The sequence below is a fragment of the Catharus ustulatus genome, chromosome 1 (genome assembly GCF_009819885.2).
Source record: "Catharus ustulatus isolate bCatUst1 chromosome 1, bCatUst1.pri.v2, whole genome shotgun sequence".
NCBI lineage: Eukaryota > Metazoa > Chordata > Aves > Passeriformes > Turdidae > Catharus > Catharus ustulatus.
In genome coordinates this window covers 23,223,449-23,276,192 of record NC_046221.1, presented here as the reverse complement: position 1 = coordinate 23,276,192, position 52,744 = coordinate 23,223,449, and the positions used below count along the sequence as shown (strand labels likewise).

General features: G+C 41.3%; 2 protein-coding genes across 3 annotated transcripts; both read right to left on the bottom strand.

Moving 5' to 3' along the window:
- Positions 1-6,219: 6,219 nt before the first annotated feature.
- Positions 6,220-25,531, bottom strand: STEAP2 (STEAP2 metalloreductase). 2 transcript variants are annotated; one of them, XM_033062146.1, is made up of 5 exons: positions 25,488-25,531; positions 18,297-18,818; positions 15,425-15,952; positions 13,637-13,801; positions 6,220-7,465 (listed from the first exon to the last, which is right to left on the bottom strand). In XM_033062146.1, the coding sequence occupies exons 2-5, from the start codon at positions 18,786-18,788 to the stop codon at positions 7,181-7,183; spliced, it is 1,470 nt and encodes a 489-aa protein (XP_032918037.1). In that variant the 5' UTR covers positions 18,789-18,818; positions 25,488-25,531; the 3' UTR covers positions 6,220-7,180. The 2 variants fall into 2 exon arrangements, with proteins under 2 accessions (XP_032918037.1, XP_032918043.1); XM_033062152.2 differs by lacking the exon at positions 25,488-25,531 and adding an exon at positions 25,147-25,246.
- Positions 25,532-33,961: 8,430 nt separating this feature from the next.
- On the bottom strand, positions 33,962-47,038 carry STEAP1 (STEAP family member 1). The gene is made up of 5 exons (XM_033086775.1): positions 46,979-47,038; positions 42,629-42,733; positions 41,319-41,831; positions 39,713-39,877; positions 33,962-37,761 (listed from the first exon to the last, which is right to left on the bottom strand). The coding sequence occupies exons 2-5, from the start codon at positions 42,719-42,721 to the stop codon at positions 37,504-37,506; spliced, it is 1,029 nt and encodes a 342-aa protein (XP_032942666.1). The 5' UTR covers positions 42,722-42,733; positions 46,979-47,038; the 3' UTR covers positions 33,962-37,503.
- Between the last annotated feature and the right edge of the window lie 5,706 nt (positions 47,039-52,744).

The following is a 52,744-nucleotide window of genomic DNA, read 5'->3' as shown; positions in this document are numbered from 1 at the left end:
ACCTACCTGTACTACTAAAATACAGTATTGAGGCCATGGGGTGGTATGGAATTGAAGGGAACTTTCACACTGATCTTTATTATTGTAAGGAAACACAGTAAATCACAGGACACCGAACTTACACTCTTGTACAGTACAAGGTAAGGCTGGAGAAAGGTGTGAGTTTGGGGCCCCAGCTGCTGGCATAATATCAACATCAGTAGAACAAGCACTGAGATATAGAGAAATGAGATTAAAAAATAAAAGCCAGGAAAAGAAAGACTTCAACATCCAAAATGTTACTGTTAGGTTAGGCATGGCACAAATCAATATTAAATGTTCTGAATTTTAAAAATACCTATATTCCATTTGGGATTCTGGGAAGACTATGTAACCTGATGTGAAAGGAAAGCAAATGCTGCCAGCTCCACTGACCCATGCATCTTCTCTGAACTCAGAACAGTTTATGCTGCTGAGAGTTAAGTAGCCATGTATTGTCATGTATTGTTTTCTTCTTATGCTGGCATAAGCCTCTTAGGAAAAAAGTTATGTATTTCCAAAAGAAGGACTGAAAAGTGCTTCACGTGATATTTTTTAATCTGAAGAGTACAGTAATTTCATTATTACAAGCTGCACCTGATTATAAGCCGCATCTCTGGGTGTCGGCAACATTTGTCTTTGTACATATATAAGCCGCACCTGATTATAAGCCGCACTCTCTCATTCGCAGCGGGGCCGGGCGGGCTCAGCCCGCTTGGGGCTGCCAATGGGGCCGGGTGGCCCAGCTCGGCGCTGCTGCTCAGTGGGGCCACTCGGGGCTGGCTGCTGCTGCTGCCGCCAGGCTCGCTCGCTCTGGCCCAGCGCTGCCCCATGGTGCTAGTGGGAGCCTGCCCGCAGCTGCGCCGGCGACGGGAGGCAGGGACGGAGCCCACTCGCACCCACGGCGGGAGGGAGGCATGGAGCCCCCCGCCGCGTTTGCTGGCAGGAGGGAGCTCCCTGCCTCCCCCCCACACTGCCGGCACTGAGCCCGCCCCCATCCGCCAAGCAACAGAGTAACCAATTTGTAACAGTCGTGCAATCCCGGGTTTTGCTGGCAGGTGCTCAACTCGGCACCTTGGCTTGCACTTCCGGGCTGGGAAATTTCAGAATTTTGTTCATATATTGGCCGCTCCTGAGTGTAAGCCGCATTTCCGGGTTGGGATCAAAATTTTAGTCAAAATGGTGCAGCTTATAATCGTGAAATTACTATAATTCTATTTCATACACATGGGCAGGACACTTGGCAAACATACTGGTGCCTCGCAATCTCATCATGGCTAAACTTTTTGTTGAATGAAAAGTGGACTGAATATATGCTGATAGTACTGTAGTGTTCACTCATGTTCTGAAAGCATGAAGAATGTCTTAGGGTAGGATAAGGGATATAGCTAGTCAGTGTGTCTGTGTGAAAAAGCTGTTATCCAGACATTGAAAAAGAAATAAATTACCCTTAGAATATTTTTATGAACTCAGATTCAAGTTTTATCTCTCAGACAAAATGTTGATCAGAGCACCCATGTATTAGAAAGAAACACAAGCTAAAATTTATTCTGCATAAGCACAGAAGAAAAAGCAAAATACCTTACATTGATTTTTTATTGATTTTTGTGTAAAACATAGTCTATGGAAAAATAGATAAGAGCACTACTAATAATTTATAATAGCCCTGTTCAGAGAGACAGCACAAACAGTTTGACAAACAACTACAAAAAGAATATTACACATGGGAGACATATAATGCTCACTGTAAGACACTGCCAGCAAGGTATAACAAACAATATATAATGACAGATCATTGTTCAAGTCAGTTAAATGTGTCACTTATTTTAAAGGCTGTAATCTAATTAATTCAAGCAGTATCATATGGTGATACAATATCAGTACTGCAACATTATTCATTTCATTGATAGAAAATACTACAGGATAAACAGCTAAGAAATCAAAACCTTGTGTATTAGGAGATGCACTGTCTACAAGGACCTGTGCATATGTATTCATTACCACTGCATATGTGAAAATATTACACTGAAAAACTGAATCCATCTAATTTTTATGCACCTGATATATCTAACTTTCTGAGGAAAGCTGTTTCCTAATTATATTCATACCTGTGAAATTTATTGCCACTTGGGAACTCATTGCCTTATATTAATTAACTATTTCCTGTAATGCTGGTTGGGCAGCTAATACCATACAGACACAAATATAAAGACACACTATTTTATAGGCAATTAATGGCAAATAAAAATATGAATATACTTGGCACATCATATCATTCACAATGTTGGAACAAAAAATTAAATATGGCACCAATTCACAGTAACCATTACCATAAGCAGAAGAACTTGCAAAACAATTACAAAATAATTAGTATCTAAATAACTCAAAAACTGTAAAAAATTCAAGAACATGTGCACTTAATTAACTTGTACATAGTTGCCACAATTAACAGAATTCTAAGAGAAAATTAAAGACACATGGAACCTGTAATAGAACTCATTTTAGACAATGTTAAGAAACAATAGTTTAATATCCATGGAAAACAAATAACCTGTTGCTAAATACATAGAGGTCTCAATTTTATAATATGTGTACAATTCTGTATCACATATTAAGCACTATTTTTTTAAACTGTACAATAATTAAGAGAAATTAGGCTTATTTGATTACTTATTTTCATTAGGCAGTTAAGCAATTTATATAAAGCTACACAAAAATATTTTATAGCAGGCTATTCCTCAAAATATGTACTTATTCTCCTAAGTAACTAAGATGTCTAAACGATTTTAGTTGTTTCTATTTAGGCAATCTAAACAAAACAATTAGCCTCAGGTATTTTTCCAATGAGAAGTCCTATGGTGAGTTCTATAGAAATCAATGTGTTTGGTCATATGAATAAAGATCCCTTGTGGGACTAAACATATGCTGGATATAAAGTGTGCTAAATGCATGAGCATCGTTTACCTTGAGGCTTAACAGTGTCTTGTTAGAGTGAATTGGTCCTTAAAGAACACTACAAAATACTAAATCACAAGTCATGCTATTCCAGTTAGAAGTAAATACATGGCCTAATGGGAAACCATGTCATTTTTGCAGCACAAATATTTCACAAAATGCCTTCATATAGTTGATCTAAAAATATTGTCTATTTATTAACACTTGAACATTTCAACCTTTCAATTAACATATAAAATTAAAATATATTTTTAATTTTCTACACACAGTTTGAAAATAGGAATGACTCATCATTATTCTCTCCAGACATCTTTGGCAGTTTAAAACTGAGCAGTTTAATCACTGCTGAAGAAATTTAATGACAAAGTAACTTTTTGCATAGGAAAGAGGGCCAACACATTTCTGTATATACTGTCAGTGGATGCTTTACAGTACAATATCTAAGGACTTTGACAGTAATTTTCAGTTAGTACAATATCATAGTTCTGCAACTTTATCACTATTGCATAAAAACAATTAAATAATTGTAGGTAACATTAATGTTAATTACATATTCTACAGAAATTTGAAATTACTGCAAAATAATAGCAGCATATTTAATTTTTAAATGTAGTCAGATTGTCAACGGTAATATTTTCTACCTAAACCTGTTCAGAGATATGAAATTCTACTCCCAGTTATACCAGCCAATTCTAGTGATTTTAATCAAGTTTCATGTGCAAGACTGGGGTAGAATATAGAGTGGTATTTATCCCATTAAAATTCTCCAAGATTTGACATGTGCTAAGATTTTTAAAGTTAATTTTGTTTTTTGAAGCACAATGCTTCAGTCTTGTGTGGTTTCACTCTGTAACAATGAAATAGGAAACAGTCCAGGACATTCAATTCTGCAAGCCTTTTAAGAAACCTTCTGGAATGCAGTTACAGACAAAATTAAGTTAGAAGTTGTCATTGCTACTTGTTCTTCATTTTTATGTGAAAATCTCATTTGCACTAGAGTTTAGGCTCCTGTCTGTCTCCAAGAACAACAGGGTTTTCACTTAATATCTAGAATGTTTGATAAAAACTATTGTACTTGTGTAACACCACCAGTATCACTGAAATAGCTGCATATAGGAGGAACAATTTTAAAAATACCCTGAAACAAACTTATTTGGCTTTGGAAAAAAGAAAGAATGCAAATATTTTAAAACTTTATTTGATCGATTTATTGAGCCTTTTTTTTTCTTCTTTATTTTTGTGTTAAAAAATAGGAAAGTTTCAAATTTCTAAAATGCTTGATAAATTTTTGGAGAATGTAGCTACTAAATACAGTAATCCAGATGCAGCACCTGTCTCAAATAAATCCAAAATTACTGATTTCCAAGAGGCTGAGAAGTCATGTTAGGAAAAAAAAGTCACTGGACATCTACTTTCTTTTTGGAAACATCTGCCACTTGTCAGCTATTGGAGATAAATCTCAAAGACCTTAGCCTGACCAATTACACCTGTTATTATAATTTATTTTTGCCAACAGGTTGAAATAAAATTAATTACTTTCCTTCCAATTGGCTCCATCACCAAGGCTTAAAAAGAAGGATAAATCTGAGATTTCCAACTACTTGAAATTGAAAATTTCTGAACTAAAAAAAAGGTATCAAATATATGTTGACACACATAACAGTTGTTTTTTTCAAAAAATGTATTCACAAACCTCCATTTTCAAGAAGAATCCATTGGCCTCTCATTCAATACAAAACATGTCTAAAGACATAAAAATGCTTTAATTCTGAAAAAATCATCATGCAAGTATTTAATTTTTCATCGCTAGATTTGAACATGCTTAAAATGAAAGGAAGTTTAACTGTTTCTCCTTTTGTAAACCTTCTGTAAATCCAGAATATACACAGGCTTGATGTGTAAGTTTGGAGAATTTGAATACTAGAATAAAAATAAAATTGTAAATATTTTGAATTTGAAATTAAAAACAACTAACGTGAATTCTTTAGGCTTAGTCTGGCATAACTGGGGGCAGAGTTTGATTCTAGAATTTTCTTTTTCTGTAAAGCTATTTGTTTCATTCCAAGAAGAGATAATGAGATATATAGGACCAGTGATGTTTAAGGATAAATTCAAGCTTAATTCTGTATATTTCTGATGCATCATTGAACAAATTCTGACAAAGTAATAAATAATACGAGAAGGTTCAGCTAAGAAAATCAGAGATTTTTAAACAGTGCAAATGTAGATAAGAAAAATATAATTTAATACAAGAAAATTAGGACCAAATACACAATCTGAAAAAGAAGTTTTGCTAATTAGGCAGTAGCAGCCTAAAGGTATGAGTTGAGTTTGGTTTTGTTAGAGAAGAGTAATTGCTACTGACACAGCAGTAGTAATGTGTAATTGTGAAGATTAATTAGAATCCAACAGGAAATGCAAATGTCAAAGTTTGGAGATTTTTAAGTATAAGAAATATAATTTGGCTTCTCAAAACTTCAGGCATATCCCAGAGACACTTGTAAAAGTTAGACCTTTATATAAAAATAGAAGATTGGATTTGCACAAAAAGATACTAAGAATTTAAGACACATTCTGGGTAATTCATATATAATAACTGAAGCTCCAGTGTAGACACATACAGAACATGAGTATTGTGATGCTTCCAATATATTGAAGTTTCACAGTGAAAATGTATTTTTTATTGTTGCTGAATTCTCAGCTTTTCTTTTTTGTTTTAAAATATTTCCTCATATTTCAAAATCATTGAAAAATCATAAACTAGGTTACACACATATCTGTCTATAAATGTATAGCATGATTTTGAATCTTTATTATATGATGTACGGAAATAAAGAGATGCCAAAGTTCTAAAATCCTACATAATACTTCGAAAAAAAGACAGTACTAGTTCAATACCCTCTGCTAACAAGATGTACAATCACACCATAACTGAAACTGGGTTTGCATATTCAAATCATGGAATGGTGTAAAACCACACACAAATGAAGGTATTGTAACTGGGTTTGCATATTCAAATCATGGAATGGTGTAAAACCACACACAAATGAAGGTATTGTACATGTAAAATACACTTGACCAAGTGCAAGGTGTTACACCTGGGCTGGGTTAACCCCCAGTACCCACACTCACACTGGGTTAACCCCCAGTACACCCAGGCACTCACAGCCCAGAGAGCCAAACGTGTCCTGGGCTGCACCAAAAGCAGTGTGGGCAGCAGGGCAGGGAGGTTTTGCCTCTCTGCTCTGCTCTGGTGACAGACCCCACCTGGAACACAGCACCCAGCTCTGGGGTACCAGCTCAGGAAGGACATGGACCTTTTAGAGCAAATTCAGAGCAGGGCCACTGAAATGGTCAGAGGCTGGGGAACCTCTCCTGTGAGGAAAGGTGGAGACATTTGGGTTTGTGCAGCCTGGAAGGGATGCCTTAGGGGTGACCTCATTGGAGCTTTCCATTACCTGAAGGGACCCTACAAGAGAGCTGGAGAGGGCAATGGCATGTAGTGACAAGGGGGAATAGCTATAAACTGAATGAGAGTAGGTTTAGATTGGGTATTAGGAGGAAATTCTTTACTGTGTGGGTGGTGAGGCACTGCAACAGGTTGCCCATTCCTGGAAGTGTGCAAGGCCAGGCTGAATGGGGCTTTGAGCAACTTGGTCTAGTGAAAATTGTGAAGGTCCATGAGAAGGGTGTTGGAACTTACTTTTTAAGGCCCCTTCCAAATCAAACCATTCTGTGATTCTGTGATCTTTACAAATTAATTTGTTTCAAACTCTGTTTTTTCCTAAATAATTTGCTTTACATTCTGAACTCATTAACCCAGAAATGTGGTTTTAATAGAAGAAACACTGCCCAGAAAATGTCATATTAATAAACAGCACTCTGACACATACGCTCTAATTAAAAAAAAAATCTGTAAAGCCTGGTTCTAATAAAATACTATTGTGATATAACTGTGCAAAGGAACATTAAATTTTTTTTTTATTTCATAATCATTTGCCTTCTGTAATCAAAAACAAAAATATTTTTGTAGTTATCAGAAGTAGTAGTCTTCCAGTTATAAACTTCTCATAGTTTTGGTAAAAGCTTGCACTATATGTCAAGCAAGAGACTTTACAAGGACTCCTGCTTAACTAAACTCCTAAAAATGCAGGTTTATGACAAAAAACCAAAGCCCAAACATGTGCAACAGTGTTAACAAATGTCATCACATTACAGTTATCCTTTCTGGGGAGAGATGCGGAACAGACCCACTTACTTCTTCTATGACATGGCTTTTCTCCCATCCTCTTCGAATTCTCCTCAGTTTCCTACTTACACATGGCAAAAGTAACACGACCTTACCAAGGATTACAACAGAAGGCAGAACAAGGGCAAGAACAAAATTTGGTGGTGTATAAAATCTGTAATACTCTTCTTCAAAAGCTCTCTTCCATCCATAAATCAGTACATGGAAAGTACTTATAAGCAGAGCAATGTATCCAAGTGTAGACTGTGAAGAAAGAGAAAACGGGGAAAAAAGAGATATAATAGCACTTGGTCCTTCACCCAACAGCCCTAATACATTATTTGCATTATTTTAACATTTCTATTAGACATCATGTTAAAATCTCTTACCTATTTACTACATTAAGTTAGCAATATATGGTTTTAAGTTCACATTCTGAAATTTACACACTCAACTGAGCACTGATTTACAGAGTATCTCAACTAACATCTACAGGCCTTAGTCAAAGCTGAAATGATGTCTACTCAAATTCTAAGTAATGGAAGTCAGCTTCAGGATAGGTATGCCAATAAGGAACAATTCCAGTGTAGTTACTAGAACAACAACCATTGTGATTGGAAATTGAGTTTCCTATTTCTTAACTATGAGGATAGATCACTTCCAAGATTCCTTATTAGGGAACAATGCAATTCTATTGGAAGAGATTTGGTCCTAAACTTGCATCACTCTTTTATCACTCTGAGATGTGCAGCTTACTTCTGGCTCACAAAGGCCTACATCCACTTGTCTGATGTCAGCATAAACCACCCTTTACCTTCTGCATCAGTTGTTGCTCACTGTTTAATGGGAATATCTGAACTGCAGGGCTCAGGCATAACAGCACAATGCAATGGCGCAGTTTACCACAAACAGGCAGTGCTGAATAAAAGGTGAAAGAGAGGGTTCACACAGCACAAAAATCTAGAGCTTGCCACAGAAGGTGGTGATAATAGGGGTCACTCTCCAGTTTTGTGAATCTGCTCGTTTAAGGAACCTGTAGCTGTACTGCTTTGCAGATTTGACAATGCATCCACCTTAACTTTCCCAAACCATGATAAAAGAAGACTACCATGCTTTGACTTCTGGTGGTGATCAAATGAAGAAAAACTCTTTCTAGCCTAAGCTAATTTAATTACTAACTTGGCTGGGAAAAATTCGTAGAAAATCATTGAAACAGAGAATGAGCATTAAGAAAGATAACTTGCTACCAAGGTATGGTCTAATTTCAGCAAACAGACAAGCAAAGAAAAATGCAGCCTAAGGGTCTGTAATAGTTAGTGAAAGAATTAATTCCTTCTACTTCAAGATTAAGCAGTTTCTAAGGCAAGAAGAATGTCTGAGCTAATGCTATTTGCAAGGATTCATGGGTATAATGGTATAAAAGGAAAATATTTCTGTTAATTTCTTGGGACTGGCACCCTGTTTTTTGACTTTTTTGCTAATAGTTTCAGGGCCATATTTTTGATCTTTAGATATGCTGCATACTTTTTCTTAAAAAAACGATTTGCTCCCAAAATATCCCATAGTAAACAGAACACTTAGACAAACACTTGAGGATATGAAAATGGCATATGTGCTATCTGAACGGAACTTCTGATAAGAAATTTGGACAACAAACAATACAATGAAACCTGATGTTTTAATATGTTACTGCACATTTTTGTATGACTGTCCTGAATTCATTGTTTTATCACTGACTGTATGAAGAAGGGCACAAATGAATCATATCCCTCATTTATTCATCAGGACTACTGATGAGAAATACAACAATTCTTGAAAAAAGAAACAGAAGGGAAATATTATACAGTAATTTCCAATTATTTTTATTTTAATGCTTATTTTAATTCCATTTGTAAGCTATACTTTTGAGACATCTATAAATGTCTTTCTATCTAATGGTCAAAATGGAAACTGAGAAGTACATCAGCATATTTTAAACTAACAACAAAAGGACAAGAAAAATATATGATACACTCGTATAAAGTTTTGGTTTTTTTCCCTGTGAAGAGTTGCCATACGCTTCTCTGAAGTGTTGGTGAGCATCTGCTAGTGTGTACTGCACAATTTCAACCACACCTCTAAAAAACTAACAAAGACATTGCTATAGCTTCTGTCAGCTGCCAATGCTACGTTCTTCAACTGGGCCCTTAATTATCATTACCAGGCTCCAAATGATAATTCCTTTAAGAGCAGAGACTTCTGAAAGCAGCAAGAAGCAATACTGTTTCTTCACTGGTAAATTCACATTGAACAGTGCAGTGAGCAGAATATCAGTTGTAATTCTTGGCAACCCTCTGCCTGGGTTCTAGGATGGCTGCTGAGTAAAATGGAAGAATATCTTTGGCTGCTTTGCTTCCTTATCTGCCACAATACTGTGTTTCCTGAAAGCTGAGTAATAGATTAGCACATTTCTTATGGACTCCCAAATCTTGTAGCTTTTCTCTAAGTCCTCCCTGTTTAGTTTCTTTTCCTTCCTGATCAAAGTCAGCTTTTAGCCAATACGGGAGATTCCCAGCCAAGGCTACTGATAAACTGGACAAACTGGAATTGTTTGAGAAAGGAACCAATAAAAGTTAGAGGAGTGGGAAAGATGAAAGAGAAAAACTCTTAAAATGTTACCAGCAAGATGTACATATTTAGAGACAAAAACATGCTATGGGGCAAATCTGCTTCAGTAATTTCTACATTCACAATGGTCAAGTAGTTCCAAGCAATTTATATATACAAAAGGTATTTTTGAAACTCTACATTTATGCAAGATCTACTTAGATTCTCTGTGTAACAGGCTATTGCTAAGCTTAAAAACTGTTTGTAGTAACTTCTGACTGGAATCTTACCCATAAACTTGCTAAATACTCAGGCCTCAGTCTTCTTTACTCTGGGGAAAAGGTATCCTGTTCTTGTGGGAGAACCAAGGTAGGGGAGCCCTTCCTCAGATTGTATGCATGAGAAATACTTTACTCACACTGCTTCAAAAAAACTTTAGGATTGTGTTAGCAGAGAAAAGGAATATCTACAAAAAACTCAGCTTCCTACCACTCAAATGGCAGATTTGTGTTATCTTTTGCTAAAAACCATGAAGTTTAGCTTTCAAAACCAGTCTGCTTTGTCCATAGGCACTTTAAATGATGGGTTTTGGACTTGAAGTCTTGGACTGGAAAACAAAAGCAGCAATCATTTATGTTTACATTATATATTTACAGTTTAACTTTCCTCACTAGACTGAAGGACCCAGTGTAGCATAGCTTGGAGACAACATTCTCCATCTCCTTGCATTTTATGTGAACACTCAAGGACTGGTTTCAATAAATATCTTTTTTTCTGTTTACAGTTGTTGGTTTAAGCTGCTTATTCTGCCTGCTCAGACAAAATACGAATTCTTTTGTATTTCTTGCCCATGTCTTCCTTTGCTCCTTATCCAAATATATTTAGATGGGAAAAAGAATGCTGAAGTGGCATTTAAGAAAACCAATGCACTAGTTTATCAGCCTCAGCTTTCTTCCCTGCTGCTTTTCTCAGTAAACTTCAGCTCTGGGTTACATTAAGGTGACTGCAAAGTTTCACACTAAGTTTCAATTATCTAGGATCTCCTACTGAGAAAACTCTTCATCACTGTCTCATTCTGTGGTTCCTCTACATGGATGCTATGAGTGTTTCTCTCCAAATCACGATGAAGTAATCAGACCTTTGTTTTGTACAGTGGTCAGCTCTGTACTGTTTTCTGCTGGTCTCTCAGCTCCTTATAGGACTGACACAGCAAATTTCCTTTTGCACTATTAAACCTTCTCAAATCTCACTTTGCTCATATGGATACTATGAGTGAAGGAGTGGAGCCTGCACTGCTTGTCCTCTCAAATCTGTTTTCTCTTGATGAAGCAGGCTGGAAATTCGGGGCTGCTGACACCTGTGTTTGAAACCAGGCTAGGTCAGATGGAGACATCTCCAAAATAATTTGGTATATCAAAGACAGCAATAACTTCTGTGCAAAAGTATTGACAACTCATGTTTCTTTGGAGTATTAGGAAGACTGTGTTCAAAGGCTGTTTGAACTGCTGTAGGTTGGGAAGACGCTGCTTAGGGCTTGTTCTGCTGGAACAAGGCTAGTCTATACTGCACATTTTAATAAACTCAGATTTTGCTAGTAGGACTCAAGAATGAGTATGTTCTAGTGGTAAAACTAATTAGAAGAGGCCAGTCCCTTATTTTGATGAAACTGCATTTACTAAGATGAGCAAGCATGAATGTGTTATTCTCAGTGGGAAGTGCTGAGCTGGGGCATTGTCTGAGTGTGCTGACTGACTGATTCTTCATTTGCCAGATGTGAAACAAGTTCAGCAGCTGTTGTGGTAAATCATCTGAGATTCACTACTAAAGCTAGACATACTGCTTTTCCCAGCTGAAAGAAAAGCAGCAATGGTTAGTAATAGGTTAGTACTTCTGTTGTTTGTCCCCCTGACTTAGAGAAGATTGAGAAATTTAAGTTCAATTTTCCTTCATTGCACTGCACTTCAGTAGAAGAAAAATATAAAAGAGAGGAAATATTACAATGTTTTATCTGTTCTCCTTGCATACCAGGGGCAGTGAAACTTACACAGAAATACAGACTCCTTTTACTCTAGTAAGCAATCACTGAAAGACTGTTTTCTGATGGAAAAAAGCAAGGAGAATTTTTTTAACAGGTAATTAAATGAAGAATAACTTACATTCTGAGAATTAATGACAAAGTAAATACTCATTTACTTTAAGGAAATTTTTAGTAGTTCAATACTTTTGTGATTAAGATTTGCAAATGATCATAGTTCAATACCAGTTATCTTCTGCCCATGATGCAGTATGAACTGTAATATACATCCAGAGCAAACAACTTACTCCCAAACAAATTTCTCAAAATACTGACAGATGGGTCATTCAAGTTTGCAATTATTTAAATTTGTAACTATTTTGACTTAATTTACAATGGAAATAACTGCAATAAATATGCTGTTGTAGATACATCATTGTGATTATTGTGGGTTTAGACTCGGTCATAGAAGCCTGAGATTTGGAAATATGAGTAAGGAAAAATGCTGTGTTTGTGTCTGGAAGTTATTACTGGATAAAGGCATCATTTTACTCACAAGTGAATTCATATTTTTCCCTTTTGCACTATTGTTTTTTATCACCCAACACCAGTACTATTGTCCCCACACAGAGAACTCCAAATGGCAGAGATGTAACAATACACTGGAGTATTTAGTCTCTCTGAAGGCTCAAAGTCATGACCATGACAAGAATGAACAGTTCTGTCAGGGTAATTCCAAGCTGAAAAACTTTTCAGCAAACTTTCTGTAGGTCTACCTATAGTTTTCCAGTAATTGAAATCATAAGGGAAGGGAAGACATTGCAGACCTTAAACAACTACAGTCGTTTAAGTGTTCCCTACCACTCTCTTTAATATGTCTGCAAATTATGAAGCACAACCCAAGCTCTGAACTTTAAAGTCAGTGCCCATGTTCTGAAGTGAACTGGACTCAGAATTAGGCAATATTATTAGGTTAAGCTGAAAAAATTGTTAATCAGAAAAGACTGAGCTAATACTACAGTACTAAAGCCAAAGTCAGAAAACAAAACATAACAAACTCAAAAACTGTGCACACTTAGGAATTTTCACCCAACTGAATCTTAGTAAAATTTCTTATACCTGACTGCTACCCAAAACTACTGGCAATTATGTGCAGGAGTAAGCATTGAGCTGTTTATTAAAGCCCATATTGCTCAGCATTTGATGCTGGTTAGATTTGCATGCTCTAGGTATTTACCCAAGGAAGGCAGTGTGTGCCAGGGCTTCCAAAAGCTTCTGATTTTAATAAACAAAGATTCATGTTTTACTAGTGGGTATTTTCAGCTAATGGGAATAATGCAGTTGAGAGCTGTGTCAAGTCCCACAGTGGACAGAAGTAAAACTTAATCAATGGCACCATGGCTGTCAGAGGGCTGTGCAATAAAAATCCTGCAGGGCAAATTAAGTCTTCAATGCTTATAGCTGTGTGCATCTACCCATACAAGTATCTGATCAGTATCACTGCATTTAGCAGGTTTGTCCAAATTGATCTGATTTGAATTTAGCAAGAAATTCTAAGAACAGAAAAGGAAGAGATTAGTGAACATTTGGTCTTCACTTGTTGGTTCTTCAAGATCAAGAAGTATAAAATGAAAAGTCCAGTTCTAACACCCATGAAATGCTTAATGTGCCTTCATGGTGACATATTTGCTAAGTAATTGTTTTTATTGAATTACCAGAGACAGAGGGGAAAAAGGCTCTTTGCCACATTGCAACGACCTTTTGTTTATGATCTTGATCATGATCAAAGGAATTCTTGTTAACACCAAAACCCCCTTATTAAAAAAGTAACACACCTGAATAAAACTGAACTCCCTCCAGTTTAAGGCACTGTTTACTGAAGGGATGGAAGTTACTGCCAGCAAAGAAAGCAGTCCAAGACTCATTATTCCAAAGGAGATATACATTTCAATTCGCCACACTTCTTCCTCATTCCAAGAATTTTCAATATTTGCATGAACCTGATGAAAGAGCAGAAAGGAAGAACTTTATTCTAAAGAATATTAAAAATATTAACAGAAGTTATTTTGCTGACTTAAAATTCACAGACACAGGACAACTATAAAATGGGGTCAAATATTTCAGAGGTTTCCTCATGCCTTGGAGAAAAACAAGTATTTCCTTACTGTTGGTATTGGCTCTTGCTAGATTAAAAATATGCTAAACATGGAAATTTAGATTACACGCTAAAAGAAAATGTAACATTATATACCATTTACAACATACTGTTATAAAATTGGGTAATACTGCACATTCTTATACACTGTAGAAAAGGAGCTGTGTTCTTTAGACTCTGCAAACTTAAATTCTGCAACATAAATTGGATAAACCTGCAATTTATTTCTAGTTTGTTACATTTAGAAATAGTGTAGCATCATTTCCTTCAGCTTTTCTGTGCTGAATCCAAGCTTGTTTCTCTCTTTCACTGTTGACATCAGCTTTTTCCAAGATGGTTCTCACTGGAAAGCTTTACCAGAAAAAATAAACAATTCAGGACCTTAACAACTAAGAAACATAGACATTCAATTATTTTTTCCACTTCCAGGTTAACGATTGCAATAGGACATGTCTTGAAGAAGGTGCACCAAAAATACTAGCAAGTGAATGTTATATAGTATCATTAAAATGTAACTTCTTAGTAAAAATACCAGTGAATCCTTTAGTATTACTAATTTTAAGGGTGAATTATGGTTTCTTGCTGCCTATTATAGTTTTGCCCTTCCTGTCTTTCTCTTAAATTCAGTTTTTGATGATAGCTCTTTAGAGTTTGTGACACTCCCTGTTAATTTGTTACATTTATTTCCTTACTTGCTATTTTCTTTCTGTTCTATCACATCTCTCTTTTCTACAGGTTTTATGTGGTGAATGGCAATGCTGTTTTTCTGGCAATGCTGCTTTTCTGCCACTTTAAAGGTTACAATAAGCTGTATCACTGACAGACAGCAGCATCAGACCCTCTTCTGAAGGATGACAGATTTGTTGGAGAATGTTTCAGGGTTATGCAAGATCAATTGTTCCTGGAAAATATGAGTCAATTTCTATTGCCTGCAATAGATGATGTCCAGAGAATTTTAAAAGAATAAAGTATTTTTAGCATTGGTCCAAAATGTTACAAAATATCAGCATCTTCTTTTTTTTTTCTTTTTGGAACATAGAAATATCTGTAAGCATGATTACAGTATCTGCCCTTGTACTTTTCATATTTGTAAATGCACTTACGACATATATACTTCCCCCATGTGTTAAGTATACATAGAAAGGAACATACTTCAGAATTTTCCTGCTGTTGCTCTTATCCTGTCTATCCTACATTCTTCTTGTGTATATTGCTATCAGGAATTTCACTAAGACATGTCCTTGATTCCCCCTATCACACAAACTTGACTGCAGATTGACCCACAAGGTGAGCAAAATGCACATATATTTATTTTAGTCTCCTTATTTGGCACCACCTGTGCATAAGATAACCCAAAAGTAGTGCCAAAAGCAGCAGAACAGATCAAGAAAAACCCAATTATTGTATTCAGGAGCCATCTGCACCCAGCCAAGGTGTTTTTGGCTTACTGAACCAAAGACTGTCTTACCTGTTGATAGGCCATGTTGAGGAACAAGTACCGCTCCGATCTCCTCATAGGCAAGCACAGGCTGTACACCACGTGCACTGCTGCAAAGAAAAAACTGAGCAGCCCAAGCTGCTTCCGACACTGGAGCCAGTTGTCCAGCCAAGGAGGAAATCGCCGATACTTAGTGCCATAGTAGAGCTGATAAGCAGCTGCAATAAGTCCTGATAAATATACCAGAGAAAGCAAAGTGATAGCAACAATTGGCAGAGTCTTGTTCACAATCTCAATGGGAATCTTGTAAAAGTCACTCTGCTGGTTTCTCATATACGGATGGATGACATCTCTGACAAAGGAATAGATGAAGAAAAATGTTGCCAGGCTAATGGCAATCACTACAGGCCCCTTCCACAGGGTGAACAGTCGCAGAGGCAGGTTTTCAATCTCCCTTGAAGATGACAATGCTCCCAAATCAATAGGAATGAAACTGAGCTTACGGGCAAGCTCAATAACTTGATGGCGAGCCTGAACATTGTTACTGCATATATAGACCTGTGGGGAAAGTCAAGGGAATTATCTGTAGTAAGAGAAAGAGCGTGAAAGGTAAACAAAAAACCATCAAAACCCATCAAAAACCTTAAGGGCTTCCAAATCAGAACTTCAACACAACCTCTAAAAATGAATGCTTTATCCCAGTTTATATCACCAATATGACAATGAAATCTCATAAGAATCTAGCCAAAGTGCAAATTTGCACACTGATTTATCAACAGAGTAATCAAAACAAAATTGGTTTTTTCTTGGATTTAATAATGGGGGATGTCTCGGTAATCTGTACACGGAAATCTGTTATACTGAAATGTCTACAGAGTTGAAGTAACATCTAAAAGCATTTCAGAAAATCCAAAATTTCTCAAAAATACAGGAATCTTGAATGATGACCTTTAAACAATTACAGCATATACAGAATGAGAGGCAGGGAACTGTGTAATCTCTCCATGGGTAGCAATTTCAAGTTAATTTCACAACTCAGATTTCCAGAGATTTCAGATTTGAGCATTTAACAGAAAAGACAAAAACTAGCAGCCAAATAAGAACTTGTTGTAAAGGCCAGTTGATTATACAGTGAAAGAAGCATCCTGATATAAAGAACTTCAAGCTTCTGTTAAAATTTACAATGGGCTATAGTTTGCCCTATACTTCACCTGCACTGAAGCACATATGATCTGCTTTGACTGAAGTGAATTTCTTTTAGTGTAGTGCTATTCTGAAAAGGGATAAAAGTAGTATGGTGAAGTTAAATTATGCTAATTCTATATCCATTCCATTCCACTTATATCTACCTGAAGTGCCAGAAAACTAAATTTAGTCTCCAGCAGTCATGTTACATTAGTTATTTCTTATGTAATTTTCAGATTTCATGAATCTGTGAAGGACTGGATGCTTGCACAGGCTTACAGTAATTTCACAATTACAAGCTGCACTGTTTTGACTAAAATTTTGCTCCCACCCCGGAAATGCGGTTTACACTCAGGAGCGGCTAATATGTGAATAATTTTCTGACATTTCCAACCCCGGATGTGCAAACTGAGGTGCCGAATCGAGCAACTGCCAGTAAAACCTGGGACTGCGCGATTGTTACAAATTGGTTACTCTGTTGCGCGGCGGGTGGAGCAGGCTCAGTGCTGGCAGCGTGGGGTGGGAGGGAAGGTGGGGGACTCCCTCCTTCAGGCAACGCAGCCTGGGGAGAGACAGGGGGCCCCGTGCTGCCATCCCCGCGGCCTGGGGGGAAGGCGGGGGGCTCCCGTCCTCGCCTGCTGTGGGAGTGGGGGTGCTCCTTCCCCTCCTGCCGCCGTGAGTGCCAGAGGGCTCCATGCCCCACTGCCGCCACGGGGCAGCGCCCATCCGGGGCGAGTGAGCCCAGTGGCAGTGGCAGCCGGCCCCGAGCAGCCCCGCAGAGCGGCAGCGCTGAGCTGGGCCACCTGGCCCCATCAGGAGCCCCAAGCCCTCACGGCCTGAGTCAAGCCACTAAACCCCGCCATGCCGTGATTCTGTTACTATTTGGCAACTTCGTTGCACGCGAGTCCTCACTGCGAATGACAGAGAGGCTTATAATTGGGTGCAGCTTGTGTATGGACAAAGAACGAAATGTTTGCCAACACCCGGAGATGCGGCTTATAGTCAGTGCGGCTTGTAATCGTGAAATTACTGTAAATCCTTTACATCACCTCAGCAAAACATGAAAAACATGAAGATGCATTTTACATATGCAGGATGGATTTGCAGAACATATTGGGAAGGAATTTGAACATGATGTTCCCAAGCAGCCCTGGATCAAATGAATGATCACTTAGAAACATATGTGCCTCCTTCTGTTTCCTCATATTTATGATTTTGGGGCACTCTAAAAGCTAGATAATTTCTTTCAATCACTTTGCTGCTACAGTGAATGCATGCATTTTTAGAACAGCTGATTCCTGAGCTCTGGGACCAAGACCGTCATTTTTTCTGCAACTAAAATACACTGGGAAACACTGTCTACATCTTTGCATAAAGTGTAAAATGTATTCCCTGTAGAAAACATTAAAACCCAACTCTTCCCCTCTATCTGTAGTCATTGAAAGGTCAGTTGTTTACTCTAAGCTAGTACTCACATTTTCTCTGCAATCTTTGAAGACAAACAGGCAACAGGAAAAAACTGGACCACTTACTTTATTTCTCTTACATAAACTAAACTCTGAAGGTTTTATAGGCTACTTAAATGTAAACTAAAGATCCAACATTTTAGGCATGTTAAGTCAGGGAATATAAATCTCATCAGTTCTGGCTGTTACATTCAGTTCCTGTCATTTTCATCTTACAAGTAAGTTAAGTTAATACAAATAAAAACATTTACCTGTCTGCTGGCATCCTTTGGTCCTAACTGCAGTGACCAAGCTGAAATCACATTGAATCCTTTGACAATTAGGGAATCGGGAAAAAGCGATGCCAAATACTCTGCATTGGAGTCTGGATATTGGTCTACTCTTGTATTATTGCTGACATCAATCAGAATTTTACCAGCAAGTAAATGTTTGAGATCCCACAAAGAGATGTAATGTTCTCTGTGTATGGCTATAAAAATGATGTTTGTTTTAGTTACTGCATCTTCATGGTGAGTGACATCAACCACATGGGGAAAGAAGTCAGCAGCATGTTTAGGGTTTCTGCTCCCTACGACCACGTGGTACCCACATCTGATAAGTCTGATTGTCAATGACTTAGCAAAGTCTCCACTTCCAATGATGCCAATTGTGACCTTACTGGCATCCTTGATGCCATTGGCAACATTTGGTAGAAAAGTTTCATTGAGGTTCTTGGGACTCCCCATCATTGAGATTGATTCCATACTTCCAAGACACCAAACCTACAATGATTTCTTTAGAGGAAAAAAAATGGAAAGAGAAGAAAAGAAAAAAAGAAAAAACAGAATGAAAAGTCAGCATCATACAAATTTATGAGACCAAAAAATTCCATTAACACCTCTGGAAGCAAAATCTTTGGTTCTAAGTTTCATATGATATTTTCTCCTTAATCAAGTATGTGCTAATTAATTTTGTCTTACAATATGTCACCAATAGAAGAAGAAACAAGAAACATAAAGTACTTCAAGCACTTCAATAATAGTTACGCAAGTAAACAACAGTATTTTAGTCTTCTATTTCTTACCTTCCCCTGCCCTGGAATACTGGCCCACAGTATAACTCTGTATTCCTGAAACTAATGGTCAATAGAATAATGAGTAGGAACATGTAAAGAAAATTGGAAAACAATAAAATGTAGAGAGCACCGGCCTGTGATCAGCCTGAGATCAGTGAGTACATGGAAGCTGAATTCCATTAAAAGTATATGCAGGTTATTATTGCTATATCCTCTCCTGGCCATGAAAGAGGACATGCAAAAGTCTCAAAGCAGCAAATGTCATGACACCATGACAAACATCCATCTGACATACTCACCTGTCAGCCTGGAAAATGGGCTGCCCACGTGGATCCAATGGTAAAATCAAAGAAGTTTATCAAGACCTGGTTGTGAGATGACTAATGACATTTCTAGGTCAGACTGCTTGGTCTGGCCATGGATGTATAAGGATTAACTGTGGGTGCAAAGGGTAAAGGATTCAAGGCCATGAGTCACAAATATGCTTAACACAATTTTCTATCCAGGCAAGTAAGATAAATCCTGGAGACAAACACATGGGACAGCCTTCCATAAAAAGCTAATGGCAGGAAGAGACAGATTTCACGCAATAATTAAAGGGAAGATAATTTCAGGACTCAAATTTGGTGTAGTAAGGGATGTTTTGAAGAACAGAAGCTAAGGCTTGCAGAAAAATAAAATAAATACTGTTATATCCTTGCTCACAGAACTGCAATAAAGCTCTAACAAAGACATTAAAAAACAACAAAACAACCCCCAGTAGGGAAGTCTTCATATGAAACCACAGTTATGACCTAGGGGGTTCTGCATCACTGGGGGGGTTGACCCTGGCTTGAGGCCAGATGTCTAAAAAGATGCTGCGCTACCACTCCTCAGCTGGGCTGAGGAGAGAAAATACCACAAAAGGCTCATGAATCGAGATAAGGACAGGGAGAGATCACTCACCAATTACCACCAGAGGCAAACCAGACTCTACCTGGGGAAATTAACTGACTTTATTACCAGTCAAAATCAGAGCAGGATAATGAGAAGTAAAAGAAATCCTGAAGAAACACCTTCCCCTCACCCCAGTAAGTATTTCTTTGGTTAAGCTTTATTCCTGATTCTCTACCTCCTCCCGCTCTGCATCACAACGAGATGGAATGGACGTTACAGTCAGTTCTTCCCATGCTGCTTCTGCTGCTGCTTCCTCCTCAGGGAAAGAAGTCCTTCTCCTATACCAGCATGAGGCTCCTCCCACAGGAGAGTCCTCTACATACATCTCACATGACAGTCCTTCCCACAGGCCAGAGCTCTTCACAAACTCCTCCAGTGAGGTCCCTTCCACAGAGTACAATCCTTCAGGAACAGGCTGCTGCAGTGTGGGTCCCCATGGGGTCACAAGTCCTACCAGGAAACCTGCTCCAATGTGGGCTCCTCTCTCCAGAGGTCCATGCCAGGAGCCTGCTCCAGTGTGGGCTTCCTATGGGGTCACAGCCTCCTCTCAGGCATCCACCTTGACTGGTGTGGGGCTCCCCCAGGGGCTGCAGGTGGATCTCCGCTCTACCATGAATCCCATGGGCTGCAGGGGGGCAGCTGCCTCACCATGGCCTGCACCACAGGCTGAAGTGCTTAGGGCACCTCCTCCTTCTTTGCTGGCCTTGGTGTCTATGTAAGTCATTTCTCTCACATGTTCTCATCCTCTCTTCTGCAGCTGCAATTGCTTTACTTCCTCTTCTTACCTCTGTTATCTGAGAGGTGCTGCCACCATTGCTGATGGGCTGGGCCCTGGCCAGCCATTGTCCATCCCAGACCCAGCTGACACTGGCCCCATTATCACAGGGTAAGAGTCCTGCAGCTTCTCACAGAAACCAACCCTGCAGCACTCCTTCCCAGCCTGCTACCCAGTCTTGCCAGGCAAAGCCAATATAATTGTAGAACAGGAATAAATTGTGAAAATTAAGGAAGCAATGAGGAGAGGCAGGCTACGAAGGAGCAAAAAGAAATCATGAAGTTGCTGTCTTGGGAGCAATCAACAATAGACAACACAGAACCTTTTCCTGAGCCACCATCCAAGAGCGGATGTAATGGTAATTAATCATCAGTGGGAGCCATTAACCAGCCATTGGTTATTTACAGAATTCACAGAATGACTGGGTTGGAAAAGACCTTCAAGATCATAGAGTCCAACCCATGCCCTAACACCTCAACTAGACCATGGCACCAAGTGCCACATCCAGTCTTTTTTTAAACACATCCAGGGATGGTGACTCCACCACCTCCCCAGGCAGACCATTCCAGTACTTTATCCCTCTTTCCGTGAAAAACTTCTTCCTAATATCCAACATAATTTTCCCTTGATGCAACTTGAGACTGTGTCCTCTTGTTCTGTTGGTTCATTGTTCTGTTATGTTCATGTATCACACACAGCATGTGCGGTGAACAACTTCTTATGATCAAAAGCAGCTTTGTGTTTCAGAAACTGGAGAAAGCTACTAGAAGAATGGGCACTTTTCATTTCAGCTTTGACTAGAAGGTAGAAACTCATTGAAACTGGACTCAGAAGTTAAAGACAGAAAGCAATATTTGAAAGTGACCACAAAGTTAGTATTGGAAGAAGAGGTTCTAACAGTGAATCCTTATGGCAGAGGCAGAGCACAAAGATTTTTATGCATGCACTGAAAAAAGCATTGACTTTTTCCTTACCATGCAACCCAAAATGCATTTAACACATGACCAAACTAGCAGTATTTCCTGTATCAGGATGGGTTCGCACTCAGGAACATAATGAGCACGTATCACAAGATAAGAGATGTAACTGGATAGGACAGAACATGTATGCTTTCACCATGTGATTACAGCAGCCCATTTCAGTGCATACCATGTAACCAGAATGTGCTGCAAAACTTTGAGATTGAAAGGGAACCACCATACAGAAATGGGATACCAGCACCATTTAACCACGCTGCAGCCTGCTTTCAGTTTTAGTCCAAAGGAGCCTGGGGAGAGTCAACACACAGGACCTGGACACGATGAATTGCTGTGGTGAGCTGAATTTGGCCTGCTGGCCAAAGTTTCTCACTGCCTGTTCTAAGGAAAATACACCATGAGTAAAAGATTCAAACTAACAGACTTCATAAAAAACCCTCAGGGAACAGGCTGACATGACTTTTAAGTACAGTAAATTCACGAATACAAGCCGCACTGAATATAAGCCGCATCACTGGGTGTTGGCAAACATTTTGGTTTTTGTCCATAGATAAGCCGCACCCGAATATAAGCCGCTTTGTCGTTCGCAGCGAGGACCCGCGTGCAATTAGTAACAGAACCGCGGGAGGGCGGGGTTTACTGGCTGAGCTAAGGCTGTGCAGGCTCGGCCCGCTAGGGGCCGCTGACGGGGCCAGGTGGCCCAGCCCGGTGCTGCCGCTCGGGGCCGGCCGCCGCTGCCACTGGGCTCGGTCACCCCGGGTCGGCGCTGCCCCGCGGTGGCAGGCAGGGACGGAGCTTCCCCCGCTCCTACGGCAGTGGCGGCGGGCGGGGACGGAGCTTTCCCGCGCCCGTGGCGCCAGCGGCGGGCAGGGACGGAGTTTCCCCGCTCCTGCCGCGGTGGCGGCGGGCGGGGACAAAGCACCCCGTCGGCTCCCCGAGCCGCGGCAATGGCTGCGCGGGGCTCCCGTCGGCTCCCCGGGCCACAGCAATGGCGGCGCGCGCTTCCCCCCCCTCCCCGGGCCGCAGCAATGGCGGCGCGTGCTTCCCCCCCCCTCCCCGGGCCGCAGCAATGGCGGCGCGCGCTTCCCCCCCGCCTCCCCGGGCCGCAGCAATGGCGGCGCGCGCTTCCCCCCCCTCCCCGGGCCGCAGCAATGGCGGCGCGCGCTTCCCCCCCCCTCCCCGGGCCGCAGCAATGGCGGCGCGGGCTTCCCCCCTCCTCCCCGGGCCGCGGTAGGGGCGGCCCGGGTCCCCCCTCTCCTTCCCGGGCCGCAGCAATGGCGGCGCCGGGCCCCCCCCGTCTCTCCCCTGGGCTGTGGCAGAGGAGGAAAGAGAGCTCTCCTGCCTCTCTCCCCGCCCCCCGTGCTGCCTACAGGGAGCCAGGCTCCACCCGCGGTGCAACAGAGTAGCGATTTGTAACAATCGCAAAATGCCGACTTTGCAGCTGCTCGGCTCAGCACTCTGGCAGGCACTTCTGAGGTTGTATTAGCCGCTCCTGATTATTAGCCGCATTTCCGGTTTAGGAGCAAAATCTTAGTCAAATTGGTGCGGCTTGTATTCGTGAAATTACTGTAATCTAAGAGATGTACAAGAGCAGAGAGCTAGCAGTTACTGAAAAGGACTATATTAAATGCACAACTGCAATTCAGAGGCAAGAGTGTATAAGACTCTTATATACAGTAATTTCATGATTACAAGCCGCACCATTTTAACTAAAGTTTTGGTCCGTACCCGGAAGTGCGGCTTGTAATCTGGAGCAGCTAATACATGAACAATGTTCTAAAAGTTTCCAACCCAGAAGTGAGAGCCTGTGGCATCCCCAAGCCGAGCTGGAGCCCGGCCAGCCCCGGCAGAGGTGGAAAAACCTGGTAGAGGCGGGGCCAGCGGCGCAGTGCAGGGCTGGCAGAGCCTGGGCCAGCAGCGCGGGGCAGGGTGGGGGGGCCGGCAGAGCCCAGGCCAGCAGCGTGGGGAAGCCCGGCAGAACTGGAGCTAGCAGCGCAGGGCCGCCCGGCAGCGCAGGGAAGCAGAGCGGGGGAGCGCGGGGGAGCACGGTAGCGTGGGGAAGCCTGGCAGAACTCGGGACTAGCAGCATGGGGGACCCCGGCAGAGCCAGGCGAGGTCGAGCAAACGCAGCGGCAGCAGTGCAGGCGGCAGGTCGGGGCGAGCGAGCCCGGCGTTGGCAGCAGCCGGCCCCGAGCGGCCCCGCCGAGCTGTAGCTCTGAACTGGGCCACCCGGCCCCATCAGCAGCCCCGAGCAGCCCAGTAAACCCCGCGATCCCGCAATTCTGTTACTAACCGGCAACTTTGTTGCACGCGGGTCCTCACTGCAAATGACAGAGCGGCTTATAATTGGGTGCAGCTTGTGTATGGACAAAGAACGAAATGTTTGCCAACACTCGGACATGCGGCTTATAGTCTGTGCGGCTTGTAATCGTGAAATTACTGTATATCAACAGGAGATCTTTCCTGACCTGAAAACTCACACAAGATTAAAAAAAAAAATTGTGTCCACGGCTAAGGAGGACTATAAAAAGACAAAGAGACAGTGCTGTCATGTAAGGATAAAATCAGAACAAGGATGGTATAGAAGTGAGTTTGTAACTAGTGAAGAAGATAAACGGCAACAAGTAAAAGTTCCATAAATACAATAAAAAGACAAAAGACAGAAAGCAAGGTTTATAACTTCAGAAGAAAAGGAGCAAGTTATAACTCATACAAAATAGGGCGAATTGTTAAATGCCTTCTTTATTTCAGCCCTCAGCAGAAAAGTCAACTGTTTAAATATAAAGAAATTCCTTCTACAGGGAGACAGGCAGTGAGGTCAAAGTGGAAAAGGTAAGTTAGGAGTAAAGGATAAAGTTAAAGATAAGATAATGATTTTCAAGTCAGCAGACACTTACGAAATCAGACCTAGATGCTCAAAATTGTGACCAAAGTGACTTCTTCAGAACGAAAGAGGTGACAAGTCAGGCAGACTAGCACATATTGCTAAATGAAAGGAGAACCACTGAGGAAAACAAAGCCTAACTTCAGCCCCCGAACAGATTTTTCATCAAGTTACTGTACAATCAGTTATTAAATAAGTGGGAAGCAGATGGTAAGAAGCTGCTGAGGTGGGCTGTTCAGGAACAGATTTCAACAAAACCAACCTTCTTTTATGAATTAACATATTTCAGAGTTATAAAAATTAATATAGCTTTGACATGTGCTCTCCAACCAGCTAAGAGTGCATAGCAGAGCTGTGTCAGCCAGATGGTGACACACGTGAAAAGCCGCTCCTGCAGAAACAGCTCCGGGGGGAGCAGAGCAAGCAGCGCGAGCCGGGCCGCGGGGTGTGACGCCCCGCTCGGGCGGGCACTTACGGGGCGCGGGCTGAGGCGGGGGGCTGGCGGGAGGCCGGGCGGCAGCGCGGCGCGGAGATCCAGCCCGGAGCAGCTCGGCGGGGCCCTGGTCCGGGCCGGCATCTCCAGCTGCAACGACAACACCGCCCGTGAGAGCAGCAGAGCGGGGGCAGCGCTGCCAGGCCCGCCCGCCCCGCCAGGTACCGGAGCGCTCCCGCGGCTGCCCGAGGCCGGGCCGCACCGCTCTGTGGGGCGCCGGCACCGCCAGAGCCTGCCCGGAGACGGCCGCGAAGCGCAGCAGGGGGAGCCCCGCGGGCCCGGCGGGGATGGGGCCCGTCCCGCCCGGCCCCGGCGCCGCTCACCTCCGCCCGCCCGCCAGAGCACCGCGCCGCCGCCGCTCCTCGCAGCCGGGCCCGCAGTGCCGGGCGGGCGGGGAGGCGGCGCCTCCGCTGCCGCTGCGACCGCCCCTGCGGCCGCTCCGCCACCGCCGCCAGCGCGGCCCGGCGGCTCCGGAGGGCGTGGGGACCTCGGGGCGTGACAAGGTGACCGTGAGGCGGCAGGAGTGTCCTTGCCGTCGGGGGGCCGATGGTATACAGGGGACACTGCAAAGGTATCGAGTGATCTGGAGCATCTCTCATACGAGGAGAGACTCCACAGAACAAAACAAATAGGTGAATCCATTGACAGACCCAGACCACTCAGAACTGAATTTGTGCTTTCTGTGATGAGAACTGACATTCCAGCTCTTCATTTTCTTGTTATAATAGTCTCCTTTGCTACTGATTCAAAAGTCGTTATCCCAGGCTTGGTTTTCGGTAGCCAGTAAAGTTACAATAGTAAGAGCTCAAATATTTTTTTCTCCAGCCAACAAATATATCAAAATAAAAACGCAGAATGCAATTTCCTGCATTATTTATGCCTGATTCTCTTTATATGCTACTTTATGTGACTCCTGTTACCAGAAAAGTATTTGCATGAAAATGGACACTTGAGTCATGTGCCTCAAAATGATATCACACAAAATCAGAGCAGTCACAGTCTTATAATTCTTAATTTGTTTGAATTAAAGCCTTAATAAGAAGGCTCTAAATTGGAATGTTTGTCATTGCTTTCCTGCAGGATTTTTTTAAACATTATTTTTGCAGCATTAAGTCTTAAACTGAAGACTCTGACCTTCAGGAGATGATAATTAGATCCGTGTTGATTCTTTTAACAAGTAAGGAGCTTTTTTCTTACACAGGTATATGAGTAACAATGCATGATTTGTTACCTGTTTCTTGAGCAACTGTTTGGGCTTGTGGGTTTAGCTACATTTTTATGGGAAAGTGTCACAGGTTCTGTCCTCCAGCCTGCACTATGTAGGGTGTGCCAGCTCTGACCCAGGTCCTTCATTCCTAATCCACAAAACATGGATATCATTCAGTGTCATTTCTAACCTACACTATTAATTTCTTCTCCAATTGTTTCTCCTCTTGCTATGTGCAAACCTGTCTGACTGTAGCCTTTGGCTCAGGGATAAATGAGGGAACTCTTGAGACATGGTCATTTTTCAGGCTTTTGAACAGACACCACTAACTTGGTATCTACTACATTTAAAAATTAAAATCAAGGCACTTTGAGGGATTTAACTTGTTCTTATGTTTCTACCTTATTGAGGTTTTGCAGTTTGAAAATTCTTGTTTGAAATCGAGGCTAAAACAACTACATCTTCCTTCCATTGCTGTGTAACTGATCTGTTCAAATAGGAAAAGCATAGAGAGCCCTATTTTGCATGGAGATTAGCATGAGAGCAAGACTATATAAATACCTTTTATATACTTCAGCTCTCAGCAAAATTGGACCATGTCTCTGTAGTAAGAGGATGAAATTGGATAGTTACAGTTCTCTCAAATTTTGTACCAAGATCCAGGGTCAGTGTGGTTCCCAGATACCCTGTTAAATGACTGTCTTAAACAATCTGTTGAAATAGGAGATTATTTTCTCTTAGCAGGTGTTTTTCTTTTTTTAGTTAAGTCCAGGGTAGCATTATTATTTCTTCCTTTAAGGGATAGAACGTAACAAAGGACTTTCCAAATGGCAAATGGAACAGATATTCTAGTTCTTCCTCTTGGCAATGGGAAGACAAAGCCCTGGGGATTTCCTTGTGGCAAGACAAGGAAAACAAACACATTAAATTTTGCTTCCCATCAGGGCAACAAAACCAAATAGAATAATTTTTGGCATACTATGCTCAACACAGTTAATTTTATAACCTAGCAGAAAAATACAGTGTTTCCCAGCCAGGAACATTTAGACCAACTAATTTTTCCTTATGGCAGCCTGCAATTACTCTAAAAATAAAACTTATACTTCTTACCCATTCTTTGTAAGGACAAAATGGATTTGAGAGATATGTTATTATTTACTGGAAAAAAACTACTAATTAAATGAAGAACAAAAATTAACGGTAAACACCTCAACTAAAGTCTCTTCCCTCACTTGTTGGATTTAATTGATTACTGATGTCCCCTTTTCAGTAATTGTCCAGGTATCACTACTCTCAGACCCTGTAGGTTTGAATTTCAGTAGTCAAAAGCAAGGAAAGAAGCACAAACTGAAAAAAAACATTTAGATATTCTTTTGAGAGGAGAGAAGAATGTAGTAAAGAAAAAGGAAAGGAAAAAAAGAGAGAAAAAAGTGGAAGAATGAAGGAAAGAGAAAAAATGCCTTTATAGGGCACATTTAATAAACTATAGTTGAGAAATACTGGCAAGTCATGTGAAACAAAACAAGGCATCTCTTTCTTCTCAAGAGAAATTACAAAATAAGGGTGATTCACCTGAAGTAGAGGACTACTCTTCCCCCCCTTTTCCCTCCACACAAGAAAAAAAAAATCCAGGCTTACACTTCTAAGGCAATCCAAGTGGAAAAAAGTGAGGATTGTTTCTGATTTTATGATCAATCTGACTAATTTTATTCACCAGAAAGACGCAGAAGGAAGGAAGGAAGGAAACCTTTCCTAGATTTCTCTGACTATGGTTTTCCATAGCTATTGTGATGCCCAGTTGAGAGGTTTCAGGACCTTTGTTCATGGTTTCATGTGGAGAACAGTCATGTGGAATCTTTCCACTTCTCCTTGAAATAATATTTGCTTTGTGGTATAAGTAACAGAAAGTCAGAAATTTTTTTCTTGATTTGTGGCTACTCATCTTAAAAGGTATCTACAAAATGAGACAGTAGGTTGCAAAAGCAGGATCTTATGCCTGCAATAATTGTTGGACCCGAAGTCAGGGGAAAAATAGATTTTTTTCTAACGCAAACAATTGCGTCCAGACCAAAGCTTTCAGTCAACTGACTTCTTAACCAAGAACAGACAAACCCTCCTTCCTAGTGAAGTATGGATATTGCAAAACTGAACAACTTATTCAAAAGACGCTAATACTTGCCTGAATACTAAAGTAGCTGAGGAAAGCATAGGCTGGATTGTGGCTTGGCCACCATTTGACAGCCTAAGACCACAGGTTTTTCTTGAGAGCAGAATAGAAGAGAAAATCAAGATCTAGAATGTTTCAGGTTGGAAGGGAGCACAGTGGGTCTTCTGGTCCAACCACCCCTACCCATGCTGGGTTATCCTAGAGCACATAGCACAGGATTGTGTCCAGATGGTTCTTGGATATCTCCAGCAAAGGACTCCACAACCTCTCTGGACAATCTGTTCCAGTGTTCGATCACCTGCACAGTAAAGCAGTTTTTTCCTTATGTTCAGGTGCAATTTCCTGTGCATCAGTTTCTGCCCTATTGCTTGGAACCACTGAGAAGAGCCTGGTCCATCCTCTTGACCCCCTCTTTTCAGATACTGACAGACATGGATGAGGGCCCCTCTCAGTTGTCTCTTCTCAAGGCTGAACAGGCCCAGTTCCCCCAGTTTTTCATCCTAAGAAAGATGCTCCTGTCCCTTAATCATCTTTGTTTTCCTCTGCTGGACCCACCCCAGGAGCTCCTTTCTCTATTGAACTGATGAGCCTAGAACTGGACACAGCACTCCAGATGTGGTCTCACCAGGGCTGAGTAGAGGGGCAGGATCACCTCCCTGGACCTGCTGGCAATGCTCTTCCTAATGCCCCCCAAGATACCATTGGCCTGCAAGGCCACAAGGGCACTGCTGGCTCATGGACAGCTTGTGGCCCACCAGGACCCCCAGGTCCTTCTCCTCAGAGATGTTTTCCAACATGTCAGCCCCCAGTCTGTACTGGTGAGGTACTACACTGTGTATTATGTATGATTATGGTAGTGAAAATGCAAAAATATTTAATACATAGAATATTTGTAGTCTCATTATTACATGTACCTTGTCATAGGTCTTCAGTTAATTGATTCTGAACGTTTTGTTTCACTGAATGAGATCATGCTGGCTGTTTCCCTGACAAACAAAAATGAAACCATATTTCAGTAGTAACTTAGCACTGCAAAAGGAAAATCTGTATGTTTATAGAGCAATGAAATACTAATTGAGTTCTTACTCCTATGAAGAATTATGTAGTTAATTCCACAGATATGAACTGAGACCAACAAGTTGCTACAGATCCTTAGAGTTAAGCAGTTTTTCACTACCAAGGCAATAGCTTTTTCTTTAGAAATTAAGTTGTCATTCCTAACATATTTGTTTTCCAGACACGAAACTTAGAGGAATGTATTAGTCTGAGTGATTTACTCTTGATGTAAGGGAACATAAGACACCATACTTGGTCAGACCAATAGCCTATCTAACCCACTAATACAACAAAACAAAATGCCGTTTGAGGAGAGTATGCAATCTTGGCTGCTGTATTTTGTACTCTCCTCCCAAACCCATATTTACCCTAGTGATGTCATAGGGTACATACCTACAAAGCCCTTTTGGTGTTGCTTTAGGGGCTGTTGTTTCTGGGTTTGTCTAATGTCCTTTTGAACCTGTTGGTTCTGTTTGCCTTCACAGCCCTCTGTGGCAGCAAGGTCCAGAATTTGTTCACTGCAAAAAGATGCATATTCTTAATCAGCTGTTAACTGATCTCCTACTATTTCTATTGAATCCTCTCTATTTCTGGTAAGGTAGATTTGGTTAAAAATAGTTCTGTGCTTATCTTGCCCGCTATCTTCAGTGTTTTGTAAATCTTGATTTAATCCCCTTCCACCTTCTCCTCTCTCATTTGAAGAACTCCCACCTTTTAGTCTCTTCCTGTAATGCAGCTCATGTGAGACATGCTTCCCTGTATTGCTGGGTTAAATTATCAAAGGCTAATTATGGCAAAAACAAACACCCAGTGAGGGTCAGAGGAGCAGTGACAGGCAAAGGAAGCCCAGCAAGCTGATCAATAAAAATGAAGTCAAATTGTTTACTGCCAAGACTATTTAAGGGGGATGACCAGATCATTGTCACTGGAGTGAAACTTGCCAGGGTCATCAAAGGAAGAAACTGCTTCCCCTCAATGTAATGTGAACTCAAGAGGTGTTTTTTTAACTAGATGTGGGACTTGAGATGCAAGGGAAAAAGAATTATCTGAAAACTATTATTGGCTATTTTAGGAGGATTTTAAGAATGTGCAAGGCTTATTGTGGGATGTTTAGGGAGGTATCAAAGGTGGGGAAGGGGAGGCATCAAGGAGGATAAGGTTGGAATAGAATGTGAAAACAGAGGGAAAGTGGCATGAAATTATAATTAAATTATACCCTCCCCTCCATATCCCAGACTTTCTGTAGGCCCACAGTTTCCCCCTGCTTCATTCATTCACCCTCACCTCATTCTAGTAGCTAAGTGTATCTCATTCCTACTTACCCTATGTACTTAATTTTTCCTCCCTCACCACTGGCATTCCCCACTACCAATTCTTCCTTATTTTTTTAGCACCTTGATGTCAGAAAGGTGTAAGAACTCAATTAGGTGTAAGAGTTTCCAGGGACATTGTTCTGGTTTTGACACCAGCAGGGAGCTATACTCCGAATACACGACTCCCTTTTGCCTCCCCCTTCAGGTAAGGGAGGGACAATAAAGCACAGACTATGGATTGAAATAGCAATTTACTAAAAGAGCAAAACAATGGAATAAAAACCACACAATAACAGCAGTTGTTATTAGTAGCAAAAGTATGCCCCTTGTCTGTAACCAGGGCAGAGGTGCTTAGGAATAACTGAGTAAGGACATTAAACAAGGCTGAATAAAACTTCATGAGATTGCATGGCTCAGCTGCTGTGTTGGGATATGGAGTGTTTCAGACCAGGCTGATAATAAAAAATGGGAACAAATTTTATTGCTCTTCCCATGATAAGGCTGCCTTGATGGAAGGCACATGGCTGGATAGAGTCCATCCCAAACACTGGAGGAAGTGAACAAATTTACCATTGGTAATTGCATCAAAGACAATGAAGACACGAAGTATTTCTGTGACTGTAGGGGACAAATCTTGCTCTGAATAGGTAAGCAAAAAGCCCATTGTTTCACTTGAAGTTTTGCCTCTGCAAGAACTAAATTGTGATGATTTAATATTTGAAGTGGAATAGTGATATCAGCACAAGGATAAAACTAAAGTTCTTAGGAATTTTCTGAATACAGTGTAATGCACCATCTAAATCTGGTTTCAGTTGGTTCCTTACTTTGCGTAAGTAACATTTAAGAGTACTTCAGTTTCATTGTGTCTTACATAAGATTTTTCATTAGCTTAGCACATGATGTACACTTTACCAGGACATAAAACAGCAATGTCTTCTGTTATTTGAAAACAACTCGGTTTATATGTAGATCATTATGAAAAGTGGAGCAATATTTATGACTCCTTCCCTAGACTTCAGAAATGGCATGTCACTGAACCACTTACAATCTCTCTGGTGGTCATGAGTAGATTTTGAACAGATTTCCCCAAAAATGCCTCAAATGGTATTTCACGGTTGGAGAAATGTTTGCAACTTAATAGTTGCAGGTCAAACTCTACACATACCTGGGCTCTTTGTATTTATTCATTCCCTTCCCCAGCTCCATGTTGATAACCAACCCTCCCACTCCCTCTATTTCAAGGATTCACTTCAGTGTTTTCAGACTCTGCCACCAGGACAATTCACTTGTCCTCCATGCTATCCATCTCTCTTACTAAGAATTTCTAGTCCCTACTAACTTGATGATGTTCATTGATCTCATTCAGTATCCTCCACCTACTTATTTTTACCCTCTAACATCCATTAGGCTCCTTCACTCTTTCCTCTCATAAGAAAATCTGAGTGCTTGTGATGTCTCTTTTCCTCTTTTTCACAGATCTCCAATTGTCCTGTTCCTTCTGATTCCATGTTGATGCCTCTGCATAATTTTATAGTCCCAGAATACACTTTGGTGTGTCATTAATTAATAGGGAATAAATAAAGAAGTGAAAAAATTATGAGAATAAATAAAGATGTATAAAGTCTATTGCAAATTAGAAAGGAGAAAGCCATCATTATTTTAATTATGAGTGATATACAAAAATTGTTAGATTTCTAAACTAAAGTTGCAGAGATACTTGAGGAGCTCTGAAAGTGGCTTGTTTTTTTCCCCAATTCCAACTTGTTTATTCTCCTTTTAAAGATTTCCTGTTAGATACTTAAGAGTATTTTTGAATGAATGAGATACATTGTTCAGAAGTTATTCTGGTACCTGCACAGGTACAGGAAAGAGAGAAGTATGAGTCACAGGACTGAAAAAATAAAGCAGAGAAATAATTAGAGATGGGTTGTATGGCCATTCCTTTAAGTCCAGGAAGAAGATACTTCTCAGCATTCCAAGTAATAGAGTTATTAATGTGGAAAATTATTTTTCAGTAGAGTACATTCCACAATAAATTGTAAGCATGTATATAAAAACTGCACATGACTGCAAACTACAAATTTCACCATCCAGTTAAAAAATCTCCACATTTCCCTCGCTTCTTTTTCATAGTGAGCGCAAAAAAAAAGAAATTTAAGGACTAAATACTTCTATCAGTAGCAATGGTATTATTCTACAAGTCCCACAGAGACTACATATCTTAAACCAAGTCAAAGATATAGCATATTTATCTCAGCAATATACTTTCAAGCTATGAAGATGAAATATACATAAGAAGAAACAAAAAAATACAAAACAACTCAAACTTCTGTTGTATCATCTTTATTGAAATTAGCAGTGGTCTTTTTTAAATTTATAGAATTAGATTAATGGATTGATTTTATGTATTTTCAGCTGAAAAATCTCTGCAAACTTATTATGCCTACTTAATAAATTAGCCTAACTTCACCCATTCAAATGTTAAATTTAATCTATAGAAAATTTGAAAAAAATGATGAAAAAATTGAACCCTAATGCAATTGAATTCAATGAGATTTGTTTTCATAAAAGAAATAATAAGAAGTAATTTTGCCATCAGCAACAGAGTATGCTCATGGGATCAAGAAATCCTGGCATTACTGAAAAAACATCAGTGGAAATGATCAGCCATTGCCAGACACTTAGAGCAACTACAGCAGATTACACTCTTCAGGGGCATTTTCAAAAATTGGTCTTTTTGTTTTATTTATTTATTTTTTTAAAATTATTCCTTTCATACCATTTAAAGAAAAACAGTTTAAATTAAATTAGCTTGAATTTCAAAAATGGTTAACATAGCATTTTGTGTTGTTAAGGGACAGTACTAAAAACTATGGATGTAGGAGAAAAGAGCAGATGTGAGATTTTCATCTCTACAAATGAAACCACATAGCCCACAGTCACGTATCAGTCAGTCAGTTTTGTATGGGTTTTGATGACAATTTCTAGAACACATTTTTGCCCACTGATTCATGGAAAACTAAGCACTTGACAAAAAAATGAAGCAAGGCAATATTCTTGCTACTGAAATAGGATGAAATAATGTAAGTTTTAACTTTTAGGAGCACTTGGAACCTTTCATTTAGGGCTGGTTTAAGTTAAAGTGCCTGTTTACACCATTCTTCTTCTCGTCCTTCCTACTGACATATGTGCATGGCTGTGAGCTGAAGTCAGACCCATGAGTGGATCTGGCTGAATCATTCTTCTCTCTGCATCACTTTTCAACTGGATCCAATGCCCTGGTCTGATGAACTTCACATCTTTAAAGCCTTGCAGCACTGAGAGAACAGAGAAGAGTGGCCAAAGGGAGGGACTGCTTACAGTAAATGCTGCTGTCAACAGCAATTTGCATTACGCAATAGCCAACACAGACCTGGCTCTAGCTTCCTGAACAATGATTGTTGCTATCACTTCTTGGGAAGAGTATTTTTGCTATCACCTCTCCAAATGAATTTGGAATAGAATTCCTCAGGCCCCTTTCACAATTTGTACCTCCAGAGTTTCAATTCTGTGTTTCTCAAACACATTGGAGATGTATAACAACAGAAAAAAGTTCTTTGCAGGCCTTGTAGAAACATTTTAAAGCCGCTGTCACTAGAATGATGGATTCTTAGACAAAAGTATGCCCAAAAGTATGCCCTGCCTCAATGCCCTTGCTATTCTTGAACTTCTCTTGGTCTTTGATCAGTATTTCCAGGGATCTTGGGTCTCCCTCCATAGCCTTCTCTTCCTTCTCACAAAATCTCTGAATGCTAGAATACACAGTTAAAGGTTCTGTCAGGAAAAATGTAATTTCATTACACTATGAAAGTGTCCATTTTGCTTTCCACATCTTTGTTTTCTTTCCTTTGGAGGCTCCAGGCTCATCGCTAGCATGGAGAAAATGGTTCCCCTTGACTGTTTATATCAGCAACGGTTCTAGAGTGTACTGTGCCTTTTTTACCCTTTTACCCTCAATGTACATGACACAATGGCAGATACAGCATACACTGAAGCATTTATTGACACACAATTTTATAAAACTAATTAGTGTTACACAAGTAAGTGCCTAAAATGTGCACACACATTCAATTAATGTATTATAATAGTATATAGGCTTATTAATACACTGAATTTTGAAACAGATACATAAACATAAATTAAAATGTACATAAGAACTTAAGTTTCGTGAGTATTGAACTAAATCATGTCTGCTACAAATAGAGAAATTAAATACTGTCAATGGCATTTTCTTCTTAGCCCTGTACAATCTCCCTCACTGTTATATCTGAATGCCTAAAAAGCAAATAATAGAATCATTTACATTGAATCCAACCAGAAATCCAATTGCCAAGCCCACCATTAGAGCATGTCCCTAAGCACCACACTTACTTGTCTTTTAAATACCTCCAGGGATAGTGAGTCAACCACTTCCCTGAGCAGGCTGCAGACTGGGAAATGAGTTACTAAGATGTAGTTTACTGAAGACTTACAAAGCAGTGAAGACACTCCAATATGAAGTCTCAAGTTCTGGTTACAAGCATTCAATGGTAGCTTCTAGAGAAATGGCTAGATATGACACAGAAAGCCTACTTCAAAAACAATCAGTAGGGAAAAACATGCTTGAATGTTTGGATGTTGTGTGATTTTTGAAACTGTTTTTGTAGACTGTATGTAAATTTCATGTTGTGGAAGACACTTCTGGGTTTGCCTCCGGGCAATGCTAGAGAGAAAAGTCTGAATGTGCTTAATGTCTCCAGCTGAATGATGAGCGTAAAAGGTCAGTTTGGATAGTATGTGATGATCTTGAAATTGGTTTGCCCCTGTAATTTATGTTATCAGTTCAAACCATATTAACTGGTTGAAATGAATGAAGTTATGCTATCTTACACTATCTTCTGTAACAACTGCATAGAGCTTATTACTTATAAAAGATTTCTTTAGTTCATGGAAATATAAATGCAAATGCATTGAGCACCATACTTCTCCTGCTCTGTTAGAAACTTCTTAGATTGACATTGCAGTCCAGTTTCCTGTATTGTAGGGTTTTGGCCTCTGCCATGCATTACTGGTTTGATAAATAATGGCACAGACTTCAATTTATATTCTACAAGCCAACATGTCTTCAGTTACTTTCACAGTACTACACTATGTGCAAATTTAAAAAAGGCCATCTTTTAAATGGCAACAATGGTATGGTAACAACCAGGAAAATACAAAATTTAATATCCCTGTAGCTATTTAATTTGTCTGTTATTTATGCTCCATGTAAAAGTCCAGAAAGGGAAAACAAATTCATTAGCACCATGTATTACATATTTTTTTAGACATATGTTGTTTTCCTGTTTGTTGTAATACAAGAGCTGTTACCAATAACAATTCTCATTCAGAGGATACCAGCAATATGTGGCATCAACAGTCCAAGTCCTAGTCAACTCCGGCAGGCAGACTGGCAGAAATGTTCCTGATGTGGGGTGAAAATATTTTCTACTGAATAACATATTTCAAAACAGATACTAAAAAATGAATTATTAATTTAAAACTTTCAGCCAGACCTATGCAATGTAAGGAAAGCAGGATTTAAAGAACTTATTAAAGCTACTGGAAAATTTCTGTAAAAAAATGCATTTGGAAATCATTTAACATGAGAATCTCACCAAATCAATGGCAAGATTCAAATGTCTATTTTTAATGTTTTTCTTCCAGTCACACAATTGTGGTGGCCCTAGAGTAAACAAAAAACATTTACCTGATAGAGTTATCCCACTGGAGTAATTTGTGCAAATAAAGTTTAGCACATGTTAAGGGCTGCAGGCTTAAGTCAAAAGCATGGAAAATTTCCAGCATGAGAAACAAAAGAACATGTTCATGGAATAAAAAAAAATGGGAAATGTTTCATAATTTCAAGTAAACAGAGACACACCTAGTCCTGGATAAGATGGAGATTTGAGTCTAAAAACTCTTTTTTTAGACTGTGCCCAAGCCTTGGGAGATATTTACCTTGTAAAGATCTCTGTAATTCTGCTTGCCCAGTTGTGTACGTTCAAGACCTTGCAGGAATACGCAGTTTCTGTCTGGCTCCTATGCCAAGGTCCCCACTCAGCATAGTGAAATAGAGGTGGTAAGAGGCAATGGGATGATAAATACTCTAGTTTTTGTCCCATTTTAATTCTGAGATTTAATGAAGGTACACACATGGCTGTGCAAACCAGAAAGCATTCCTGGGCTCTGTGGTGTACCCATTTTTTTTTACTTTTTGTGGTCATCTGTAGAAATTATTTATGTTTGCTTTTGCATACAAAAGAACTGAGATTGAGACAATTAAACACTTGGATTTTAAAAGAAGAAAGAAATCATCAAATACCAAAATACCACTGAATACATTAAAGTGTAAAATAAATGTTTTCATTTTCCGTCTTTGAAAATGAAAAAATTGCATCAAGTATCTCATACTCCTGAAGTCAAAAAGAAAAATGAGAAAGAAACATCTATAGCAAATGTGAACACGGAGCTCATAGTTAAAATTTCATGGCCTTGAGCATATTTCCATACATAGACAGGAAATGTCCATATTTGATCTACAGTCGGGAAGTTATGCTGGCTTGATTGGCTTGTGTCTTAGCTTCCCAACCACTTCTGATTTTTCTTAACCTCTTCCTAAAACATGGGAGGAGCAGTACACATTTACAAAGCAGAACTACAATAGGAAGAAAAACTGCAATCATAAATGAAGGTGGAGTATACCAGATGAATTGGTTAGCATCAACCCACTTATTCCAAGCAAACACCAGTGCATGAACAGTGCACAGCAGCAGGGCTAAATATCCCATCTTGCTCTGCAAAGAGAAAGAAAATAGCAAGCTATTTATTTATCCCAACTGTGGATGATAAAATTTCTCCAAAGCCATCTTCCCCTGGCCCTTGGAATTTGCTATAATAGATAAGGTATCCTAGATACCAAGGCTGAGCCAGATTCCTTAAGAATTTGGTCACTCTCCTAACACTTCGGAAGATAATTGGTTAGAAATTAGGATGTGTAATTGGTCAGTCTCTGTTCTTTGTATAAACTTCTATTGGTTGTAGTTGGATCCTTCCTGAACCTATAAATATAGGTGTCTGCCCTTTGTTCTGAGAGAATCCTGCCTGACCCCCTTTTGCATGAAATAAACTTGTGTGGAAATTGTCAAGCGTGGCCTCCGGTCTTTCTCGGCTGATAAAAAATGTTGGTTTTCTGAGAGGTAGCTACATGTTAGCACTCTCCGTCCTGGCGAATACCATCAGGGACCGAAAGAGAAAACCTACACCCAACTTGGCAAAAAAGTACTCAGTTAAGCAAATACAGAAATCTGGGCAGGCCTTTACTAACATGCTCAAATCAAAGAAAAGCAACCACTGCCTTTAAGCAAAAAGGCAAGAACTATAAGTCAAGACTCCAACTGTATTCCTTTATGCCACTGTAAAATAAAATGGATGAGGCACATTTTTCAAGTATTGCTATGATATTTGCCTAATATACAGAAGAGATTGGTGATTATTCCTGAAACACGCTCAATCCTGAATATCTCAATTTACAGATGCCATCTGTATACTAAATTACCTTGATTCTGTGATAAATCATTATGAGTTCAAAACTAGATATATTAAAGGAATAATTGATTACTTGCAAAGAAATATTTTAAGCTAAATTAAAATCACAAAGTCTAGTAAGTCTAGTACTATGGCAAAATCACTTTTCAACTACAGGAATCTCAAGTCTTTCATTTAACTTACAGTGATAAATTTGGCTAAATTCAGGAGTAAAGAAAATTTAGTAGTAATTCTAAGTTTCTTGTCACTTAATGATCTTGTACTCATCAGTGAAGTTGAATATTATCTTTTCAACTGCTGAATGTACAGAACATGATTTTTAAGTAATAATCTTATTTGTTTATAACATAAATCCAACACAGAAGTATTACTCTTCTGGGTTTCTTTACCATAGTCTTTCAATAGTGAAACCAGTCATGCATTTGGAGACTTCCTTCTGACTTGTCCATATTCTCTGTACACTTATCTTACAAATGATGGACTTCATAGAGTGTGAAGATCACTAACTGGTGATTATACATTTCAGATCTGTTTTAAAAAAAAAATCAGATTTTCAAATGCAGGTACTTACTGAATTTTCAGATTTTGGTGTTTGAGGGCCTAAGCCAACACTTACTTAAGACTAGTGTGATCATGCTGATGTCAGCAGAACCACCCTCATTATTGCTGCATATGATATAAGAGAATTGAGACCAACCCTGTTGTCTGGGTTAAGGAAACAAGCACAGCTGTAGCAAACTTGAGACTGGCTGGATTTGATTATCCAGCATCTGTTCTAAGATCTTTCTTTCAGAATGCACTGTGTCATATGGCACCAGCATTGACTGGTTCAATGCCACCTACTTCAAATTCAGCAGGACATGGGACATTCCAGAGAGCTAAGATACCTAGAAGATTACTTCAGTATCAGAGCTAAGAAAAAGTCTCAAAGGGACAACTGCTGCTGGTCACAAAGTCAGAAGGAGAAAAAAAAGTGGTATGGAGTTGTCTTTCCATTTTATGTACTGAACACAACAGCCTGTTCTCTTGATGAAAGAGTAATGGAAAGAACATTTTTCACAAACCAGTTAACAAAGCGTACGGAACAAACTTTTCAGTTGGTTTCACTAACTCTGTGTTTGACATTCCTAACTCCTAATGGTCTTAGCTGATAACACACAGTTCTACAATGGAACATGCAGTAATGACATTCATGCACACCTGAATGTAGTGGAACTCTCTCCAGGTCAAAGAGTGACTGACAGACGGAATTGATGTTATTGCCAACAGGGCCAGCAAAGCAAGTCCCAGAATTCCTAGAGACACATAAATCTCCATTCTCCAAACATCATGTTCAATCCAGGCATTTTCTTTTTTTTGTTTGACCTGCCAAAAGAACATGATAAAAATTACAGACTGGCACACTTGGCTGTTTGTGTTAAATATAATTTCACAATTTTCACCATATTAATGAAATAAGCCAAGAAAAATCAGCATTTTGGTTTGTTTGAATGTCGTTCAATTGAATTGCTATTTACTTCTGATGACAAAGTCTTCACTAGTATCTGCAGAGCAGAGCAAAGGTGAGCTTTTAGACAGAAGAATTTAGACTGCATCAATGTCTTTGCCCAGGAGAGCCTGATTCTGAGGCCTCTTAACCTGCCTTCACAGCAAGGATAAATCTTGGTTTTGACAAGGAAAAAACCACCTATGGCTAAATACCATATCAGGGAGATTATAACAACAGGAAATATATTAACAGCACTACTTCAAGGAAGTAATTCAGTAGGTCTTCTTAATAAAAATACCCTGCCAGGGTAGTTGTTTAGCTCTATTTTTTAAAACCACACAACTTGGTACATTTGTGATTTTAATAAACTGATGTCCAAGCTTTTCCTATTTATAACTACTTGCAACAACACTGATCCTGCTAGTGATCACCATGCCATAATATGCTCCAAATATGATAATTTCTGCATCTTGAAGACTGGAATCTCAAGGAAATTTCTAGTAATCCATTCAAGTCAGATTACCAGTAAGGCTGATTTCAGAGTTTCCAAAAGTAATTTGACTGTTTACAAAAATCTTAAGAATGTACTGACATCATCATATTGTGCTTTTATAAATTTAAATAATAAAGACTTCGGGGATAATAAAAACATATGTTTGCAGTTTATACCTTATATTGGAATATCTGTAATACTGCATTATGTATGGCACCCAAGGAAATAGGTGAGCATTAGGAATTCTCTATTTACAGAGGGCATTGGAGAGCTTTGCACACCAATTATTGACCATGAGTCAAAAGCATTGAAATCCTACCTTTAAACAAGGGAGTATGAGTCCAAATGTGAGCCATCAATATTCACAAATTTAGTTTGTGCAAACACACATTACTCTGATTTAGCTCAGCTTACCTTCACTGCTGGCTGATTCACTTTGCAAAGGTTGTCTAAAAATGTTGTGTTCAATTTCTGTTTTTGGATTTCACTGGTCCAGAGAAGATTAATCTACACTAAGCTAATAGTGTGCCAAAGACTTAAATGTTCCTGTGACATACAATTTTGTGCACTTTACAGATGGAAAAAAAATCCCAGATTAAGAAAATTACTTATTTAATATACATTGGCACAGCTGTGATGACTCTAGGCTCTCTATTATATGCTTTGGCAACTAGGTCCTGCTCCATCCCTGAACAGTGCTCTCTGTGAATGTACTTGAAAATAAAACAAAGGCAATGAAAATGGCTTTTCCCCATCCAGACTGCTTGAACCAAACCAAGGATTATCTGAATACAGAAGGGTTGGTGTTTGTGGGCCCGTCATACCTGCTGGAATGCCCAGGTCAGCAGCTTGTATCTGTATGATCTTCTCATTGGATAGCACAGGCTGTAGCAGGCATGCAATGCAGCAAAGAAGAAACTGAGAAGTCCAAATTGTTTCCTTGATGACATCCATCTATCCAGCCACTGGGGAAACCTTTTATACTTGGTGCCAAAGTAGAGCTGGAAACCAGCAGCTAATATTCCTGGTAAATACACTAATGCTAAAAGGGTAATTGAAGTCACTGGTAAAACTTTGTTTATGACAAGGATTGGAATTTTATAGAAAACGTTTTCCTTTCTGGTTACAAAAGGATATATGACATCTCTCATGGAAGTGTAAATAAATGTTAATAATGAAATCACAGATGCTATCTTCATTGGCAAGTGCGACTTAGGGAATAGATCCTGCTTGCAGTGCTGTTCTGAAGAGTGTTCAAACTCACCAAAATGGTGTGCTTGATGTAAATCAAAAAGTGCAACTGCTTCTGATGGATTGGCAACCTGCATATCCACATTCTGGAAGAGACAGAATGGAAATACAAAGCGAGTTCAAGAGAAGATTAAAAACTTCAGTAATGACAGTATTTGCCATCATGACTTTTGCAACTTACTGCGGTAGAACCACATACAAAACATATGCACTATGAAAAACAAGGTAACTTGGAAACAAGATTTCAAAGTGCACAGTCAGCACTTGAGTAAGGCACTTGTAGCGTAGATTTCCCATTCTTCATTATATGCAGTGATTTTAAAATAGATTTTCATTCCGGGATGATAACTACACTGCAAGGAAGGAAGGATTACATTATGTGAAGCATCATTTCAGCTTCTTATTATACAAGTTATAGACTTCAAATGCCAAATTTCAGCTATAGACTTAATGATGTAGCCCAAATACCACGCACAAGAAAGCATTACAGGATTTTTTTTCTGGACCTTTTTTTGTGTGATGTGGAAAACCTTCTGAGTTCAATGTTGCTATCATGAAGATTCCCCCGAAGATAAATTTTATATTCCTGTGTAAAAATCCCAAATTATTTCTATGGAGTTTTGCTCATCTGGTAAGATATAATTAGCAGCTACCCTCATGTAGTTTTTAGCTGTCCCAAATTTTGTTTATTTTTTATCATGGACTGTGATTAAATTGAATTAGATGTTCTTTATCTTTTTATCTTTTCAAGTCAATATTGTGACAACACTGCAGAAATATTCATGATATGCCAGTGTGATGGTAATACTGTCTCTGGACAAAATTGAATCAAGGATTGAATTATTCTTTGTGACATATGAGCTGCTTTTTACAGAAACATTACCAAGTAGTTAAGATTTCCTGTATTTCTTCTTGGCATGATGCTCTGACTCGAATTCTGATCCATGGCACAATTACCACCTTCCCTCCTCTCCATTGTGGAAACTCCCTGCAGAACAAACACAGGATGTAAAACACGTTTTGAAATGCCATACTGGAACGTTGAGGCGTATTTTCCCTCAAAATGTTTTCTTCCTCGTACTCCACACATTTGCTAGGGAAGGTACAGTCAACTACAGAAAGGAAAGTCTGTCCTCTGAGAATGGAAAAAGCCCAGCTTATTTTCTGGGTAAAGCAGAGAATAAGAGAAAGCGTAAATCAACGTAACAAAATTACTAATGGAAAATAATATTTAAGCCTAACAACCCTGTCACCAGTGGAACTGATGCATTAATTAACGTTTTTAAATGACAACAAATTAGTTTGAAACAGTTGCAGGAAAAAACATGTAAAATGTTGCGAAGATGGATTTTTATGTTCATGAGACTTGCTGATACAAGAAGCCCATGAAGATGTTTTGTTTCTAATACCTGACAGTCACTCTGGGGCTTTAGAGGTATATTCACCCTTCAAGATTGTCAGGAAAATGGAGCTTCACTCATGCTGTTCCCAGGTATTTTGGCAATACTCATCACCACCAGTAGCAACAGAAATGGTTCTAAGCTATTAGGGATGGCAAAAAAAATCACATGGCAGAAAAACAAGAAAAAAGGAAGAAAACTGATAAACTGAAAGAGATGTTTCTGGAAATCCTAGGATAGCAGGGAAGACAGCATTTTGAAGAGCATGAAATAACTACAGGGCCTGCAAGGACCTTGCAACAAGGACTTCCCAGGTATGCATCATGCTATTGCACACTGCAGGAGAGGCACTGGCACCATGCTACTGGAAGCTCAGAGTGCCATACCACAGAGTGACTTTCTGTGACAACCTTTAAGAAAATTACTAGGTGGGTCTTCCATGTACCTTCCCACCGAACAGCTGAATTATCTGATATAAACTGTTTTTCTAACTACTGATTCTTTTATATCCATAAGGTTTTGGAGAAATTATATGGAAAAATCAGACAATTTTCCTTCTTTTACTGTGTCTGGTTCCTTCAGTGGATGAGTCTTACAGTCTTTTACTGTCTGCTGTGAGGGTTTGCTCTCTGCCAGGCCACCAGGCACCTGAAGCTGAAGTACAGTAAATTCACGAATACAAGCCGCACTGACTATAAGCCGCATCTCTGGGTGTTGGCAAATATTTTGGTTTTTGTCCATAGATAAGCCGCACACGAATATAAGCCGCTCTGTCGTTCGCAGCGAGGACCCGCGTGCAATTATTAACAGAACCGCGGCAGGGCGGGGTTTACTGGCTGAGCTAAGGCTGTGCAGGCTCGGCCCGCTAGGGGCCGCTGACGGGGCCAGGTGGTCCAGCACGGTGCTGCAGCTCGGGGCCGGCCGCCGCTGCCCCTGGGCTCGGTCACCCCGGGTCGGCGCTGCCCTGCGGTGGCAGGCAGGGACGGAGCTTCCCCTGCTCCTACGGCAGCGGCGGCGGGCGGGGACGGAGCTTTCCCGCGCCCGTGGCGCCGGCGGCGGGCAGGGACGGAGTTTCCCCGCTCCTGCCGCGGCGGCGGCGGGCGGGGACAAAGCACCCCGTCGGCTCCCCGAGCCGCGGCAATGGCTGCGCGGGGCTCCCGTCGGCTCCCCGAGCCGCAGTAATGGCGGTGCGGGCTTCCCCCCCCTCCCCGAGCCGCGGCAATGGCTGCGCGGGGCTCCCGTCGGCTCCCCGGGCCACAGCAATGGCGGCGCGCGCTTCCCCCCACTCCCCGGGCCGCAGCAATGGCGGCGCGCGCTTCCCCCCCCCCTCCCCGGGCCGCGGCAATGGCGGCGCGGGCTTCCCCCCCCCCTCCCCGGGCCGCAGCAATGGCGGCGCCGGCTTTCCCCCCCTCCCCGGGCCGCGGTAGGGGCGGCCCGGGTCCCCCCTCTCCTCCCCGGGCCGCGGTAGGGGCGGCCCGGGTCCCCCCTCTCCTCCCCGGGCCGCGGTAGGGGCGGCCCGGGTCCCCCCTCTCCTCCCCGGGCCGCGGTAGGGCCGGCCCGGGTCCCCCCCCCCCCCTCCCCGGGCCGCGGTAGGGCCGGCCCAGGTCCCCCCTCTCCTCCCCGAGCTGCAGCAATGGCGGCGCCGGGCCCCCCCCCCCCCCCGTCTCTCCCCTGGGCTGTGGCAGAGGAGGAAAGAGAGCTCTCCCGCCTCTCTCCCCGCCCCCCGTTCTGCCTACAGGGAGCCAGGCTCCACCCGCGGTGCAACAAAGTAGCGATTTGTAACAATCGCAAAATGCCGACTTTGCAGCTGCTCGGCTCAGCACTCTGGCAGGCACTTCTGAGGTTGTATTAGCCGCTCCTGATTATTAGCCGCATTTCCGGTTTAGGAGCAAAATCTTAGTCAAATTGGTGCGGCTTGTATTCGTGAAATTACTGTATTCTTTTTTGAAGGGTTCTTTTCCTTAGTATTTCTCTTTGGATTTTTCCCTCCTGGTAGCCCAGCTCTCCCTTTGAGCATAACCTTTCAGACAAGTCTTGCAGAGAAGGGTCAACAAGACTTCTGTCTGGAGGTCAGGCTGTTAACCCTTTCCTACATCAGCTAATGGTTTAGGAAAAGGTTATCATTTGTACATCCTGCACACAAGAAAGCATGGACTGATGGAGACACACTTCTGTTTTTCCCCTTCTATTCCTAGGGCTAGTCCTGGTGATTTTATCAAAAGTTTTGGGATATCACATATCTTCATAAAGACTCAGATTTTAGAATTTCGACTTCTACACGTTTCAATATATGTAATTTCTAGCTGTTACAAATCAAAGAATAGTTTACAAATAGAACTTAACAGGGTGAACTTACCTGTAAAAACCTAATAACAAATACAGTGAACCCCACATCTATTTTTAAGGAACTCATAATATAAAGGCAGTCACTGTTCTTGAGGCCTACCTTCTGGCTATCACACTGTCTCAGAGATACAAAAGCATAATTTAGTTTGGGAAGCTCTGTATGGAAAAGCCTGCTTCACCCAGTTCTTGTGTTCCTATCACTCTTCATTCAGAAATTTCAGAAACAAAGAGTCCATTATTAATTTCCAGTTAAATGTTTATATTGATGAGGATGTAATAAATGATATTGTGATGTGAATAAAAGCAACTCATAAGCTAGAATGCCAGCTGCTGATCCTAAAAGCTGATTTATTGGTTCTTTTGGGATACAATGTTTAATACAATGTTAATACAGCATTAAAGGTTTATGCAGCAGAAAACAAGACAGAAAGACAAAAGAAAGTGTGTGCAAATAAATGCATGTGAACTATGAGTTTCAGCCATGCAACTGCGTGTAACAAAACTCAAGCATCATAGCATCATATTCCATCTGGCTTTTGATACCAGTTAACACGAAATTATTTGCCAGTAACAACAGTAATAGCCTTTGAAAACCCTAGAAGTGCACCTACAATTCACTATTCAGTGCCTTATAAATTGCTAGAAAGAAGTATTCCAGACTATATGTCTTTTTGGAAAACATCTGAAGAAAAATTAGGAGTCCTGCAAGAGACAGTAACCTAACTCACAAACGTTATTTAATGTCCATCCTCAGTGCACATCCCTTCTGCTCCGGGAGGCAGCTGTCAACGAGGGGTGGAGGGTGTCTCGCTGCTGAAAGCCAAGTTTCCAGCGCTGTGAGTACGCTGCTGAATTTTGTACCGAGACAGCACACTCACTGTAATTCTGAACCATCAGGGATCCACACTGTGCTGACATTATCCCGGGAAAGCATCACCCCAAGTCACTGGGAGGTTTTCCTGAGAAAGGGGTTTCAGGGCTGATTCAATGAAAAAAGAAAAAATGGGTAAAATAAACAGGCTGTGGCAATAACGAGGAAGGGATGGAAGAGGTGCGGGATAGTGCCTGCACCTCTCTCGCGGCACTATCGGAAAATTACAGCCTGGAACTGCTGGGTGTAAGTGTCTCGCTTTCCCAAGTGCCCGCTGCATCGTGCGGGACGCTGTAGGCACTCGGCACCCGAGCTCATAACTTTCCCCGCTCTTCAAAAGTTCTGCTGAGCTCGATGGAAAACCGAATGAAAGCCCAGAGGGTGGGAGCCGGAGAGCGTCGCTCGGCGTTCCTCCTCGGCCAGAACGAGCCCGGGGCGCTCCCCCTCAAGGGAGCCCGCCGGGGCTCCCGGCCCAGCCCGGCCCGGTCCGGCCCGGCCGCGTGGCGGGCGGGGCCCGAGTCGGAGCGCGGCGCAGCCCGGCCGGGCGGGCGCACACGGACAGCTCGCCGGCGGCTCCGGGCACGGCCGGCCCCTGTCCGCCCCCGGGCTCACTCACCTCGGGCCGGCAGCCCGGCCTCTCCTCCGCGCCGCAGGTCCCGCCGCGGGGGGCGGCAGCAGCGGCGGCGCGGCTCGGCTCCGTCCGCGGGGGGCAGCGCCCGGCAGCGCCGCTCGGAGGGGAAGGCGGCCTCGGGACAGCAGCGGAGCGCCTGCCGGACTCCGAGGAGATGAGAGGCACGGGGGCCCGGCCGCAGCCTCCACCTCCCCTCGCGGCCCCGCCTTCCGCGCCCATCCCGCTCCCCTCCGCCCGGCGGGTGCGAGCCGCGGTGCCGTGCCCCGTCCCGAGCAGCGGCGGGCGGCGCGGCCTCAGGGACTCCCCTGCGGCACCGGCCGGCCCCAGGAGCGCCCGGCCGTGGGTCTGCCGGGCCCTCGGCCGGACAAAGGGCGCATTCACCTGCTCCCTCCCCGCCCCGCCGCAGGGAGGAGGAGGCGCCGAGGTGCCCTTCTTCCCCGGTGCCGCTCGCCTGCAGCAGCCGGAGCTGTGCCGGCAGCCCCGCCGCTGTCACGGGCCGGCTGCGGGGTCACAGCAGCCCTTCGGCTCCCGGGGACCCTTTCAGTCCGCTCTCTTCCCTGCCGGTTCCTCCAAACGTGCCACTCTCCTAACCTGACAAAATGTCCTATTAATCCCTGCTTCTCATACGAGCAGTCCTCACTTAATTTTTTTTCCTAAAATACCATGATCCTCTTAAGTTTGGTTTTGGGGGTTTTTTTTTTTGGTTTTTTTGGGGGTTTTTTTTGTTTGTTTTTTGTTTTTTTTTTTTTTTTGAACCTATGCTGGCGATTTTGAAAAGGCAGCTGTCTCCTGAAATTTTAGTCACACAATAGGGTGAACTATCATTATGTTGTGAAATCTCTGTTTCGTGTCAGAAATGTTTTCATGCAGGACTCATTGTGTGCTCCTCAGGATGTCTTCACAGAAATGATGCCAAGTTCCATGTTTTTGTATCTTGGGAGGGGAGTAGATTTTTATTTTCTCCTTTTCAGTAGATGTTTAATGGACGTAGACTCCGGCTGAATGCTACATCTGGAAGAAAAGAGGGGATTGCCTTAGAAGGATTAGAAGAACAGAATGAATAATTGTATCTCCTGAATACAACCTTAACTTTTAAATTTTGTTAGTAACCTTCATTAACATGTTTTTCTGTGCTTTGCAGAAGACTATTTCCCAAGTTTTCCATTAGTCACTTTTTTTGCAAGGGATGTGGACTTGGTTATGCTCTCACTTTGTGCAAGTGCCGTTTATTTCCTTCCCCTTTTCACGGTCGGTTTGGGATTTTTGCCCGTTCCCATCAGCAGGGTGACGCCTGGCGGTGGGAGCGCAGGGGAGGAGGCTGCCGGAGGCAAGGTGTGCCGGGCGGTCCCAGGCCCGGCTAAGGAGACTTTGCAGTGCAGAAGGCTAAAAGCGTGTTCCTAGTGAACTCCTTGGCAAAGCACTGCTCAGAAGCTCCGGTGTAAGCTAGCGTTATGGGAGCTATATTTATAAAAGATAGCTCAAGATGCTGAGAGATTGCAGCATCTGGATAGCCCATCTCCAGAATAGAATATACTATCTTAAGGATAGAATATCCTTAAGGTATCCTTAGCCTTTTCATAAAACGCACAAGAGCTCAGCTCCTGCATATGCATTCTCAGAAGATGAGACGAAAAGGCAGCCAAAGTGTGAACTATTAAATAAGTACCTGGTTAGCTGTTCTGCACAGATGCTTTTAGGTATCTCTGGACAAGCAATCCCCTCTCTAGTCTGCATCCTGAGTACTATTAGGTGCCTGACTGTGAATAAAAGTGGTTTTACGTGGGTGCTGACAAAGTGGAAATAGATTCAAATGCTAGTGAAATTTTTCCTTTCATGCCTACCCTAAGGCATGACTTCCACGTCACTCAAAGTACCACTTACATTAGAATTGTAACTGGAAAGCAAACTGCATGGCACTCCTGCAAACCATTACACCCAGATGATACCACTGCATGCTCTCAGCTTTGAACTGGTATTTATGAGATGTGCTCTGTAAGAAGTCTAAGGTTGAAGGTAGGAAACACAACAGGAATCAGGAGTTGATTCAAAATGAGATCATTTCTCTTGGAACATGCAAAATGAGCATGATGTCACTGAGAAGAATGTGAAGTTGTGCAGGTTTGGCTAGCTCCAGAGGTTTTAGAATAGTGTCAATATGCTTTAACTCTTGTAGGAGCTGAGGGAGAAAGAATAATATTTTTGTGGTTGCTGAAGTGTGTCAGGGTTTTTTTCCAGAGAACAAAAATACTCTGGTGACACTCTCTTAGCTTGTCTGTGTTTTATTTTTTCTATATTCTGATCAAAGTCTGTGTGTGATGTTGACAAAGAACATGAGGGAATGCTTGATTACATTTTCTGGAGGAAAGAAATATTGCATAATTGACAAGATTGCCAGACAGTCCTTTAATCTTGATATCAGAATTTTTACATGGAGAAGTCTGTGGTCAGGACAATTTGCCTGCTTCTGCAACTGCTCTGTAGACTAGGAGCTCTGAGAACAACTTGCCACATGGTGGAAAAATGGTGCAGTTTTCCAGTAACTTACAGACCTACACATAACCACACCAAGTCTTGCTCAGAATTTGTTGAGTAAGCTGAGTGTAACTATTAGTGTCAGCAAGATGACTACAGCATGCCCTTGGGTGACTCAGAAATTATGCTACAGAGGGGAAATTGGCGTGGAAAGGTGGAAACCATTCCCTGTAATTTAACCAAGTGCAAATGGGCTGGGTTCAGACGGCTTGAAACACTTCAATGGTGACTGAGTTTCCAGGATGGCACTTGAAGTGTTCACTAGAGGTTTAGCAAGGTGGTAAAGGGCTCACAGCTCATGCTCCCTGGGGAGAGTTCTGGGGAAACTGGACCTGTTTTGTCTGGTGAAGAACAGACTAAAGGATGACATAGTAGCATAGCACCCTCCATACTTGAAAGGAAGGTACAAAGGTGAAGAAGCCCAACTCTTGTTGGTAGTGCCAGTGAGTGTAAAAAGTCAGGGATCACAAATGGCAATTCAAAGGTTCACACTGGGTACTAGCAAAATATTATTCACTGAGAAGATAGTGAAAATCCTCACTGTGTCCATTGCTTCTTGTCTTTCCTTTGAACTCCTCTGAGAAGAGTGTGGGTCCGTATTCTTTACTGTCTTCCTCCCTCAGGTATTCATATGTCATGTTAAGAGCTTCCATGAGCTTTCTGATCTCCGGGCTGAATAGTTCCAGCTCTTTCAACCTCTCATTGTAGGAGAAGTGCTTCAGTCCTTTAATCCTCTTCATGATGACCTGCAGAGAAGCGATTTCAGTACATCTCTGTGTGGCTCGTACTGAGAAGCCCAGAACTGAGCACAGTAATGCAGATGAGTCTCAGAGGGGCTAAGGGAAGGGGAAGGATGACCTGTGCCTTGACCAGCTGGCAGTGCTCTTCCTATTGCAGCTTAGGACTTGATCTGGTATTGACAGGGGTCTTCCTTTGAGTGGGACAATGCACACAAAATTTAAATGCTTTAATGTTTGTGCCCATGAAAATATGTGAGATGACACCAAGAAGACTCTTTCTCAGAATCCCCAAACTCAGCAGTCTGTGAAAAGAAACATTAAAATGTTGGTGCTACAAAGAATCATGTATAAATTTGGAAAATTATGAAAGAATTTGAAAATTCATTTTGAAATGCTGTCAAATCGAACCTGATTTTGAAAATTACAGCCTAACAAACTGCAGTGTTGACTCCTATTTAGGAGTCAGGAATGGAAGTGTCAAATGCCCTGTGTTCATGTTGTGAGTAGGAGTTGCAGATGCAGCTGGTAGAGAATACTTGTCCCCTGTGGACAAAGGACATTTGAGAACAGAGACATCAGACAACATATTTGGTTTGCTGTCATTTAATAAGCTTCTTTTTCCAAGGGAATATGTCAGAAAGAGATCAGATAAGCATACAGCTGCTGTATTCCCTGCTGAATGAGTACGCAGTAAAGGACCAGCTGTTCTAAGTGAGTAACATTGTTAAAGTCAAACAAATTTCTTACTTGGCCTGGATTTATCACACAAATCCTGATTCAAAGAAGTGGCACTCAAGCTACTTGAAATAGTTGAATTCCTCTGGAGGATTTAAGTCGTCGGTGCCAAGTAATGGGAAGCTGAGGAACATAACTACAGTGAAAAAACAGAGAGGCTCAAGATTGTTTGAGAGGGCTGTTCAATCTCATCCAACATGTGTAAGAAACAAAATTATGTACTACTTCTCTTGAATTATGAGAAATCAACAAAGCCACAGGACACTCAAATAATTTTTTTAAACAGTGATACTTTTAGATGTTTTTGAAAGTACAAGTAAAAACCACGTGACTGCCACAGTTAAAGTTCAATTAAAGGAGTTGAAAAACAACTCAAAGTAGAGGAGAATAGCAGTATTTTATTTTCTCATTCCCTGTGAAAAATTGCATTCTGGATTTCAAGTATATGATTTATAGACAAATACAGAAAGCACTTCCATTATTAATTTTTTGGATTAACACCTTTCACAGCATTCCTTTTTGATAATGCATGTTGTTTCTTGGAAGCAACACAGAAGAATTTGTTTTATATTTATGAAAAAACGTGATTGAATCAGACATAGTAATATTCCTTGGGTGTAATCACACATCTTAAAGAAATGCTTGCACTTCCCAGTGTGTTTGTTACTTTTGCTTACATAACATCTAAAATTGTACTGCTATCCCTTGAGGCAGCTGTGGTACTTCTCTGTGGTGTCCTGTTGATTTCAGGATACTGCCACACACATACCACTGGAGTATAGAGCTAGCTGCCTTAAAATACTTATAATAATGAAACCAGTGATAACAAAAATAACAGTAATTATATAAAGATTAGCAGCAACAAAGCCACAACCCTGACACACTTCAAGGCTGTAAAATATAAAGAATACAAGGAAAGGAATAGACTCACAGGGAAAGGGTTACTGAACAAAGACAGAATATTGGTCATACAGTTTTTTTTTACAGGAAACCTTTTTACCTAAATCTGATTATGTAATAGCAAACAGCAGTGATATATTTTCTGATATATTTTCTGTGGTATATATGGCTATTCATTACCTCTAATTGTTAAAAAAGAGAAAGTTTTACAGTATTTCTACAAGAAGGCATTGAAATTAAAATACTTTGGAACATATCTTGTGAAAAAGTATGGCCTATTGCTCTTAGCTGTGGTTCTTTGATGGATTTTGTGGTTGTCGTTGTTTAACACCAGCCAGCAACCAAGCTCCAGACAGCAGCTTCCTCACTCCCCCCTCAGTGGAACTGGGAAGTGAATTGGGAAGATAAAAGTAAGAAAACTCATGGGCTGAGATAATGACAGTTTGATAAGTAAGAAAAAAGCTGTGTTCACAAGCAAAGCAAAGCCACTTCCCGTGGGCATGCAGGTGCTCAGCCATCTTCAGGAAGGCAGGGCTTCATCAAATGTGGTGGTGACTTGGGAAGACAAACATCATCACTCCAAACATCCCCCCTTCCATCTTTTTCCCCCCAGCTTTATATGCTGAGCATGATACTGTATGGTCTGGGGTTTTGCTTGGGTCAGTTGGGCTTGGCTGTCCTGGCTGTGTCCCCTCCCAGCTTCCTGTGCATCCTCAGACCATTCACAGGCGGGGTCATGTGAGGAGCAGAAAAGGCTTTGTCTCTGTGCAAGCCCTGCTCAGCAATAACAAAAACATCTCTCTATTATCAATGCTGATTGCAGTGCACATCCAAAACACAGCCC

Excerpts from the sequence above, each read along its gene's own strand:
- STEAP2 (XM_033062146.1), bottom strand. The coding sequence starts at position 18,788 with ATGGAATCAATCTCAATGATGGGGAGTCCCAAGAACCTCAATGAAACT. Across the intron at positions 15,953-18,296 it reads CAAAGGATGCCAGCAGACAG|GTCTATATATGCAGTAACAA; the intron begins GTAAATGTTTTT and ends CTTTCCCCACAG. Across the intron at positions 13,802-15,424 it reads TCAACATGGCCTATCAACAG|GTTCATGCAAATATTGAAAA; the intron begins GTAAGACAGTCT and ends CTCTTTCATCAG.
- STEAP1 (XM_033086775.1), bottom strand. The coding sequence starts at position 42,721 with ATGGAGAGGAGGGAAGGTGGTAATTGTGCCATGGATCAGAATTCGAGT. Across the intron at positions 41,832-42,628 it reads CAGGAAATCTTAACTACTTG|AATGTGGATATGCAGGTTGC; the intron begins GTAATGTTTCTG and ends TGTCTCTTCCAG. Across the intron at positions 37,762-39,712 it reads GAGAGTTCCACTACATTCAG|AGCAAGATGGGATATTTAGC; the intron begins GTGTGCATGAAT and ends TTCTCTTTGCAG.